Here is a 68921-nt window from a genome sequence, read left to right as displayed (position 1 = left end):
CTGAACACATGAATCAAACGATTCAAGAACGCATAGTATCCATGGTCCAATACTCCGGACTGTCGGATGGCTTCTGGGCGGAGGCTCTACTTACGGCAGTACACATCATAAATATGCCGCCAAGTAGACCTCTAGGACTTAAAATACCTCAGGAAACATGGACCGGCAGTAAGCCGAATTATGACAAGCTGAGGATCTTCGGCTATGAGGAGTATGCCTTCATACCGAAAGATGACCGCCGGAAACTCGAACCAAGATCAAGGAAATGTGTTTTCCTTGGATATGGACCCGACGACGAGATTGGATACCGACTCTGGGACCCCGAGCACGGACAAATCGTCTGAAGTTTGAACGTCGTGTTCAACGAGTCGGCTATGCATAATGTAAACGATTACTTGTGGAAGCATTAGAAAACAGAGAAAGCAGAGAATACACAAAGTACATGGGAGAGACAGAGAGAGAAGAACTTCAAGGCTATATGAAAAAAGGATAAAAACGCTATGCTTAGTAGCATTATTTATACAAGTCCTCGTGGGACTGACAAAAGTACCGCGTACTTCAATGCTCACAGGAGCATCTGACACTTACTACAAGACTATAATTGCCTAGTAGTCTACACTAATACTAGGCTTCCGGTTACTGATTGGATCCGGCTAACCAGGTCCCCAGCTCACCGGCTCTGTTGCTTGCCGGCTCGGTTGCTCACAGCTTACCGATCCGTCTCACTTGCCGGCTCAGGCTTATTCAGTCAATCCGGCTCTAGTTGAGCTTGCCGCTCAACACTCCCCCTCAAACTCAACTTGAGGTTGGATCTTAGTGTCAGTCTCTATGGCAGTCGGTTCTTCCAACCAACCTCTCCTAGCGTCGCTTCTCCTTGCTTGCGCTCCTCATCCGGTCCGGGTCTGTTTGCGGCGACCCCTCTTGTTTTGTGTGCCTCGACCTTCTCGGTCGGTATGTCTGCTCAATAGGCCCCTCTGAGCTCCTTCGTTGTTATGACTCCGGCGCTTATCGATCCGTCGGTTTCTCCGCAATGGCATCGACTTCCGTTGCATCCGTGTATGCTTGGCCTTGAATTGATCCGGTTCTTCCAAATCTGTCTTTTGAACCGAATCGACTGTCTCCGATTTGTTCCAGCTCTTGTCCGAATTCGTTGCTCCCGATTTGTTCCAGCCCTTCACCACATCGAACCATGTCCGGGTCTTGGCCATCTTCCTTCGGTCGGTTTTGTCCTTCTTGACTCTACTGCCTTCTATTCTTCCCTCACCGGCGCAATCGGCAGTCTCTTTGCCTTTGCCCGTTCCGGTGTCTCTACCCGTTCTCCCCCTCAAGTGTGGCACGTCAAGATGCTGAACACCAAGCATGTCGGTAAAGTGCTGCAACTTGTCCGATCCGAGCGGCTTGGTGAAGATGTCGACAACTTGCCGATCTGTGTGAACATACCGTAGTTCAACTTCACCACTCAAGACCCGCTCACGCACAAAGTGATAATGCACTTCTATGTGCTTCGTGCGAGCATGGAACACATGGTTCTTGGCGAGTTATATGCTGCTTATGTTGTCGCAGTAGACCAGAATCGGGGTCGGTACATTGATCCATAAGTCTTGTAGCAGTCGCCAAAGCCAAATGGCTTCACAGGTGGCAATGGTAGCTCCCAGATACTTAGCTTCAATGCTCGACAGAGCAACTGTTGGCTGCTTTTTGCTGCTCCACGCAACAGCCGCGCTACCTAGGGAAAACATGTAACTAGAGGTTGATCGGCAATCTGATGCATCATCGGCCCAATCGGCATCTGTGTAACCGACGAGCTCTTGGGTTATACCTCGTCGGTATAACAGTCCCCGGTCCTTCGTGTCGCTTACATATCGCAGGATCCGTTGCGCACACTAGAGGTGCCCCACGGTCGGCTTCTACATGAACTGACTTATCATCCCGACCGGATAGCTGATGTCAGGGCGTGTGATAGTCAGGTAAATAAGGCTTCCGACAATTTGTCGGAAGTGTTTCTCGTTGCAGGCTGGACCGGAGTTAGGACGAAGCTTCTGGTTCTGGTCCAAGGGTGTGGAGACAGGTCGGCATTCTGTCATGCCGAACTTCTACACCATATTGAAGACGTAATGTCATCGTGAGAGTAATATGCCGTCGGGGGTTCGGATCACCTCGATCCCAAGAAAATAATGAAGGTCCCCCAGGTCCTTCATCTCAAATGCATCCGACAACAGGGACTTGATGCGGTTGATTTCTGGAACACCCGGTCCGGTGATGACTAGATCATCAACATACAGCAGTATACATACCGGGCCGGTTGAGCCTTGCAGGATGAACAACGAAGAGTCTGATTTGGAGGCCACAAACCCCATCTTACGCAACCAATGCGTGATCTTCGCATTCCAAGCTCAAGGGGCTTGCTTCAAGCCGTACAACGACTTCTTCAGTCGGCATACCGCCAACTTGTTCATCTCCGATGGAAAGCCGAGGGGTTGAGTCATAAAAACTTCTTCTTCAAGATCACCCTGAAGAAACGCATTCTTCACATCCATCTGGTGAAGATGCCACCCCCTTGCTGCAGCAACCGCCAGCACCACACGAACCGTCGTCATCTTCGCTACCAGAGTGAAGGTCTCATCGTAGTCGTTTCCATGGGTCTGCACGTATCCCGTCGCGACTAACCGGGCTTTATACTGGTTAACAGAACTGTCGGCGTATTACTTTACCTTGTATATCCACTTGCATCCGATCGGTTTACAATGACAAGGACGGTCAACCAGGTACTATGTCTTGTTGACATCAAGTGCCCGCATTTCTTCCTCCATAGCGGCACGCCAATTGGTGTCCTTGGCTGCTTCTTCATAGCTCTCCGGCTCACGCACTTCCGCCACCTTAGTCATGTATGCATAGTGATGCGCCATGTACTCATTGTACCCGTACTGCTTGACGGGATCCTTCTAGCGGGTGGACCGACGTAACTCATTGTTACCCGGTTTGAGGCCCTTCTTGGTCGGTTCAGTCTTTGTTGCTGAAGATCCTCCTTTCTCCTTGCCGGAGTCGGATGCACACTAATCTGACTCATCGTTGCCAGTTTCGAATTCCGCCATCTTCTTCTTCCCCTTCTCTTTGCGCGTGAACCGTCGCCTCGATTCCTTGCGCGGGGACTGCACGGCAGAGTCTCCACTACTCGCCAGTTCCTCATCGGACTGGTCAGATTGACTGAGTCTCTCATTTGGCCCGCTCAACCGGAACGATTCTGGACTCTCATCCTGAGTCCACGCTTCATCATCCTTTACCTGGGCCGATTCAGGCTCACTAGCCTCATCCACCAGCACCGGGTCGGATTCGGAAGTTGGAGCCGGTAAGGAGTACCACGATGCCGATTCATTGAACTCGACACCTTGACTAACTCGGATTGCTTTGTCCAGGGGTTATAACACTTATAACCCTTCTGCTCTTGAGCATTGTCGATTAGGATGCATTTTCCCGATTTTGAATCCAGCTTCCTCCACTTCTCTTCCGGTACAAGCACATATGCAATGCTACCGAAGATCTTAAGGTGTCTCAAATTCGGCTTGCGCCCGAAATACAGCTCGTGAGCTGACACCTTGTCACCGATCTGGTTCTGGATGTAGACAGTTGTTCGGACTGCCTCCGCCCAGTAGAATTTGAGCATGCTCTTCTCCTCCAGCATTGCCCTTGCCGCATCAATAAGCGACGGGTTCTTCCTTTCAGCAACACCGTTCTGTTGCGGTGTGTATCTGCAGCTGAACTCTCACCGAATTCCCTTTTGTTGCAGATAATCGTTGAATTGGCCGGAAAAGTACTCTTTTCCGCCATCCGACCGCAGGCATTTGATCTTCCTCTTCAATTCCCGTTCCACCATGCTTTGGAGACTTCGGAAACACTCAAAGACTTCACTCTTCAGCTCAATGAGGTAGATCCATGTGTGCCGCGTATAGTCGTCGATGAAGGAGACGAAATATCGACTCCCGCCAAGACTAACATTCTGTGCCGGTCCCCACACATTCGAATGGATAAGGTCGAGCTTGTTACGGCTCTGGTTACGTTCGGTGGGGAATGGAAGCCGGTGTTGCTTCCCGAGTTGGCAGGCTTCACATACTTGGGCCTTCCGGCCGCTAAACTCCAGCAAACCGAAAACAACTTGTTTCGTTTGTAGGTCTTGAAGCCTCCGGTAATTGACGTGGCCTATCCGCTTGTGCCACAGGTCAATGTCCGATTCGACCTTCTGTCCTTTTGCAAACAGAGCGGTGCCGATGTCATTGGTGTCGAGGATAAACATCCTCCCGTCTCTGCGCCCTTGCGCAATAATCTGGCCCTCTTCCTCGATGAAGCACCCAAGGTGTGTAAACCGCACCTGCATCCCCTGGTCGACGATCTGTCTGACCGACACCAGGTTTTTCGTGATTGTCGGAACGTGTAATACGTTCATCAGCTTCCCTTTCTGTTTGACGTGGCTCAAAGGGACTTCTCCGACGTGCACAATTAGGTGACGAGTGTCATCTCCGGTTTCGAATACTCGTGGTTGATCCGGTTTCTCCAAAAAGGAGAACCACTCTTTATGGCTCGTCATGTGGTTCGACGTACAAGAATCAACATACCACACTTCCTCCGATTTGGAAGTGGTCTTCTTCATCGAGTTCGCCTCGTGCTTCATCACCAAGGCTGGCCCGTTACCGTTCTTGGATCCTCCCGATCCCTTCGCGTAGTGCGAGCTTTGCCGGCCATCCTTGCCGGCCTTGCCGGATCCGGATTTGTCCGAATCGGCGCGTTTTCTCCAGCACTCGCTTTCTCTGTGGCTCTTTTTGCCACAGTACCAGCATTCCGTTGCAGTCTTCTCTTGCCATCTTCCTGTGCCGCCATGACTCCCCCTGCTCCCGGAGGGTCCGGAACTATTATCGGCACGTTCTCTGTGCCTTTGTTCCTGGTCTTGTCGGAAGCCTCCATTGCGTGCCGACCCGCCTCGTCCACCACGCCCATGGGACCGATCCGCTTCCGTGTACAACATCCGGCTATCAATGGGTGTGCTAGTTGACGCACCGGCGTGGTTCTCCTCTACAAGGAGCATCGACTGTAAGTCGAAAAATGACGACGTATTCTCCCTTGTACAAACCGCTGTTCGGAACGCTCTGAACTTAGACGCCAGGCCCCCAAGACAGACCTGTACCATCTCGTCTTCCTCTACAGTAACGTTGATAGAGGCAAGCGAGTCATAGATCTCTTTGATCCGGGCCATATAATCCGCCACTGACATGTCCTTCTGTCGGACATTGCTCAACTCCTGTCGGAGTTGCAGCTTTCGGGTTGTAGTGCTCGTGGCAAAAACCTTCTTCAGGTTTCCCCAAGCCTCCTTCGGCGTCTTGGCGTCTCGGATGTGGCTCAACAGCTGGTCTCCGACACTGGACGCGAAGTAGTACATCACTCTACTTGCCAATTGTTCCCACACTGGGAAATCCTTATGTGTCGCATCAGGTGCTGTTTTGTTGGCTCCTTCGACGAAACTCCAGTAGCCATGCCCAAGTAGGTACTAGTGCATCTTGTACGACCAAGATGCGTAGTTGGATCTGTCGAGTTTCTCCACAGGGAGCGAGCTAGCCATTCCTCTATCCATCACTTCTCTGTCTACTGTTATTACGACCTGTTAGGGTTTGCTTTCAAGCGTTTGTCGGCTGCAAAGGTTCTCAACCCTCATGCTCTGATACCATGTAAACGATTACTTGCAGAAGCATTAGAAAATAGAGAAAGCAGAGAATACACAGAGTACACGGGAGAGACAGAGAGAGCAAAACTTCAAGGCTATATGAAAAAACGATAAAAACACTCTATACATACAACTATGCTCAGTAGCATTATTTATACAAGTCCTCGTGGGACTGACAGAAGTACCGCGTACTTCAATGCTCACACGAGCATCTAACACTTACTACAAGACTATAATTGCTTAGTAGTCTACACTAATACTAGGCTTCCAGTTACTGATTGGATCTGGCTAACCGGCTCCCCAGCTCACCGGCTCTGTTGCTTGCCAGCTCGGTTGCTCACAGCTTACCGATCCGTCTCGCTTGCCGGCTCAGGCTTATTCAGTCGATCCGGCTCCAGTTGAGCTTGCCGCTCAACACATAAAATGGCCGAAAGGCCTATTGAAGTCCAAAGGGTAATATTCTCCGAAATGCCAACCCTTCATGAAGGCCCAGCCCAGAACACAAGATCGGTTTCACGGGTAATGGACACCTCCCGCACTGAATCCACCGATTCAACACAGCCAAGTGACTCGGCTTCCGACCATCCGACACCTATACCCGGTGCGACCAGTATAGTCATACCTCGAAGATCCGAGAGACTGTCGCAATCTCCGGAAAGGTATTCTCCCGGAATTTTCTTTACCGACGTCTTATGAAGAAGCATCGGCATCTGCCGACTCAGCCACCTGGCATATGGCGATGGAGTCGGAAATGCACTCCATTCACGCAAACAAGACTTGGGACTTGGTCGAATTATTGGAGAATCGGCGTGCTCTTCCGTGCAAGTGGGTCTATCGACTAAAAGAGACGTCCGACTCGACCAACCCAAAGTACAAGGCCAGACTAGTTGCGAAGGGATATCATCAAGAACACGGCGTCAACTTCGACGAAATCTTTTCACCAGTGGTGAAAATGACAACCCTTTGTTTCATGCTCAGCGTCGTGGCCGCCGACAACTTGGAGATGATCCAGCTAGATGTAAAAACGACATTCCTCCACGGTGACCTACAAGAGGAAATCTATATGGAGCAGCCGAAAGGCTGTGGCATCCGACCAGGAACATCTAGTCTGCCGACTCAGGAAGAGTTTATACGGCCTAAAACAGGCACCTCGACAATGGTACAAAAAGTTCGACAACTTCATCCAATCGGTCAGCTTCTCCAAGAGCGATGAGGACCATTGTCTCTTCACCAAAACAGCTCAAGTCAGGTCTCCCGTCTTCCTCATCATTTACGTGGACGACATGCTACTCTCCGGCTGACATGCCGGAGAGCTCACCGAACTTGTTCGGAAACTGCAGTTGAAGTTTGCCATGAAGGACCTTGGTCCGGCAAGACACATACTTGGTATGAAGATTAGTCGGCATCGCGATAAACGACAACATCGAACGTGTCTTGGAACACTTCAACATGCACTCGGCCAAGTCTGCTTCGACCCCGCTCCCCATTAACCTTGGATTGTCTCAGCGAGATTGCCCGACATCTAGTCTGGAGGGGGAAGATATGAAGTCGGTACCGTATGCACCGGCAGTCGGCTCCCTTATGTACGCGATGGTCGCAACACGGCCTGATATTTCTCACGTTGTAGGAGTCATCAACAGATTCATGCACAACCCAAGCCAATCGCACTGGAACGTAGTCAAGCATGTGTTCAGATATCTAGCTGGCACAAAAGACCATGACATTCTTTTTGGCCCGAACTCAACCTCAAGCGTAGTCGGTTACACCGACTCGGACTTCGTCGGCTGCGTGGATAGTCAAAAATCAACAATTCGGCAATGGAGCAATCTTGTGGAAGTCGAAACTTTAGGAGTGCACAGCCACCTCAACGACTGAAGCGGAATATGTAGCTACGTCCGATGCGGCAAAAGAAGCTTTATGGCTCGGTCGGCTGGTGTACACGTTTCGAGAAGTCGACCTCGACTCGGCTCCAATTGTCTACAGCGACAGTCAGGGTGTTGTTGCTTTGTCAAAGAATCCGGTTCACCACAACGCCTCCAAGCATATCGACGTTCGATATCACTTCGTTCGGGACTACATCATTTCAGGGAAAATCGGTCTCGAGAAAATATTCACAACCGATAATGTCGTAGATGGAATGACCAAGTGTCTTTCGGCGGATCGTTTTCGGTCCCTTCGGCACCAGATGGGCGTAACGAAAAATCGGTCAGGTTAAAGTCGGACACACAACACATGATGGTTTCGAACAACAGACATCGGTTCTTTAAGGATCAGCTTCAGCTATTCCGACCCGGCCGGTTCGGGCTTCAGTCTTCGGATCCTACCGACTCGAACAAAACCGATCTGTCCGAACACCTTGTACATACCTATAACTTTAGTATAACCCATGTATACGCCCATTACGGGGGAGTGTCGAATACGAGTGTATAGCACACTGTCCTCTTTTGCCCAAGTTTGGGCTATTTCTGTAAATAGCACAAAGGGCAGTTGCCCTAGGATAGTCACTATATATAGTGACTTTGTAACCTTTAGTAAAAGTCGGTTGGTTGTCATTTTGTAACTGTTGCTATTGAGAAATAAAACGTTTCTTTGTGCCTATCTCTCTCTCTCGTTTTGCTCTCTGAATCTGAACACGACCTACAAAGGCACCTTAATGCCTTAGATGACTTTTGTGTACAACGAGGATTGGTAGTGAATCTAGGGAAAACGAAAGTCCTTATCTTCCACACATTGGCCCAAGTTAGAGCTAAGTGTCACCTAACTATCTCCCATAGCCCAGTCGAGGTGGTTGGATCATACGTCTATCTCGGAGTCACTTTTAGTGCCCGCTTAGGTAAATTTTCGATGACACAGGCAGCGAAGGATAGACTCACGAGAGGACATGCATCCCTCTCACTCCTAGAGAGACAATGCCACCAAGCACACTTTCAAGAGCCACGGACTAAAGGGTGGCTCTTTGACTCATTAGTGACCCCCTCCCTCATGTATGCATCAGCGGTTTGGGCTCCAGGATTACCATCTTTCATGTGGACGCAATTAGAGAGACCATTGGTGATGATGCTATCACGCCAACTCCGAAGCAAATCGACTATACCACATGACATTATTAGGGCTGAGTTCACGTTACCCCCAATGTTAGTAGAGGCACTTTTTCGACTTGTAGTCTTCATTCACAGGATACATAGCCAACCACATGATAGAATATCTCATCAAGCCTTTAAGGCCTCTCGATCATTGTATGAGTCCGACTATACTAGCTCATGGTATGGCATGATGGTGAGTTGGCTTCTTGCGAATGGTCTAGACATTAATAACCTACCTCCCCTTAGGTACAACCACACGAGTGATAACACTTTAATCTCTCATGAGGACCGCAATAAAGTAATACGCCAAGAAATATGGGAAATTTACACTCGGTGTAAATGGATCACCCCACTAGAGCCACTCCCATCTAAAATGTTGTACTATAAGAAACACTTCGTGCACTTCTCTGAGTTAGGTTTTATCACGCGGCCAAAATATCTAGATGTATTCTTACCACATGCACTAAGGGTTGCCATTGGACAACTTAGAATATCATCTCACCAACTTGAGATTGAGAATGGTCGTACTAGTGGAGTCCCTAGGGAGGAAAGGATATGTAGGTTATGTCACATAGAGATAGAGGACGAGTACCACTTTACATGCAAGTGTCCAACCTATGCCGAGATAAGGGCAAAATACCAAGACATACTTGGTTCGTCTCCCACCCTCCCCAAACTATTAGATACTCTAGATATAAAGAAATTAGGCAAATACATTCTAGAGCTAAAACAACACAGAGAGAATAAGTTACAAAATGTTGACAATAATGTTGCTAATGATCACGAACATGTAACAAATGAAGTTTTTCAGGAACATGAGGAGACAACAAATGCTGACACACTTGCACCACTCGGCCTTTCCATTGATGAGGCAGAAAACCAGAGAAGAACCAGACGTCCTCGGGTGCCGGGTTTCAAAGCAACTCGACGTGATGTGGAAGCAATATTGAAAATAAGGGAACGTGAGCTACACCGCCTAAAAGCCATGGCTAGGGCACTCTCTACATTGGAACCCACATCAAGACCCTTTGACCCCCCACTTCTTTTCGAGAGGCTTGGGTGGAAATAAAATTAGGCTTAGTGTATAGTCACTTTCGAGTATACTACATATTGTACACTACTAGAACTCTTTTAGTTTAAGTTCTAATTTTTACTTAATTTTATTTTAGTTATGATGACTGGATAAATACTCTTTTGTTGTAAACCAATTGTCTCATGGGCCAAATTTGGCCTTAGAAGACATTAATATATCTTTCTTTCTTTGTTTCTCTCTCTCTCTCTCTCTCTCTCTCTCTCTCTCTCTCTCTCTCTCTCTGTATCTTGTTTCATTCTCATACACAGGTCCTTCAACATCACAAATGTTGTTTGTTCTTCCGCACTGACGACCTTGTCCCCAACACTACCCCCACCCCAATCCCTAAAAAGATTATAAATTTTTCCGATTATTTTAAAAACTTTTTTATAATTACTTAGTACTAATAGTACTCGTGTTTTTTTGGCTAAAAATAGACGTTAAGAACGCCTTTCTTCAAGGCGAATTAGAAGGGAGGTGTACATAGTACACCCACCCACCTTTGAATCTAGGATTCATCCGAAAGCTATATGCCTACTCAAGAAGCCTCTCTACGGCCTCAAGCAAACACTGCGTGCTTGGCAGTTGAAGATTACGCAATATCTTCATCAAATCGGCTTTCGAATGTTGAAATCTGACAACTCCCTCTACATACGAAACGACTCTAGAAGCTCGATTGTCATCATCCTATACGTGGATGATTTGGTCATTGGAGGAGAAAGTTTAGTCGACATCAACAAGGTCCCTCCTCTCCAACAAATTCAAGATGACAGACATGAAGGAACTTCATTACTTCCTAGGCATCGAAGTAATTCGGATTCCGACCGGCATTATGATCTCTCAACGGCACTACATTCTCAACTTATTATACAAGATCGGGATGACAGAGTGCAAATTTGTGGCAACCCCTCTCGATCGAAACCTCAAACTAGATGTCAACTCCGGCACAAACGAGTGTGAGCCGACTCAATATCGCCAACTAAGCGGGAGCCTCATCTACCTCACGATCACTCGACCCGACCTCAACTATCCGGTCGGCCTCCTTAGCCAATTCATGCAAACTCTGTGAGATATCCATTTCGATTGCGTTAAGCGAGTATTACGATACGTGAGCGGCACAATGGATTACGACATCCTCTATGCATCGGCCACACCAATTCGACTCAAAGGGTACACGGATGCCTACTGGACCAACTATAGAGCTGATCGACGATCGACCTCCGGATTTGTCTTCTCGCTCGGTAGCGGAGCAATATCTTGGAGTAGTAAGAAGCAGTCTACCGTCGCACTTTTGATTACGAAGGTCGAATACAAGGCCGCAACCATAGCTGCATGTGAAGCCGTACGGCTCAAGAGGATTTTGAAGGATCTAGGCGTTCCCATCAAGGATCTGAATCCCATTTACTGCAACAACATGAGCAGTACATATCTAGCTCGGAACCCGGTGTTCCACGCACACACAAATCATATCGAAGTGCACTACCATTTCATTCGAGAGCATGTTCAGGCCGGAGATGTCGATCTTCTACACATCAACATGAAATCTTCAAACAACCGACATCTTCACCAAGGCCCTAGGAGCCGATAAGCTTCGGCAATTCATGTCGGACCTTGGATTGACGATTCCTGACTTGCCAAGCTTGAGGGGGAGTACAAGCGAGAACCGGAGATCGTCCGAACCGGATACCAGTCGAAGTGGACATCAAGTTGAGCTTGAGGGGGCGTGTTGAGAATCAAGCTCAACATAGTGCAACGTGTGAACACACATTTTGAGAATCTATGATTACTCAAAGGTCAAGAGTCACACCACTACTCTCTACACATTAACTATGTGTCATAGAATCATATTCTATGACACATAAGTAATGAGTCACATATCAAGAGAGAGTTGTTGTTGTAGTTAGTTAATGAAGAGAGAGGGTGACTATATATAAAGCCACTCCTCATACTTCATACTAAGTCGGTTGTGACTCCATGTAATGCTACATTATTGTATCTCTTAATTTACTTGTGAATATACATCGTCTTCTTCTTGAGCATTCTATTTTCCATTCTATCTATCCATCTTGTGTCTTCTCTTCTCTTCTCGATTTTCTCTCACACATACACATAACACATATCTTTCCCGCTACACAAGAATCATACTTGATTCTTTACACTTATGAAAAATCTATAAACAATTCAGCATGTGCAATACAAGATTATCAGGGCATTTTAGATGCAAAGATTTGGCATGCACGCTTTGGTCATCCGAATTTTGCAAGTTTGCTTCGCCTGCAGAAATCTGAAATGGTGTCCTCCTTGCCCAAACTTGAGGCACCTCGGAAGCATGTTTGTGAAGGTTGTATTTTGGGCAAAATGCAACGTTCATCCTTTCCAAAAAATGGTTCCATTAGAGCTACGTAGAAATTGCAGCTTGTTCATAGTGATGCTTGTGGTCCTATGCAGACACATTCTCTTGGGAACTATCTTTACTTCGTGACTTTCATTGATGACTTATCTAGGCATGTAGGCAAAGTCCGAAGTGTTTCTGTGCTTCAAACAGTTTCTAGCTTTGGCTGAAAATCTGTCAACATGTAAAATGGGCACCCTCCATTCTGATCAAGGGGGGGAGTATATGTCTTCTGAGTTTAATGCATTTCTGGTTGAACGTGGGATAAAACATCAGTGTACAGTGTCGTATACACCTCAACAAAGTGGAGTTGTTGAAAGAAAGAACAAGTCACTCATGGAAATGGCGAGGTGTATGGTCAAAAGTTACACTTTACCACATAGTTTTTGGCTTGAGGTTGTCATGTGTGCAGCATATGTACTTAACAGGTGTCCCACTAAGAGCACTGCACTCTATCACATATGAAGCTTGGCATGGCCAAAAGCCATCTGTTGCTCATCTGCGTGTTTTTGGTTGTTTGGCATATGCATTAGTGCCTAAACAACAACGCAAAAAATTGGACGATAAAGCAGTGAAATGTATTTTTGTAGGATACAGTTTTGAAAGTAATGGCTATTGTATGTATCATCCACAATCTAAACACATTTTGGTCAGTTGTGATGTCATTTTTGTGGAGGATGCAATTAAAGGAATGGCGCGCGCCCTCAACGTTCATTACGTTAAAGGAATGGCGCATAGCGCTTACCAGCCAGGGGCGTGGCGGGGCTTCAGCCACTCAATTGAAGGGAAGGCCGGCAGAAGGGCCACTTCTTTCATGTATCAAGGAGACACCAGTTAACTCCTGAGATGTGTATGACACTTTGTTGCCTCTTTTTACAAGTGGACAGTTAAGTGTTGGCCCAATTGAGGCACCTTCTCAGCCTTTGGAAGCCACCCATAATGATGCAAATCAGATGCAGATCATTCTATTTCTGATGTAGACTTACATGATGCACTTATTAATGAGAGGGCTAATATAGAAGAGGCAAAGGCTGTGCCTAAATGGTTGTTGCAGACTTTGCAAGACATCAACTTGGATTTTCCTTTGTCATACCGTACTTGCTCAGGTTATCATAGTGCTTCTTTTGCATCAGATTGTTATGTTATAGTTGCCTCTAGTCTTTGTGATGAGAATGAGCATGTTTCTTTTGATGAAGCACAAAATTCAGAAAATTGGATGGTTGTTATGCAATTAGAATATGACGTTATTATGAAGACTGGTACATGGTCTTTATGTGACTTGCCTCCTAGCAAGAAGGCTATTGGCACTAAGTGGGTATATAAGTTGAAGCATAAACCTGATGGAACAATTGACAGGTATAAGGCTAGGCTTGTTGTGAAAGGTTATGCCCAAGAAGAAGGCATTGATTTTGGTGAGACCTTTGCTCCTACCTGTCGTATGACTAATGTTCATCGTAGCTCATCGTGGTTGGAATGTACATCAATTAGACATTAAAACAACATTTATAAATGGTGATCTTCATCAGGAAGTGTATATATCTCAGCCTCGTGGTTTTGTGCAGAAAGGGCATGAACATAAAGTGTGCAGGTTGAGAAAGGCATTATATGGCTTGAAGCAAGCACCACGTTCTTGGTATGAAAAGATACATGCCTATTTGATTGCATTTGGTTTGAGAATAGTCCAAATTAAAGCACCTTATATGTTAAGCGTGTTGATGTATTTCTGATCATGGTTGTGTATGTCGATGATATGTTGCTCACTGGTCCTAATGAGAAGCATATTGTTGACTTTCAAGCTGATTTGCATGCCTCTTTTGAGATGTTAAATTTGGGGCATTTGCATCATTATTTGGGCATTCAATTTATGCAAGTTGATGGTGGAATAGCTTTGTGTCAATTGAAATACATTGACACATTATTGCAAGGTGTTGGCCTTGAAGACTGTAAACCTATTGCCATTCCCATGGAGACAGGTTTACGTTTGAGCCTTCATGATGTTGGAGATGCATTTTTTGATGTTGTTCTCTATCAGCAGGCAATTGGATGCTTAATTTACTTATGCATAACCCAACCTAATATTCAGTTTGTTGTCTCTCAGATGAGTAAGTTTATGCATTGCCCATGAGTTAAGCATTGGCAAGCAGTTACGCGCATCTTTCGCTCTTGAGTGGTGCCCGGTCACTTGGGCTATTTTATCCCAAGGGGGGAACAGTACTGCCAGACCTGCATGCTTTTTATGACTCTGATTGGCCGCCAATCCACAAGTGGTTTTTGCTTCATGCTTGGTAGCTCATGCATATCTTGGTTGAGCAAGAAGCAACCTACTTTGGCCACTTCTAGTTGTGAGGCTGAGTATAGGGCAGCTTTCACAGCTACAGTAGAGTGTGTGTGGCTCAGACGCCTTTTAACTTATTTGGGTGTTGGTTAGTCTTCGGCCACCATCCTCTTCACTAACAGTCAAAGCGCAATGGCAATTGCGAGGAACCCTCTGTTCCATGCTCGCACTAAGCACATTGAGGTGCATTATCACTATGTTAAGGAAAGGTTCTCCGCTGGAGTGATCAGTTTGGCTTATGTGCCTACACAAGAGAACATTGCAGACCTCTTCACAAAGGCTTTGCCTAAGGAGAAGTTTGAAGCTTTCCGCAAAGCTTTAGGCCTACTTCCATTTGTGGATTGATCTCTATCCACATAGCTTGGCACTTGCTTAGCCATAAGTGCTAGCTCCTTGTTCACCGCATCACTCCCAAGGGGGATTTGTTGACATATTCCGGTAGTGATGTGTGAACACACTTGGGACAACAGGGGCATTTTTTCCCTCTTTAGGAGGTTTTTTCCCCTTGTCTATATATACTCTCATAACCCTAAAGTGGGCAAGTTTTTTTGGGATTCAAAGCAAGAACCCAACAAGACGTTTCATATATTTCACTCTTAATGAAATATGGAAATGTCTTGGGAAACAAAAAGCATTACACCATTTCATTGGATTTTTTTGTACTTGAAAATGTAAAGTAATCCTAACGAATCCCATTTTGTATAATGGTATAAGTGTTCACTTTCATGACCAGCATGAGATATACATAGATCAAGGTGAAGGATGGTTGATGGTTGCTTTCACCCATAATAAATAAATAAAATGTCATGAACATTGGTCCACCTATACAAATGTTTTCGATTATACATTAATCAATGCTTCAATTTCACACGCTTGCACATGTATACATACCAGAAATAGCATAAATATTTCCCATGCAAATATAAGCTGCTCTAGACTTGCCATCCAATTGTAATGACCGTTGAAATGCCCATTTCCCAAGTTCAGCGTTCACTCCTTTATGGCAAGCACCCAAAAATGCCAACAATAATGGCAGATGATCAGAGGCTGGCACCTTTTCAAGCATAGCTAAAGCTTTACTAAACTGCCCTGCACGGCTAAACATATCAACCATGCATGCATAATGCTCTAGGGTTGGAACAAGATTGTAGATACCATCCATATCATCAAAAACTTTTTCACCTTCCTCTACAATACCCGCATGACTACATGCGGTCAAGAGAACCAGGAAGCTAACTGGATCAGGAACTATACCCTCACTAATCATGTCATTGAATAAGATTAGACATCTTTTAGCTTGACCTAATTGGGCGTAACATGCCATCAATGAGCTCCATGATACAACATCTTGAACCTGAAGCTCATTAAATGCTTCATGTGCTTTTCCTAGCTCACCACATTTGGCATACATACCCACCAATGTTTTACCAAGCACTATGTCTTTTTGTAATAACCCTAATCTCCTAATCTGGTAATTGATATCTTCTCCAATATTTAGGAACCCTGTGGTGCCACAAGCTTTCAGAGCGCTATTAAAAGTAATTACATCTGGAGTGAAACCATCATCTTGCATCTTCTTTAAGCGGCATAAAGCTTCATCGACAAGCCCTTGTTGAGCATACCCACTAATTAATGCGTCCCAAATGACCACATCTCGTAGTGGAATCACATCAAATACATTTTGTGCTTTTTCTAACTCACCACATTTGGCATACATATCTACCAATGCAATACCGACCATAATGTCATTTTCTAGTAGCATTTGCTTTCTCACCTCTTCATGTATCATTTGCCCTATATCAAGAGATCTTATGGTGCTGCAAACTTTCAAGATGCACGTAAAGGTGACAACATTAGGGGAAATACCTTCATCTCTCATTTGTCTGAAACAGCTCAAAGCTTCATCGTTCAACCCATGTTGAGTATACCCACTTATCAGTGCATTCCAAGATACAACATTTCGAACCTTAAGCTTATCAAACACTTCTTGTGCTTTTCCTAATAGACCACATTTTGAATACATGTCCACTAATGAGTTACCAAGCACAATGTCTTTCTCCAACAACCCATTCTTGCAAACCTCAGCATATATGTCCTCTCCCATTTCAAGAGATCTGATGCTGGCACAAGCTTTTAAAACACAAATGAAAGTGACGGCATCTGGTGCAATACCCTCATCTCGCATCTTTCTAAACAAAATTAGAGATTCACTAGCCAGTCCATGTTCCATATACCCTCCAATCAATGCACTCCATAATACCACATCTCGTGTTGCCAACTCGTCAAAAACCTCTTGAGCTTTTTGAAGCCTACCACATTTAGCATACATATCCACCAAGGCTGTACCTAGAATAAGGTTCTTTGCCAATAGCCCCTGTTGATTGACCTTGAGATGTATCTCCTCTCCCATCTCTAGTGATTTTGTGTTACTGCAACCTTTCAAAATGCAAACAAAGGTTACAACATCAGGTGAGATACCTTCATCTTGCATTCTATAGAATGAATTTAAGGCTTCATCATGCATCCCATAGTGAGTATAGCCTGTAATCAATGCATTCCACGAGACAATATTTCGGATTGGAAGCTTATGAAATACTTGCTGTGCTTCTTCGAGAGCACCACATTTAGCATACATATCAACCAAAGCTGTCCCGAGAACAATATCATTCTCCAGGAGACCTTGTTTAGTGATGCTGGAATGTATCTCTTCTCCCATCTTAAGATTCCTCATGGTTCCACAAGCTTTCAAAACACAAACAAATGTCACTCCATCCGGGGCAATGCCATATTCTCCCATTTGAAAAACAAGCTTCAAAACTTCATCTCCATGCCCATTTTGGGCATAGCCCGAAATCAAAGCATTCCATGATATAACATCTCGGATTTGAATCTGATCAAAAACTTCTTTAGCTTCTTCAAAAGCACCACATTTGGCATACATACTAAGCAAGGCAGTACTGATATGCCCATCTCCTGGAAATAGCTTTTTTTCAATGATCTCGGCATGCAATTTTCGGCCCTTTCGCAAGTTCTTCTTTGTTCCGCATAACTTTATTGAGCCCAAAAATGTCATTCGATCAGACGACTCAACGTTTTCTGAGGAAGCTCTATCATTTAACACTTCTTTCATTGGGAATCTCGATAACTTTTGGGTAACCCAAGATGGGTTTTGGAAACCATGAATCCATAAGGATGCCCGTGTCTGTTTGTGACGAAAATCAGGAGAATTTGGGGTAATCTAGGGTCAAAATATAAAATAAAAAGCATGAAATCCTCCAACATAAACCATAAAAATAAAAACTCCATCCAATTAAACCCTTCCAATGAAGCTTATAAATTCCATGAAATCATCCAGAAAAAAATTTCAAAAAATACCGGCGACTCAGAAAAAGTATAAGTGCATGCAATCATCTAAATTTAAGCATAGTTTTAAGAAGTCAGTATATCTTCATGAAGCATTCTACGGAAAAAAAACAGAAAAGATATGCAGAGATAAAAAAAACTTTCTTTAATTTCTCATGAAACCATCTAAGAGAGGATTTTTACCTTACTGTTTCTGTTGTCCCAGAATTGAGAAGGGTCGTTGAAGAGCTCTTCCCATAACAAATTGTTATCTTTGGTGGACATTCCTTTAAGTTTTGTAAAGGATGTTCTGCTCTCCATTGATATACAAACCGATTCATGACTCAGAAATGCTCCGCGAAGAAGATTGTTTGCATGAATTTACATATATAATCTTCTGCACAAGCAGAAGATATGTTTGCATAAATTGCATACCAACCCCCTAAAACATGTTTTCATGAACTGCATAGCCCTGCCCTGCTCTCCGTGCATAATTTCTACGGCAATAAGTTTCCATGCATTCCATGAGAATCTTAGCCTTTATACAGGCTTTTCCTAGCCACAGATATATATAAGTTTGGTCCTATATCAAGTGTTGTCGAAACACGCACGATCGCATAGCCTCACAATTCGTTCTTTGAAAGGAAAACTCTGTCCTCGAGATATTGAGAACGGGAAAAGGTGTTTTTGTTCGTGCAGCATGGTGAAATTTGTTGGGATTACGGTCCCTCCGGATGGGATGGTCAGATGTCCGGGAATCGGGAATGAAGACCCGAATGAGGAGTACCCGGTATCAGAACCGGATGATGAAGACCCGGTTTCGGATCCGGATGATGAAGACCCCGGCTACGGAGCCGGATGATGAAGACCCCGGCTACGGAGCCGGATGACGAATGTACCCGGAGAGAGATCCGGATGCGGGGACATATTTGTGAATATGTTTGCCAAGGGCCCTCTAGGCTATATTTGTAAATAGCCCGAAAGTCATATGTGTATAAATATGACTTAGGGCAAACAGTTTTGTTGTTGTTGCTCATTTTTCTGTTTTCCACTTAGAGGGAGCGAAGTGAGAGCAGCCGAGAGAGAGAGTGAGAGAGAGAGAGAGAAAGGAAGAGGTCGACGCCTCTGTGTAATACCGCCGCTTGTGGCGAGGACAGCGAGCTCAAGGTCGTCGCCTTGCAGCTCGCCATTGTACATTCCCTGCGTATAGTGATAGTTGGAGTCTTGCACTCCCGTGGTTTTTCCCGTCTAGGGTTTTCCACGCTAAACCCTGTGCATTCGAGTCTCTCTCTGTGTTTTTCGATTTACTGCTGCATTGACTCGTGTTTCGTCGGTTGTGGCCGAGAGCTGAAGGTTTTTTTGAAAGCGTCAATTTCTATCAATTTGGTATCAGAGCGACTGCAAGTGCAGAAAATGGAAGGCGGCAACAGCAGGCAGCCGGGGATGATGGTGCTGAATGCGCAGAACTACGCCGACTGGAAGATAAAGATGGAGGATCTGCTCATTGTTCGGGACCTGTATGAACCGATCGACAGGTCGGAAATACCCAAGGGGGTACTTGAGACGGAATGGAGGCTTCTGAACCGGAAAGCCGTTGCAACCATTCGGCAATACGTCGACGTGAGCGTTCTACAACATGTGGCGAACGACACCAACGCATATGAGATGTGGCAGAAGCTGTCGGGCCTCTACGAGAGGAAGAATGCGTTGAACCGGACCTCCCTGATGAGGAAGATAGTGAACCTCAAGTACCGGGACGGCGAGAGTATGGTGGAACACGTAAGCACGTTCATGGGATTCGTGAACCAGCTTGCGGCGATCAAGTTCCCGTTGGAGGATGCAATGCAAGCCATCATGTTGATGTGTACATTGCCGGAAAGCTGGGAGAACTTGGTGGTGACTCTCAGCACCTCCTGCACCGAAGATAACTTGTCCCTACAAACGGTAAAGACAAGCATTTTGAACGAAGAAGCGCGTCGGAGAGATAAAGAACCGGCCTCCGATCCGAAGATGCTGCTTACCGAATCGGATCGGGGAAGACAACGGAAGCGGAGTCCGCAAAGACGGGAGAAGTCGGGGACCCGGTCGCAGTCAAGAGGAAGGCCCACATGCTTCCACTGTGGGAAGTCGGGGCACTTCCGAAAGAATTGTCGGCATTACCGAAAAGACAACGGAGCCGACGACACCGATTCGAAGAAGTCTTCGGAACGGAACGGTGCTTACCGGGGAGCCACGGACCGGAATGGTTCGGATCGGCGAGGGCAGGACCGGAAAGGAACGACGGCACTCGCGGCAAGTGAAGAGGAGATCATGCTCATCACCGAAGAAGGTGAACTAAACATTGCCGGCGATGAGACTACCTGGGTGGTCGATTCCGGAGCGTCGTTCCACCTGACCCCGGAAAGAAGATACTTCTCATCCTACACAGCCGGTGAGCATGGCTGTGTTCGGATGGGAAATGAAGGTACGTGCCGGATTGCCGGCATAGGAGACGTATGGTTGACAACCTCGACCGGATGCAAAATGTTGCTGAAGGATGTCCGACACGTTCCGGAGGTTCGATTGAACCTGATTTCGGCCGGGAGGCTAGACGATGAAGGCTACACAGGTAGCATCCGGAACTGCGTAATGAAGTTCAGCAAGGGGAGCCTGATAGTGGCTCGGGCCCGGAAAGTCAACACACTGTACCTTATGAATGCCTGGTTGTGTCCGGAGGAGTTGAACGTGGCAGCCGACACTGCCGGTGAGCTGTGGCACAAGAGATTGTGCCACATGAGTGAGAAGGGGATGAAGAGGCTTGCAGAAGACAACCTTATTCCAATGAAGCACGTGCACCTGGAGAAGTGCACCGATTGCCTGGCCGGTAAGCAGAACCGAACCTCCTTCCACTCAAGGCCACCGACGAGACGTAGCGCACCATTGGAGTTGGTGCACACTGACGTGTGTCAAGTAGAAACGAAGTCACATGGCGGAGCCCAGTACTTCGTGACATTCATTGATGACCACAGCCGGAAGCTGTGGACGGCACCGTTGAAGACAAAGGACCAAGTGTTGTGCGTCTTCAAAGAACTCCACGCGAGAGTGGAAAGGGAATCCGGCAAGAAGCTGAAAGCGATATGAGCGGATAACGGAGGGGAATACCGGGGGCAGTTCAAGGAGTACTGTCGCTCGAAGGGAATCCGGCTCGAGTTTACTGTGCCGAAGACGCCGGAACTGAACGGGCTAGCCGAGAGGATGAACCGGACCATAATGGAGAGGGTCCGGAGTATGCTGGCGCATGCGAAATTACCCAAGGGGTTTTGGGCTGAGGCAATGTCGACGGCGACATACGTGATAAACAGATCACCCTCAGTACCTTTGGACGGAGACACGCCGCAGAGAGTGTGGACCGGTAGGGAAGTATCCTACCGGCATCTGAAGGTGTTCGGGTGTCTCGCATATGTGCATGTGGCAAAGGACCGGAGAGGAAAGCTAGATCCAAAGACCCGGCCATGCATATTCCTCGGTTACGGCGATGACGAGTTCGGCTACCGAGTATGGGACCCGGTCGACAAAAAGATATTCCGGAGTCGTGATATCATCTTCATGGAGGACAAGACACTCGCCGACTGGGAGTCGGAGAAGAAGATGAAGAGCTCCAAGTCGACCGGTGAGGATCAACTCTACGAGGAGCAGTCCCGACCGGCAAGGGACCGGTTAGCACTCGAGGATCCGGCCGAAGACGGTGAAGAAACAGAACCGGCCGAGGAAGATGAAACTGATACCGAAACCGGCCCCGATCCCGAAATGGATTCGGATGAAGAGGAAACGGAGGAGCCGGTTACCGAAGCTCCGGAACGGAGATATCCTCTAAGAGAGAGAAGGGCCCCCCGGAGATTTCCGGAACCAGAGCACGTGCTGCTAACCGACGAGGGGGAGCCGGAGAGTTTTGAAGAAGCAAAGCTTGACACCCATAACCGCAGGTGGTTAAGTGCCATGCAGGAGGAGATGGATTCCCTGCATGAGAACCACACATATGAACTTGTGGAGTTGCCGAAAGGAAAGCGGGCACTTCGAAACAAGTGGGTGTTCAAGCTGAAATCGGGAGATGCCGGAAACCCTCCGAGATACAAAGCCAGGATCGTGGTGAAGGGGTTCCAGCAGAAGAAGGGCGTCGACTTCGACGAGATATTTGCCCCGGTAGTGAAGATGACCTCCATCCGGACGGTGCTGAGCATAGCGGCAAGCATGGACCTCGAGGTAGAACAGATGGACGTGAAGACGGCATTCCTTCACGGTGACCTCGAAGAAGAGATCTACATGCAGCAACCAGAAGGATTCGAGAAGAAAGGGAAGGAGCACCTGGTATGCCGGTTGAAGAAGAGCCTTTACGGACTGAAGCAGGCTCCCCGGCAATGGTACCGGAAGTTCGACTCTTTCATGACCGACGAAGGGTACCACAAAACGCAGTCCGATCACTGCGTGTTTGTGAAGAAGTTCGAAGGAGGAGACTTTCTAATACTCCTCCTGTACGTGGACGACATGTTGATCGTCGGACGGGACCAGGGCAAGATACGGATGCTGAAGAAAGCGCTTCACCGAACCTTCTCAATGAAGGACCTGGGTCCGGCGAGGCAAATACTAGGGATGCACATCATCCGGGACCGGAAGAAGAAGCAGTTGTGGCTGTCACAGGAGAAGTACGTGACAAAGGTGCTTCACCGGTTCAACATGTCGGAAGCAAGACCGGTCGGGTCAACCCTCCCGGCAAACTGCAAGCTGTCCAGCAAGCAAAGCCCCAAGACAAAGGCTGAGAAGGAGGACATGATGAAAGTACCATATGCCTCTGCCGTCAGAAGCTTGATGTACGCAATGGTGTGTACAAGACCGGACATAGGATATGCAGTCGGAGTGGTGAGCCGGTACATGAGCAATCCCGGCAAAGAGCACTGGAACGCGGCCAAGTGGATACTCCGGTACCTGAAGGGCACGGCAAACGTGTGCCTCCGATTCGGCTCCGGTAAGCCCGAACTCGACGGCTTTACCGATTCGGATATGTCGGCTGATGCAGATACCAGCCGGTCCACATCAGGGTATGTGATGACGTATGCAGGGGGAGCTGTTTCGTGGCAATCGAGGCTGCAGAAGACGGTTGCGTTGTCAACCACGGAGGCGGAGTACATGGCGGCTGTTGAAGCCGGCAAGGAAATAATATGGATGAAGGACTTCATTAGAGAGCTCGGTATCCGGCAGGAGGAGTACCGACTCTACTGCGACAGTCAGAGTGCCATCCACCTTGCGAAGAATGCGGCCTATCACTCCCGGACGAAGCACATCCAGCGAAGATATCACTGGATCCGGGAAAGGATAGAAGACCAGGAGTTCGTGCTGACGAAGATCCACACGGACGAGAACGGGTCAGATATGCTTACCAAAGTGCTCACACCCGACAGGCTGGAAGCGTGCCGGAAGAGGGTCGGACTGGAAAGACATCCCATGCCAAAGTGAAGGGGGAGTTTGTTGGGATTACGGTCCCTCCGGATGGGATGGTCAGATGTCCGGGAATCGGGAATGAAGACCCGAATGAGGAGTACCCGGTATCGGAACCGGATGATGAAGACCCGGTTTCGGATCCGGATGATGAAGACCCCGGCTACGGAGCCGGATGACGAATGTACCCGGAGAGAGATCCGGATGCGGGGACATATTTGTGAATATGTTTGCCAAGGGCCCTCTAGGCTATATTTGTAAATAGCCCGAAAGTCATATGTGTATAAATATGACTTAGGGCAAACAGTTTTGTTGTTGTTGCTCATTTTTCTGTTTTCCACTTAGCGGGAGCGAAGTGAGAGCAACCGAGAGAGAGAGTGAGAGAGAGAGAGAGAAAGGAAGAGGTCGACGCCTCTGTGTAATACCGCCGCCTGTGGCGAGGACAGCGAGCTCAAGGTCGTCGCCTTGCAGCTCGCCATTGTACATTCCCTGCGTATAGTGATAGTTGGAGTCTTGCACTCCCGTGGTTTTTCCCGTCTAGGGTTTTCCACGCTAAACCCTGTGCATTCGAGTCTCTCTCTGTGTTTTTCGATTTACTGCTGCATTGACTCGTGTTTCCTCGGTTGTGGCCGAGAGCTGAAGGTTTTTTTGAAAGCGTCAATTTCTATCAAAATTCAAGTTACATAGACAAAAAAATTGGTGTTCCTCATAATGTGTGCTTCTAAACCAGTAGCAACAGGGTTGCGTGTTCCTTGCAATCCGTGATTATGAAGAGATAACAAACAAAAGAAAAGGCATTCCTTTGCAATGCATGCTTTTGACAAGGTTAACAAGAACTAAAAGGTGTTTCTTAGTTAAGCACAATTTAAATGGACATCAATGTGTGTTGAAAGATAAGGCGTGCATACATATATTTGTAACTAGACATCAAATGACATTCACACTTCACAAAAAATGAAGGGTAATTGCATATATTTTGAGCATTGACGAGGATGGAATGTTTTGATAATCATCCAATTTAACGAACTACATTGGAGGCATTAGCTTGGTTTTCAATAAGATTAGAGCTTGGTCTTGTTTATTAGTAGTGGAATGCATGGGTTGATCTTGTTAACATCTACCATTCATAAACCTCAACTAACACACGGATTATGCCTATTGCTACACAAAAATGCTATTGGAAGGAATGTTTTACATGAAAATGATGGTAAGAAACTCAATGAGGGATTTTGCACAATAGAAAATGGAAGGTGTATGTTGGAATGGGGAGAGAAGATGTAAACACATGTATACAGCAAAGCCAACACTTTTATTAACAAATAATAGAAGCTTAAAATTATAAAAAAATGATAATCAACATATAGGACTCTTAAGAAAAATGCCATTAAGGAGATGAGTAGAATATCCTCTCCATTTTGAATGTAATGTTTATTTCAATAAACAACGAAATGGAAAGTCGTATTCACCAACGATAAGAACTAGGGATACAATTAATAATGTCTCAAATCAACACAACCACTCTTTCTTCTTCTTTTTTCCTTCCATCATAACTGATGTCCTTCCTTTGGGGAACATATCGTAATCACCCATGAACAAGTAAAAACATTTGTGAAACTTGTAGACATTTCCCTTTCCCATCATTTTAGGAACTCATAACGAATCCATCATGGGAGTATTGGACACATCTAAATTCTAAGTTCATCTCACAAGACGGTTTATACGGTGAATTTTCAATCATATGATACCTTGGGTATAAAACAATGTTGCAATGAAGCCAAAATACGCTAAGATCGATGCAAGGTAACGTATTCATGAAGAAAAATGTGACTTCCACATCCAAAAGAATAGATAAATATTAGAAGCATATGTGACACCGTTGTATAAAAAGCTTTTGCAATATAAGGAAACATCGGAGAACATGACGCCATCAAATAGGTATAATGAATCTGCAGTCATATTGAACAAAAATATACGATATAAATTTCTACAAGATTCCGTTTACAAGCTTTTAAGCAGCCGAATCTGAGCTAAGAGATTTGGAGAGTCCATGCAAACTTCCTCCAAAAACTTGTATCGCAAATCTTTCTTTTCCGCATGCACTGGGATGACATGATGTTCATCATAATTAAATAGACCTTGTAGGGAATCCTGCAACCACAAGTAGAATCACTATCTTTTAGTGAACAGTAATCATGCTGATCAACATTCACTCATACAAAAACATTGATACAAATCTGACCTTAGCATTGTCCTACTCCTTAAAAGAGTTGAGTTGAGGCAAAAATTACTATGTTTACAAGACCTACCGAATATCAAGATGTGTTCACATCTGACTACAGAGAAGCCTTCAATAACCAGAGATTCCCCGTAACATTGGGTGAGAATGTGCATTCTTAAGTGTGATATACCACAGGTCAATGATATCAAACCCATTGAAGACCACCCAAGTGAGCAAAGTTCTATCGGGTGGGGTGGGGAGCAACGCAAACACTGTGGGTATCAAACAGGGAGTAGAGATGTTGAAATAGAAAATATGCACTTCAACATGATAAAATATATTGAAAAGTTCCTCCTAAAAGTATTTCCATCAAGCATTTTATATCCATAGCATTCCATTTTGGTGTCTAAGGATAAATTAAAATCACCTCACAAGTACATGTAACATGGTTGAAGTTAAACCACACTTCTTAAGCAACAAAAATCAATGGCCGCACCCCATCAAAAAAATTGGATTGGAAAATGCTACAAATAAAGATGGTTCTCCTTCATTGAAAAAGAGGAAATTCGAGTGTAGGAAACAACAAACCTGAAAATGTGGCCTCCTTGCCAATGCAACCAAAAGATCTTTCGCTAATGTTTTCCTCAAAAGTTGGTTCTGGTCGTCCTCTGCTTTGAAGATAAAAGACGCAACATGAAACTGAGCAAGAGAGAAAGAAACAGAATTCCGGATCTTGGCTCTATCAAGGGCGCCTTTGGACCACGCAGATGCATAACACTTTATTATTTCTTGATTTTCCTGTATTCAAAATCAAATAAGGAACAAATGCCCAGGACAATGCAACATTTACTATAAGAACATTGATATTGTGAGGATTGATTATTCACTTACCTCAAAAGGATATAGGTAAACTGTAGCTTTCCCAGCGCACTGTTCTATTGGGGGTAAAAACTCTAGCATATGCTCAGTTTCTAAAGATTTCCACACCCTCAATCTAAGAGAATCAGGTACGTTCCTTATCAGATAGATTGCAATTTGCCGACCAAAAACTAAATCTCCATATGAAACAGCTGCAAACTGGTTTGTCAGCCGACCTATAAAACTGGTATACCTCTGGTCAACAAGTGTCTCGAAGTCTAGACTAAATGTAGAATGCTTTGCAAGTGTTCTTTCTGCAACATTTAAATAATCAATCGCCTCCATTTCTAAATTCTGATCAGAGATAAAGGGAAGGAAATCCATATATAATTCTTGCAAAGCCCCAATCATGCTTCTCACTGGTTTCTCTAGGAAAATATCATCTGACAAAATAAACACATTTGATAAGGCGTGTATCTTTCTTGCAATGGACACATCCAAACCCACACACAGAGACCCATCACTCAAGGTCTCGAGTCCAAATAGAAGTACTAGGCCATGGCTTATAACTGTCACTACATTCAAATTTTCATCTTTAAATTTACTGTTCTTTATGCCATCTCCACTCTCTTTCGGCATGCAGACATTGCTCAGAAGTGGGCTTAAAAACCAAAAAGAAGGTAAAGGCAGTTTTTGCGTTGCCCATTCTACTGCAAGACTATCCTTGCGCCCAGATGTTGACACGTTACCTTCATGCACAGTGGGTAACACACTTGTTTTCTTCGATACTTTAGCTTCTGCTGTTATATCCTTATCAGAGACTTTCTTTTTCTTTTGAAACCATACATTTCGCACATGTTGACATAGAATATCTCTCATCTCTTCTATATGCAAATTTAAGTCGCTCAAGTAACTATCTATCTGTATCATAGTGTCCACTTCAAGTTTCCTAAGCCATTTTCCAATCAATGCTTTAGTGTTACTGCGAAATAAATCTAATGCAGAGTTATGGAAAATCAGACAATGGCAGATATTTTCAATAAGATCTCTTTGATGAGGTCCTGCCAGTAGAATTGCGCTTAGGCCCACCTTTATTCTCCAAATACTGTCAATTGCAAACATATCAATATCTTCATTCAAAGGAGGCAATTCTTTAGATATCATACTGGGAATCTCTTGGACTGGGAATAATTCAATCAGTTCAAGTAGCAGAACAGAGTCCAGCTGAACTGTAAGCACATAAATTGACCAATAACCTCCACCTTGGCATCCCCAGCCAATTCCAATTCCAGGTGCAGGACCACCTCGTCTGGAAGTATCGAGCATGTTTAGCATGCCCGTTTGTTTTATCAAGCAATCACCCACACATTTTAATAGCTGCATTAGCTCTCTTTTAGCTGACACAGCAAGACCACCTCTCAAAGTTCCTTCTATTTCCAGTGATTCCGCTTCAGATGTATAATCTGGCTCAGGATTTGTCATGTCCATCTTCACTGATATAAAAAGATGATCTACTACTTTCAACAAGCGCACTAGACCATGCAAACAGTCTGTAAAATGTAAAAGCTCCTCACCCAAAAGTTGTTCCTTCCTAGAAAGAAAGCATTTTACAAGTGTATTGCGGCTCAATTCTGAAGATACATTTGTACTAAAGTCCAGCAGATTGCTTTTAACTAATTGCAATGCCAACTTGGGAACAAAAGTTGGCAACCATGCAGGTTTGCATTTTCTATCTTCCAATATTCTTCCACACACAGTCGATAGAAAATGCAGAATGGAAGATAGCATTCTGAAAAGCATAGGAGTTCCTCTATTCTGCTGCTGTAGACTCTGTATGCAAGCCTGAATGAGCTCACTGGAAAGCCAATCTAAGGAATTTTCCACTATTGGAATCGCAAATTTCCATGACCAAACATCCAGCTCAGCTGAAGACGTGTCCCAACTATCCACATTAGCTTCTTCTGTAAGTTCTGATTCACTGGCAACATGAAGAACTGGAAGTGTGTTGGCAAGTGCCTCTAATAATTGAAATGAAGATACAGTGAGAGCACCATGTGCAATGTCTACAGTTCCCTCCACAGAGAGCACCACATTAGGAGTAGAAATCCAATACAACAGAGCTGGATATAGGTCAGAGAAGCACAAGATACCAAGAGAGTATTTTACGCATACTCTCCAAAAGTTTAGCGCTTCAACAAGGTCAATCCATGGACCTTGATGAACATTGTAAATACTCTTTGCAGGACCCAAATTTAATCCTTCACGGGAAAGTCCAAGTTGAGCAGCTTGAAATAAACCTGAATTGAATATCTGAATGCAATTTGACTCGTTGGCTATGCATAATACCTGTAAGGTTAAACAATCAGATACTAATAGAATTTATATATTTCTATTTGCATATTAACCATAAGTCAAAGACCTTCAATAGTTTAATTGCTTTGGCTCGACTTGGCCATGTAAAAGTACCATCCTGGACAAATAGTTGCATAATAGTATCCATCAGCCTTGGGCATTTCATTACCGCATCTGCAGCAGTAGGTGAATGTCTAGCCAAGGCTATTAAGATACTAAACAAGGAATCTTCTGCAGCAAGCAGTCTATCGACCTGCATGATTTCTCAATATACAATAAAAACAACACTAAAGGACATTAGTGTCCTGGCAACAAAAGTCTCATCTATACTACCAAAGAAACAATACCTCCAAGATGTAACGAATTCTCGGAAGGATTCCCATGCGAATAAGCCCAGCTGCGACATCTTGGTTTGCAATTGAAGCATCTTTGTTCACTGATGAATCATCTTCTTCTTTCTCAGACTGACCATTGCTGGAAAAGTTGAACATGTTAGAAGGCTTTACGTTATATTTCCAATAACAGTCTCCAATTAACCCACTCTCTTGGAATGAAGGCTTCTGAAATATAGGAGCAGTAAAAAGATAATCACTGCCTGGCCATAAGCACTACACAAAAACCAGTAGTAGGTGCAGATATTAGAATCAACAATAAATGAAATTCTGTTGAATATTGATAAACACAAGAGATAGTGTATGAAAGAAAATACTTCACACAGATAAAAATATTGCTCATTCACAGGACTGGATAGAAGATATTCAAGTGCTCTAGCGCATGTAACAATAGCAGTAGCATGTGAATCATCCAAAGCTAATCTGTTATCATACAATTTAATTCAGTTGCATCTTCAAATTTCAAAAACTTAACATGCCATAAAGAGAATATTAAATCAGAAACCTTCAGGATATTGACAAACCAAAAGCCCTCATGTTTAGGAATAGTGACCTTAATGTCAAAACCAATTCTGGCTCTGGACCTAGAGCATATGCCCAAACAGCTTGCCAATCAACACTTGATGCCAGTACTTCAATACCTCTTTCACAAGAATTTGACTGAAATGCAATTAATGCTTTCTCCAAAATGTGACTCACAATCCGTAATCCAGCAGATCTTTGAGCTGGAACCTATATATTAGATAGTTCTCTAATCACACAATTGAGGAAGAAAAAGAAACAAAAAGACTGAAACTACACTGAAATATCAATCCACCAAGATTTATAAACAAACAATTCAAATGATACAAAGAACTTGTTCCCCATGAGAACAATCAATGGGGTGTAACAGTTCTGGTACCTCAAAAGTAGAACAAAGACCCTGCTCTGAAAAATAGGTTTACTAGATAATTTACTTTCAAAACTGTATAATTAATCAGAAAACTTAACATGAAACTTATATATACCCATTGGCACCTGCATCTGCAAAGTAGAGTTTTGATCTATAATATAAACTGTGAAATGTATCATTATAATTTCAATTAAATACCACAGTTCATTATAACCTCCCACACCCAGATACTTTATGTAACCCCCAACAATCAAGAAAATGTCATTGAAGAGCATTTTACAGGAAGAAAATCTATATTTTAAAAAGAGAGAATGATTGCTGAGAGCAACATATCCTTTACTTGAAAGGAACTTTAAGTCTACTTAGATCCATGATTAGGCAGACAGATTCTGTGACCATAGACTATGGCTGAAATAAATTCTATTGGATCCCCGAGCTACGAGACTGCATAGGAATGCGAAACAGACAAAAACTCCCAACCACCACGCGCATCTGGGACTTCTCAATTCATTGCAGCTGCAAGAGCATGCCCTATATCACCCATCCGCACCCCTTCAGGGTAACCTTTGCTACCCTTACCCGCTGGCTAGTGGTGTCCATTATACCATAAATGAGGCTTATATGCCCTTCTTTAAATGACCAGCCATACTGTTTATGTCCAGATCATACACTCGTTCACCCTGACATTAAAAAAATCACCCATTATGACTATGATCCTAGGTTACATCCCTTCTTCTACAACATTGACATGAAAATAGTGGCTGTTGTATAGACAATTCAATCATCAGTGGATTAAGTACACGACATTTTGGTGAGCAGCTCTGTGAATATCAACATTTTTTCAATATAGCTTTCACATCATCAACACTATGGACAGATCCAATAAGCATCCTTCAATACTCGTGGGAGAAATCACACAGGTGCATTAAGTTATTGTCTAGTCCCAGCCTAATTCATGTGTAGGAATGAGTAACCTGGGGCTGGATGGTAAAAGTGGATCCGAAGTGTCTGTTAGAGCCCCATCTACTGTTCCTCTATTGCCACCTCTACTGCCATGACTAAACAATAATCACCTTCCACTTTAACTACTCCCCTCCACTTCTCAAGACTCAATAGTGAAGCAGAGACACTTGGCAGGCAGAATACTTTCAGCAGAATGTTTATGATGCTTCTGCCAACCAACTCGAATCCCATTTATGCTTCAAAACGAAAATGCCCATTGAATCCAACAATTTGATGATGCATTCTTTGCAGATTTTGTTACATTGAAAGTGATGTTTTGAACATTTTTTCCAGGATCATAATACAACAGAAACATCATGGAAGTTGTATAATCTTCGCCAAGGCATTTTCTTTTTTGCTATGTGTTTGTGTTTGTGTTTGTGTGCTTGAAACAATTACAACTCAAGCTATTTGTTTGCATAGAGATGGATATTATACCAAGAATAAGAGCACAAATGGAATTAAACAAACAAGTCAGAATGAGTACAGAATGACCCAAAATGATAAATCATGAAAGATTTAAGATTCCAAACCATGCTTCGAACAAGTGCTATTGCTTCCTTAACCGTATATCCATCAGATGTAGGATCCCCCTCGGTGCGCAGAAAGTCACGTTCTGTAGCATTGAGAAGTACTGATTTATCACCGCCTTCGTTTGTCCAATATCCATACAATAGTCAAGTTTTTGAGTTGGTTAGATTTGTCATAGACCATAGCTATGAGTATATAATGAAATTTAGAGAATTAAATAAAGAAAGTCATAAATAATTATTCCATCTTTTCCTATTATAGAACTAAATTGACTTTCCTATGACACTTAGCATAAATGTTAAGCTTTTGATCTGTTAGCCATTAACATAATTATACAATAATTGGGCAAGAACGGTGATACAGAATTTCCCATCGAGAGGAATGTAGACCCACGGTATATGACTTTGGCAAAAATGTTGGTGTTCTTTGTGTACAGTCTGGGATATGTACACTGAACCATACATATATGACTCTAGAAAAAATGGCAGTGTTCCAGAAAAACATTGATGTTAAACTACATTAATTGATGGGGAATAGGAAGAATTAAGCGTCCTCGAGGAATTGTTTTACTAGGATAATGTAAGTAGTCTTAAAAGTCTTTTGTGCAGTTTCCTCTAGGTATCTAACCAAAGTACCTTTTGACTCAAGATTCTATAATAATCAGAAAGAATCTACCTCACAATACATCAGTATCATACACTTTATGTGGAACATCTACTCATTGACTACTAGATTGCACATACGTTCCGATACAAAATAATATCAAATTCTCAACAATTATTAGCGCAATAATTGGTCTGTGATTCGAGCTTAAGACATCAGTATTCAATAGAGACAATGCAATCACACGAGCACAAAGACAATACACAGGGATAGAAAATTAGTGCAGGTACGTAAAAGAGAGGTGATATACCCAAGAAAGTTAGGATCTAAGTTCAATGTATAGAGCTTCAGCTGCAAAAATTATTCTAACACTAAAACTGTTGATCAGACTAGAAACAACATGACGTTCTAACTTCTGATGAAAAGCAGAATGATGAACCTCAACACTTCTCAAACAAATTAAATGGCTGTTCGGTTGTAACAAAGTCACATAAGCCTATTGCAAGTGGATATTGTAACTCTTCACTAGAAAGGGCATTTTCATGACTATATTTTTTTCAGAGTCTAAACATAACCAAAGTGGGAAAAAATAGAGTGATCTGAACTGATATTATTAACTTGTAAAACAAGATAACATGGATCAGCCCCAAAATATCACTTGGTAGGAAGATGGCCCACTATAAGAGGATGGATTCATCATCGGGCTATCTAATATGGACATATATCTATCCTATCCGCAGCACAGTGTGATAGCGCAGCTGTGAACTTCATCACATCAGTTAGAGATTGAGGTAGTCAGATATGCACAAATACCTTTGGAAGAAAGAATTTGCCAATTGTGTCATCAAGGAGTAGAATCTGAAGAACACTATGTTTGCCACTATAGTGTTTTTTATGAAATAAGAGGGAGATACCATCGCCTCTTTAAGCAAGGGTTTGGACCACTACACAAGGTAATGGAATATGAGGACCAACGGTGCTTGGGGATTTTCTTGCTAGAGCTCAAGAAACACAGGGAAAAGTTGTTGAAGGACAACAATACCACCACACAAGCTCATCAACAAAGAATAAACACAACTGTTTTTAGCCCCATCACTCTTACTCATCCTACAAGGCATAACAACGGGGTTACAATAGAATAGATTTGGCAATAGCAATGTGTCATGCATGTAGGCACCAGCCCCATGGACCGCAATCTCACCACCCTTGTCATGGACAGATAAAGGACATTATCTCCCGCCATCAGAGGTCCACCACTCAATTAGAGACCTCTCCATTCTCAATCAACCTATGCTAGAGCTCTATTGAAAATAATTATGATATACTGACTTGTGAATCTTACATGTACCTATAACAAGATTCTTTAGTCTCTTTTTATCCTATTTACTTTTTTTACTTTCCGACTCTCCTGGGGAATTGCAAAGATACCTAAATATTTTAAAGTCATTATATACACACAATGATTTGTCAGTAAACTAAAGTGATGGTGTCTAACACCACTCAAGTATGTATATTAGGATGGAAACCAGAATTGTTATCAGGAGCAGAAAAGGTGGCATATACATGATCCTACATATATGTAGGAGTAACATTAGTTGGGCCCCAATTCTCTTTGAGGAGGCTGTATGTGCTTGACTTTCTCATGGATATACATTCTTGACTGTTGAAAGACAATGAGCACATATAGAGTTCCAAGAACCACAGAAACTTGAGGTTGTTTGATACACTTGTCAGACCGACTCTTCTCGACGTGGTAAAACTTCAAGACACAGAACCTTCACTAATCACATAACTTGAGATATTTGGAGAAACGTAGTCTTGATGATTGCTTGCATGATAAGAAGCAAAGCATTGGTGCCCCAAGAAATAATCCAGGTGGACCCACAGTGAGCGCGCATTATTCTGATCAGTGACCATATCCGATAAATTTTAGAGCCCCTAGAAATAATCCAGATTGACCCACAGTGACCAAGGAGAAGATACTCAAGATTGGCACTTCATAATCTGAACAAATGGTAGAAAATGGAAATTGTCATTATTGGCATTAAGAACTGTTGCAATCATTTGCCATAAACATAAATGCACCAACCCCATTCCAATATAGAAGTCCAATCAAGAACTATTGGTTGAAATGTAAGAACTGTTCCAATCATTTGGTATAAAATAAATGCATCATCCCCGTCCCAATATACCTTGGATTGCTCATACTTGAATTTGACCAAAGTGGAATCAAACTTGGATTCTCAAAATTTGAAAGGTGTGACAATAGATAGGGATATAGCAATTTGTCAGGTGACTCTAACTCTCTACCTATGCAAGTAGAAATCTTAAATTAACTAAAATACTCTGATCCAAGTGATCGTTGTGACACGCCATCAACTTCAATCTCTACACTATTAACATCATCTATCCTAGGACTAGCAAGTTTTTATAAATGGGTTCACTGAATAAAAAATTATTAAATACTGTAATATTCAAAGCGATAGACCATCAGAAATACTCAAATCTGGCGCAGATTATAGAAGATAAAGAGAATGACCTAGTGAAGTGGATACTGTTGTGGAACCATGTCCAATGAAGCTCCCATCAAGGCCGAATTTAAATGACCTTATAGCTTCAACCCTATCTGTCCAAGACATGTTTTTCCAATCAACATAACTTAAATCTGAATGTGTTTGAACAGTTGCTGTATTCCTCTCTGGGGCCACACATTCCGCTATGTTTGCCAGTCCCGACAATATGGAAGTATCTCTACCTGAGTCATCTTGTACTTTTGCAATCCTTGTCTTTCCTATCACCTCACCATGTATATCTTCTTTCTGATTTAACTTTATTATATCAGGCATGGGCAATGACCCTTTTTTAATGGGCATTTCTGAATTGTTTTCCTGACCTTCAGCCTTCGCCTTCCCACGCCTTCTTAACATATCTAATATATCAGGTCGAAACCTCTCTGTTAGTTCCTGTTGTGCTTCAATAATCTGCTTAGCTGTCATGTTTCCCAAGCTCATTTCACTGATCCCATCAATGTCCTCTGTAGATTGAGCAGAATGAATTTTCAGCTTATCTCTGTCAATCGAATACGGTTCCCCATCTGCAGATTGGATAGAATGCATTTGTGCATAGTCTCCCAATTGTAATTCCTTCAAGCTTTCGATCTTTATTTCCAGAATATTTTCCTTTACTTGGGTACCAGAGGTAACTTCCTTTTCAGGGGGCATCGAAATATTGTCACCTATATTCTTATTTCTGCCAGCTTTCCATTTGCTGAAATCAATAGTTTCCTTTTTCTTCCTCACTAATGGTTGTGCTACAAAAGCTGCATTTTCTCCAATTGCATCATCAGTATTCTCTGGACTTTGAGAAACATTGTGTGCTGAAGACGGTGGCAATGGTGCCCAATGCTGTTACACAGGCATCACTGCTTAGCCTTTTTGCCAAATATAGATCAATTCAATATTTTTACACATTGAAACATCAACATGCATGAAGAATTCCAGTTAAAGATAGGGAAAATAAAGCATGAGCTCTGAGTTGACAAGGAAAAAGTGCATCTATGGACGTCTGGCAAGTAAATTGGGTCCAGTAGCACAGAGCCATCCACGTTTAAATGGGCGTATTTATCGCTATCCTTAATAGCGAGACTTCCCTCCTGATCAAGGCGATGTATGTGCACAAGGCATTGCCCTTTAGTGAAAGCTGACTACTTCAACATGCAAATGGTTCTATCTCAAGTCCTAATATTGACCCTTGAGATTTTGTGGCACTCGTCAGAGTGTCTATAACTATGCAGAATAACATATGATTATATATATATATATATATATATATATATATCACACGGTTATGAATCATCTTTGTGAAGAGTTAAAGCAAGAAAAGGTAAGGGGAAACTTACAGGACCTTCAGAGCGATGGCGAGCAATGGGAAATGCAGTAACGCTGGGCTGAGGTGCAGAAACAACGCTCCGACGGGCTTCTGATACAGATGAGAAACCTTTCTCTCGTATTTGACCTAAGAGGGGGAGAGGAGCATAGCCAGATTGGCCTCCTGCTCTTCTTGAGTCATCGTCCTCGCGTTTCTTCTTGCTCTTGTCGGACGACATGAGGACTCGAGGAGCAGAAGCAATGGCGGAAGGAAGGAAGGAGCGAGAAATGGGGGTTTCTGAGAGATCAAATACATAAATAAAGAGATTTCGGAGGTTTTAGCAGCAGAGAAAGCAAAGGAGAAGTAATGTATGTATGTATGTATGTACATATATATATATATATATATATATATTATGTAATGTATGAATGTATGTATGTATATATCATGTAATGTATGAATGTAGCTCGTTTCTATTTGCAACCAAATCATAATTAGGCTTGGTGAGGAAATCCCGGACACGGACGGTGCAGGACACGTTTTGAATGGCGCGTGTGATCTGCACCGTTCGATCTCTATCCACAAAAAGCGCGCGCTGAAAACCTAACCCGGGTCTGACAAGCCTTTGTTACATCTAACCTGGGTCTGACAAGCCTCTGTCACATCTAACCTAGGTCTAACAATCGGATCTGTCACATCTAACCCGGGTTTGACAATTGCCTCTGTCACATCTAACCCGGATCTAACAAGCCTCTATCACACCTAAACCAGGTCTAACCTAACCCGGGTACACAAACCTAACCCGGGTGCATGCACCTAACCCAGGTACCCTATTAAAATTTTTAAAGAGATCATAGTTAAAAAAAGATGCTACGATTACTCAAAAATATCAAGCCTAATTTTTATAATACAAAATTGCACGGTTTTACATATAATAATCACATGATGTAATGTAATAAAAACTATGAGATCAAGGCTCTTGTTCAAAGCATGGCAAGATACACCCACAAATTTTGTAGCAATTTGCATTGGAGTCTCTTGAAGTCAATGTCAAACCATCACAATGCAAACATCGAACCTTCTCAATGTCACATATTGGCAACCGCTTCTTAGCACGACGAGCACCTCTTTGTAGTCTACTAGTGTGTGTTTTGGTCATGTTTGGGGAGCTACCAATAAGTTCTTGTGAAATGTTGGGCATGGCTCCTCTTTTCACACCAATTTGTTGCTTCCAACTTATTGAACCTCCCGATGCCATATTGGTTGTTGTCGATGCACCCATAGATAAGAACAATTCCTTTCGAAAATCTACCATGAGTTGCCGACAACGCTCAAGAGGCGCACTATTCATTGCTCCCCATCCTTGCTCGAGAAGTTGAAGTGCTTCCATAGTTTGATGTGCTTCTAACTTTATTTCTTCCCTTTCGTCAATTTCTAAATTCATCTCGACTTTTGCTTCTTGTGTCGACTCTAGTTCTCTATGTTAAACACCGTCCTCGGCCACAACCGAGGAATAGGATCAACTCTCCGAAAACAGGAAATACAAAGTGCACGAAGACAATAGAGAGAAGAGTACACAGTATGTTTTACGTGGAAAACCCTAAATGGGAAAAACCACGGGAGTGCAAGACTCCAACTATCACTATACGCAGGGATGTACAATGGTGAAGCTACAAGGCAACAACCTTGAGCTCATTGTCTTCGCCACAGGCGGCGGTAATACACAAAGGCAACAACCTCTTCGTCTCTCTCTCTCTCTCTCTCGGTTGCTCTCACTTCGCTCCCTCTAAATGGAAAACAGAAAAATGAGCAACAACAACAAAACTGTTTGCCCTAAGTCATATTTATACACATATGACTTTCGGGCTATTTACAAATATAGCCTCAAGGGCCCTTGGCAAACATATTCACAAATATGTCCCCGCATCCGGATCTCTCTCTCCGGGTACATTCGTCATCCGGCTCCGTAGCCGGGGTCTTCATCATCCGGCTCCGTAGCCGGGGTCTTCATCATCCGGATCCGTAACCGGGTCTTCATCATCCGGATCCGGAACCGGGTCTTCATCATCCGGGTCCGATACCGGGTACTCCTCATTCCCGGACATCCGACCATCCCATCCGGAGGGACCGTAATCCCAACACTCTATCCATTGTGGCATCATCCATTTGCATTTGGGTTGCATGATCTATAAATGGTAATGATCCACATAGTGATGGCATATGTCTCTCAACGATCATCCAAATCGCAAGCAAATGCTTACATTTACTTGCAAAGTCTTGACAATCACAATATGAACATTGGAGTGAGACATTGTACCATACAGTGGGAGTGGTCATGCTCAATATTTGAAACCAATATCAGGTCTCGTCCACAATATGTACCGAGTTGCTATTGGTCACATATCTTTCTAGTATCCTCTCAGCCTCTTTAAGTCTTGACCTTTGATCATTACAATTTGCACGGGGTTGGAATCTACCACTCTCACATATCTCTTGTCGTTGCATGTACCATTCTACCACGGTCCCGCCGATGCAAGTGCCAGAGACACTGTCCCCAATTAAAACATGCACAAGATTGGTAATAGAACGGTTTATTCTTCCCCAATTAATAGAACGTCTGATTCATTGTTTATAGCGTAATATGCACAAACAAAAGTTACTACAATATGCGCAAGAATTTATCAAAAAGTGTGGCTTTGTATTGACACGTAAAATACAATATATTATGGGCAAAATTACATGCCGAAATTTACAATACCTACAAGGCATTCATATTGTCCAAAATTGCAAGACAATTGACTTTAATACCGAGAGTACCTACAAGTTTGTTTACACATGCCATATGGCTTTAACAAATGGACCAATATTACGTCTCTGAGATACAAGTGTGGCTATTACAATAAACCCAATTACAATACTGAGGGGTATAATAAACATGTACAAGCCATGTTCCTTCAATAAATGTGCCTCCAAATCCACTTTCTTGTGAAACCATCGTGGGTTTTCCTGGCACGACTTTGCGACTATGCATACTTGACATTTGATCCCCATTGGATCTCGAACACACTTGAACATTTGGAGGGTGTCAACTCCACCTGATTTCACAATGACAACAATGTATAAGATGCATTACAAAAATACATTTTGTATTGATTAGCCTTATCTAAACCCTTACCTGATGAAGTCCCATCGGCATTTATCACATTTGTCAACTCACAGTGGGTCTGTTGGCTTACGATGTCTACACTTTCTAAAGCCCTTGCCTCATCCATATTGTCTTGTGTCTCCATCCATCTTGAATTGTGGTTTTTTTTCCTCCTTCGTACATAAACCTTGTTGCCATTGCTGAAAATAGAACATCTTCATTAAAACATTCAATGACTATAACATATTTTTTGAATGAATTTGAATAGTACCTGTCCTGATTGGTTCTTCTTTCACCCCAAAATCCATCCATGTCAAGGAATTGTTAGGATTGAGCAGCCATCAATCTAACAATATTATATATTTGAAAGCTGAAAAGCAATTGAAGAATCGTTATGCACCAAGGGAGTTGTGTGTTTTCATAATACTCACTTTCCATCCATCTACAATGCTATCATGCGAAGGATGAAATGCTAGAAATGCCCATTTTCTTACTTAAAAAAACAAAAAAAGGATTTGCTTATGCTCGAAAACTTAAAATGGGGACATCCAACCAACATTTATTAATGTTTCTCCTCTATCTCGTCTTTTGGTTAATGAATATATACTATAGTTTTTACACAATGACATAATCTTGTATTTCCTCTTATGAGTTCTAGAAACACTTCTTGAGACAAAGTACATATTATAAGTCAGCAATAATTGGCTAGATATGAACCGACTCATCCTTGATCCTTGATGTATTGACCAAAATATTACTTGACGGTCTTGATTTGTCGTACACCGTATGAAATTTGGGGCCCTTAATTACGTAGCCTAAAGAGGGTAGAATTAAGAGAATAACTCTTTAAAAGTAGTGTTAGGAGAATATCATAGGAGGTTAAGAAGAATGCGAATGAAAATACATATATGGGTGTGTAAGGATCAATGCACATGGAGGAGCTACAATATTAGCCGAGAGCTATGATATTATTAGCCATGAGAGGTCACATGTATTAAGCACTTGTTAACTCATATAGAATAGAGCCTTTTGTGTGTTTAGAGAATTTGATGGCAATTACCAACATGAGAATTTGATGGCAATCCATCTATCTAAGGCCTTTGAAAATGTCACATGACAAAAAAATTTGGATTTGAAAACATCATAGGGCTATGACAAAAAAATCTATTCCTCATCCATAGCCAAGCAACTCTATAAAATGACCATCCAAAAGCAAAATATACCATCTGTTCTAATTTTTTAGAATAATAATTTATAACTAGTTATATAATCAGCCACACATATTTGCTAGTAGATATACGATTTAGAAATAAATAGCATACCAAATTCATAAGAGATGGGGCATAGTTCTTAATGGTAGGAAAGACATATGATGATCAATGTTTTTCAATTTTTCAACTAAGATGAAAGATCATATGAACAGAGTCTTGGATGCCTAATAACTATAGAGAGGCAAAGAGAGAAAAGAGGGAAAGAATGTACCTTACCGTGTATCCAGTAGCTATTCTAATGTAGGTGTGGGGGTAGCTTTTGGTTCTGATGCACTTGCAGATGTAGGTGTAGGTTCCAAATTTTGAAAATTTGGGGAAAAAGAATTTATGCAAGGTTTTAATCTTGTTGGAGTTGTGCCTGGGTTAGGTTCGAAGGACCGGGTTAGGACAATTGGATTATAAGGCCCGTGTTAGGTGAAGACTCCGGATTAGGCTTAGATAATTACATTCCCCAGGTTAGGTGATGAGTGGTTGGGTTAGGTAATCAAATGGCATCGTCACTACCCGGGTTAGATGTGACAAGGGCCCGTCAGACCCGGGTTAGGTTTTAAGCACGTGCTTTTTATAGATAGAGATCGAACGGTGTAGATTGCACTCGCCATTCAAAACGTGTTCTGCACCGTCCGTGTCTGAGATTTCCTCACCAAGCCTAATTATTATTTGGTAGCAAATAGAAATGTCGATGAATGTATTGTATATATTATGTAATGCTCGTGACTAACTAGTACCAAAAATTAAAGAGGGCAAGTGAGGGAACTGCGGGCGCGGACGGTGCAGGTCGCACCATTGATGGCGCTTGCGATCTCCACTGTCCAATGTGGATAAAAAGTTGACAGTGACTATCACTAGGAGCCTGACTCTGTCACAAGGAGCCCCGCTTGTCTGACAACCTCTGTAACTAGGAGCCTGACTCTGTCACAAGGAGCCCTGCTGTTTGACAACCTCTATAACTAGGAGCCCGACTCTGTCAAAAGGAGCCCCCGTTGTTTGACAACCTCTATAACTAGGAGCCTGACTCTGTCAAAAAGAGCCCCGTTGTCTGACAACCTCTATCACCAAGAGCTCGACCGACTCAGGGCAGGAGCCCGACTTAGAAACAAGCATCAAAAACTCCAAAAAATTGTAAGTGTACAACAAATATTTGCCATGAAAATGATGCATAAAATTACTCAAAAAAAACTAAACTTCCAATTGCTCAAAACCTAAAACTTAATACGCAAAAATCACATAAACTTATATCACCTAGCTTCAAATAACAAATCACCTTAAAGATTCAAATAATAAGTCTTACATAAAATATTAGAACGTCAAATGTTGACAATGGAAATAATCCAAGCCTTGGAACCCTAAAATGAAATATGAATACACACGTTACATATAACAATTATAGCTCATGTCAGGATGATGGCAAAATGCAACCACAATTTTTACATGTAAGAATCGAGTCCCTTGAAGTCAAGGTCAAGCCATCGCAATGCAAACACTGAACCTTCTCATGGTCCCATATTGGCAATCGCCTCCTAGCCCGACTTGCACCTCTTTGTAGTTTTCCGATGTGGGATTTGGAAGTGTTTGGGGAGCTGCTAATAAGTTCTTGCGAGATTTCTATTGTTGTGCTTCGTTTGGCACCGATTTGTTGGTTACGACTTATTGATCTGACATCTTCTTCATTGGTTGATTTTGGTGCACCAATGTGATACACCTTCTCAGTCATATATTCCAATGTTGCACGGTCAAAGGTTCCTAACCCTTGCTTGAGACATTTTATTTTATTTTCCATAAAAAATATCCTCCATTGGTATTAACATAAAGTGGCCAAAGGCAATATACAAAAAAGTTCAGTATTTACAAAGAAAAATTCAACATAATTAAGTAGAAAACTATTGAACTATTGAACCCCATCTAAAACAAATAGCTTCAACTACAGAAAACAACACCTCCTCCACCATAGTGCTGCTCAATGTAAATATCGCATTCAGTGCTGCTTCCAAAAGTATCTTTTCAGGGCCACCATGGCAGATATGCCCAGAGAATACTGTTTCTACACCTATATACTGTTCATCACCATCAGAAAAAGAGGTAAACAACCCCGTAGACCAATATGACCAACTGCTTGAGACATTGAACTGCTTCCTCGGCCATTTGTATTTTGGACTTCAATGATTCAATCTATGATGTTGTGGGGTTTGTCTCCCTGACTCGTTCTACCTTTGTCTCCACTTCTATTTCTGTATGATGGTCCATTCGCATTTGGGTCGCGTGATCTATAAAAGGCAACGAGCCACATAAATGTGGCATATGCCTCTCAATAATCATTCGGATACCGAGTAAATGCTTACATTTACTCGCAAGGTCTTGGCAATCACAATACGAGCATTGGAGTGAGACATTATACCATAGAGTGGGAGTCGTCATGCTCAAGATTCTAAACCAATATTGGGCCTCATCCACAATATGCATTGTGGAAGTATCATCAACATACCTTTCCAATATTCTCTCGGCCTCTTTAAGTCGGGATCTTTGATCCCTACAATTTGCATGGGGTGCAAATTGACCAGTCTCACATATTTCTTGTTGTTGCTTGTACCATTTTACGATTGTTCCTTCGATGCAAGTGCCAGTTTCATTGTCCTAGATTAAGACATCCACAAGGTCGGTAATTGTTCGGTTTATTCTTCCTCTCAAGGCAGTATACTTGATAAACTACCAATGTCTTTCCACAATATTGGTAGTGTCAACATGTTCGTAGTTGAACATTCTACCAAACTTGGGCCAAAGTTTCCTCCACACACATGTCAAACCACACCATCCTCCTTCTATATATTGCCAAACACTGGGCTTGTCTGCATATTCTACTGTTAACTACTCACACATCGCATTGAATGCGGATTTAGTAATGCATTGCATCAGTTGGCACATTCGTTGATAAAGATGGCTTCCCTCAGTTGCACTTACTTTTGGCAACAAGTTGTCCACCCATGAATTTTTGGCGTGAAATTGACAGAACAAAAGTTGACAATGTGTTTGCGACCGTTGCCCATTTACAACAATCCAAGATTGATGGTTTGATGCAAAGACATTAGTTATGGCATTATATGATGTCCAACATTTATCAATCACTATCGCATTTGGCCTCACGGTAGGCATCCTTGTGAATATGACTCTCAAGCAAGTTTCTAGCGCGACTTGCTCATGGTTTGACCCCTTATCAGAACTACAAAGCATGTACCATAACAGGATCCCAATTCTCATGGTGTTGGGGCCAACAAATGCATATAATGGCAGCCCAAATTGGTTTGTTTTAAATGTCGAGTCGATTGCCCAAGAGTTGTTTAGGGTCAACCGCTCACACATTTCCAACATCCATTGATCTTGAAGTATCAAGATAAATGGTTGTCTAGCGGGAGATCCTGGTTCACTAGGCAGGTAGGGTTGTGTAAAAGTTAGCGTGTGGAAGCTTGACAAAATCAGTTTAGTTGGCCGACAAGGGAAGTCCAGAATGGGAAACAAGGGGATAATTAATAACTGGGAGCTAATTATATATTTATATAGAATTATTATGATTTGAGAAGCGAACGGACAGACACGGAATCAGTATGCCGATCTGGATCCGGACCAGTTTGTAGCCGGTTGACGGTTGGCATTGGTTTGTACCTAAAGCCGGAGACCTATAAAAAGGGCCGGCTAGATTGTAATCATTAGCGGATAATTAATAGAGTGTTTTTATTCTGTATCTGAATCATTGTTAATTACCGTTCTGAGCTAAGTGTAATTTATCCTACACATGTATTGTGACTAATGATATTGCCGCTAGTAACTCATTAAGGATCCGTTAATAGTCGGTCTAACTCTATCTCACCGCAACACCCTTTAGTGAAGTGTCTCAAGGAGACACCCTGTGTTAGGCCATCGTCTAGCCCTAGCGATAACACAGTTTTTGGCGACCATGATTACTGCACAAACGCAACGAACAATGACGGGCATGGATGACTAGACCAACAAACGACCCGGTTACGGAGCGAGCAAGAAGACTTGCCGAACGATTGCGGAAGCGAGAGGCTTTCCAATAGGCGGAAGAAGAGATCCGTGCAGATCGCTCATTTTCCAAAGTAATCCGGCGAGTGGCCGTAGAGCCACTCCGCAGGCAGCAGAATTCCCAACTGGACGAAGGAAGCAACTTGAGCAGTCTTCGGGATGCGGAATCCATTCTGCAGGCACTAGTGACAGGGGGAGGCGATTCAGAACCATTCTCGGCCTTCGAATCGGATTCAGACGGCGAATGCAGCGCCCATTCAAATTACCGTAGCAGCCACAACACCCCAGACGGACCGGAGGACGAGCAATCGGATACCTTGCCGACACCAAAACCAGAGCTAACGGAACTGGAAGCCCCAGATTGGCAGGTGGCGGATCAACTCCTGACACCGCTATGTGGGACACCAAAAGAAGAGGAGGCAAAACCTCTGACACCGAAAGAAGAGGAGGAAAGACCTCCAACATCGAACGACGACATGCCGTTCCAATATCCCAAGTACCAGGATGATCCGGACATAGAAGCTCATGGCTATGCATTTCTCCAGACATGGGAAGCAAACCATGTGTCGCAACGCTTGACCGTTGCCGAAGTAGAACGAAGTTCTACAGTTGTTGCGGGCAGATGCGGAAAACCGGCGGAAAGAAGGTGGCGAAGTTTACATCCTGGATAGAGAAAGCATTGAAACAATAAAGGATGAACTATCGGATGATTTCCTATCCTTGGCTGATGAGTAGAGGGTGGCGGTACGCCAATTGGTGGCACAACTGGATGATGACCAGTTGGACAACCAATTCCGCTTCGAGAAGTACGAACGGGAAAGGCAACGGCAAGAAGTGGCCAAGAAAACTGCGGCGATTAGCATAAGTGACGAGGAGCCATCTTTAGAACAAATGCCGATTACAGCCGAGGAAAACCAACCAGATAGTACGCAAGAGGCGCCGCTAGAGAAAGGTCATCGGTAGACACCGGGGCACGCCGGACAGCAAAACCAGGAGATGCCAAGGCCGGTTGAGCCGAAAAAAGGGGAAGAGCCGGTAAGATCAGTTGAGCCGGACATGGAGATAGAGCTGGTGAGACCGACGGAGACACCAAGGCCGGGTGAGCCGGAAAAAGAGGAAGAGCTGGTCAGACTGACAGAGCCGCAGACAACGAATGCCCACCAACAACAGACACAGCCGGAGCCGGAGTGGCAAGAGGAGCCGCCACAATCGCAGGAATAACAGTAGCCGACGACAGAACAACTTCCCAAGGAACCATTGGAACCCTTAGATCAAAGTATTCTGGACATTTTGGAGGATGAATGAAGGCCGGATAGTGGGATTTGATGTACAAGGTACTGTCCCACGGGCGTGCCATGTGTTAGCCAGCCGACAAGGGAAGTCCAAAATGGGAAACGAGGGGATAATTAATAACCGGGAGCTAATTATATATTTATATAGAATTATTATGATTTGAGAAGCGAACGGACGGACACGGAATCGGTATGCCGATCCGAATCCGGACCAGTTCGTAGCCGGTTGCCGGTTGGCATTGGTTTGTACCTAAAGCCGAAGACCTATAAAAAGGGTTGGCTAGATTGTAATCATTAGCAGATAATTAATAGAGTGTTGTTGTTTTGTATCTGAATCATTGTTAATTACCATTCTACGCTAAGTGTAATTTATCCTACTGTTGAGAGACAAGCTCAACATTCGTGCGTGATACGATGCGTAACCCAGTGCGTAGACTGGGTGCGTAAATCGGTATGCACAACTTGGCCGTATCGGTGCGTAAACCAAAAGGCCGTTAGAGAGATATTCCTCGTAAGGAATAATTTTGGGAGTGAGTGTTGAGGCTCATTTATGAGTAGTCAAGTACTGTCAGTACTTGTGTCAGCTCTATTGTCAGGGCTTGTATAAAAGGTGCTCGATGAGCACGGTGTATGTACAGATTGAGTATTATTTTGAATTTAGTTTTCTGTGTATTCTCTCTCTCAGTCTCTCCCGCGTACTGTGTATACTCAAGCTCTCCATTAAACCTGTGTATTTTCTGTGTTGGTTTTCTATTGCTTCCGCATGTTATTCTTTTCATGGTATTAGAGCGCGAGGGTTGAGAACCTCTGCAGCCGACCTTAGCTCAAGAAGAAAACCTAATCTTTGCAAAGAAGAGGAAAAACAAAATGGATAGAGGTATGGCTAGCTCACTTCCAACAGAGAAGCTCGATAGAAACAACTACGCGTCTTGGTCTTACAAGATGCTCCAGTACCTACTCGGGCATGGTTACTGGAGCTATGTCGACGGAGCAAATGACATAGCACCTGATTCGACACACAAAGACTTCCCGGCTTGGGAACAGTCGGCGAGCAGAGTATTGTACTGCTTCGCGTCTTGTGTGGGCGAATAGCTCTTGAGCTATATTCGGGATGCAAAAACGCCGAAAGATGCTTCGGGAAATCTGAAGAAGATTTTCGCCGCAAGCACTATAGCCAGGAAGCTTCAACTCCGACAGGAGCTGAGCAACCTACGACAACGCGACTTGTCAGTGGCTGATTACACCTCGAAGATCAAAGATATAGGCGACTCCTTAGCCTCCATTGATGTGAACGTCGAGGAAGGCGAGATGGTGCAAATCTGTCTCGGGGGACTAGCGACGAAGTTTGGAGCCTTCCGAACTGCTGTGTGTACACGGGAGAATACATCGTCGTTTTTCGACCTACAGTTAATGCTCCTTATAGAGGAGAACAACGCGGGTGCGTTGACGAGCACACATGCCGACAACAAGATGTTGTACACAGAGGGAGATAGGCCCCATGGCCGTGGCGGACGAGGCGAGTTGGTGCGCAGTGGAGGCGGCCGATAGGATCAAGGAAGAAGGCACCGAAGTGATGCCGACAGCAATTCCGAACCCTCTAGAAATAGGGGGAATCGAGGTGACAAGAACCGGCAAGGGAAATTCGCCGCGGAATGCTGGTATTGTGGCAAGAAAGGCCACAGGGAGAGCGAGTGACGGAAAAAGCGCGCCAATTCAGAGAGGACCGGATTCGGATCAGGCTTCGGACAAACCGACAAAGGAAATCGGCAACGATCGCACTACACTGAAGGGTCCGGAAAAGCCGGAAAAGGGTCAACCTTCGTGATGAGACACGAAGCGAACTCGATAAAGATGTCCGCCCTGAAATTGGACGAGGTGTGGTACGTCGACTCCGGCGCGTCAAACCACATGACGTGCCACAAGGAGTGGTTCTCATACCTTGAGAAGCCGATGCAACTAGGAGTAGTCGCAACCGGAGACGACACTCCGCATCCGATCGCGAATGTCGGTGAAGTTCCCCTGAGCCATGTCGGGCAGAAAGGGAAACTCATGAACATGTTACACGTCCCGACAATCACAAAGAATCTGGTGTCAGTCGGGCAGATCGTCGACTAGGGGATGCAAGTTCGGTTCACGCATCTCGGGTGCTTCATCGAGGAAGAAGGCCGAGTTATTGCACAAGGGCGCAGAGACGGGAGGATGTTTATCCTCGACTCTAGTGACGGTGGCACTGCAATGTTCGCGAAAGGACAAAAAGTCGAGTTGGATATTGACTTATGACACAAGCGGATAGGCCACGTCAACTATCAATGGCTTCAGGACCTGCAATCGAAACAGGTGGTGTTGGGATTGCCCAAATTCAGTGGCCGGAAGGCACGAATTTGTGAAGCCGGCCAACTAGGGAAGCAACACCGACTTCCTTTCCCCAACGAGTGTAACCGGAGCCGGAACAAGCTTGACTTGATACATTCTGATGTATGGGGGCCGACACAAAACGTTAGTCTTGGCAGGAGTCGATATTTCGTCTCTTTCATCGATGACTATACGCGGCACATGTGGATCTACCTCATTGAGAAGAAGAGTGAAGTCTTCGACTGTTTCCGAGACCTCAAAAGTTTTGTCGAAAGGGAAACAGGAAGAAAGATCAAGTGTTTGCGGTTGGATGGCGGAAAAGAGTACTTTTCCGGTAAATTCAACGGCTATCTGCAACAGATGGGAATTCGACACGAATTCAATTGTAGATACACGCCAGAGCAAAACGGTGTGGCCAAGAGGAAGAACCGGTCAATTGTATAAGCGGTGCGGGCAATGCTGGAAGAAAAGAGCTTGCCCAAGTTCTATTGGGCCAAGGCGGTGCGAATTGCGGTATACATCCAGAATCGGATCGGAGAAAAAGTGTCGGCACATGAGCTATACTTTGGAACGAAGCCGAATCTGTGACACTCGAGACTTTTCGGTAGCATTGTGTATGTGCATGTACCAAAGGAGAAACAGAGGAAGTTGGACGCGAAAGCCGAGAAGTGCATCTTGGTCGGCTATTCAGACGAGCAGAAGGGTTATAAGTGTTATAACCCTCGCACCAAACAAGCGCGCGTGAGCCGCGACATTGTGTTTGATGAGTCTGCGTCCTGGTACTTGCCTCCGACTCCGGACCTCACCTCTAATCCGAGTTCTGACGATGAGGTCAGCGAGGCCGAGATGCCTCCGGATGAGCATGAAATCGGGACCCGTGAAGAGAGTCCGATTTCGTTTCGGGTAAGCGGATCGGATGGACGACTGAGTCAGTTCGACCAATCCGATGAAGAGCTGACGAGTAGTGGAGACTCGGCCGTGCATTCCCCGCGTAGGAAGCCGAGGAGACGGCTTACGCGCAAGGAAAAAGGGAAGAAGGTGTCGGATTACGGCACGGATAGGAACGAGTCAGATCGACGTGAGTTCGACTCTGAGGGAAGTGATGACGGGTCTTCGATAGCGAAGTCCGCGTCGGCCAAGAAAGCCTCAACTTCGGCTAATGAGCAATTACACCGATCTACCCGCCAGAAGAACTCTGTTGTGCGGTTCGGGCGGTTCGGATACAACGAGTACATGGCGCATCACTATGCATACATGACCCGTGTAGCGGAAGTGCGTGAGCCAGAGAGCTACACAGAAGCGGCGAAGGACGTGAATTGGCGTGCGCCGCAATGGAGGAAGGGATGCGTGCATTGGCGGAGAATGAAACTTGGTACCTGGTTGATGCATCGAAAGGTGTGAAGCCAATCAGGTGTAGGTCGGTGTACAAGGTCAAGTACAACACCGACAGCCCGGTTAACCAATACAAGGCCCGGTTAGTAGCGAAAGGTTACGCGCAGAAACACGACATCGACTACAATGAGACATTTGCATCGGTAGCGAAGATGACGATTGTCCGTGTTTTGCTCGCGGTAGTTGCGGCAAAGGGGTGGCACTTACATCAGATGGATGTAAAGAATGTGTTCCTGCAAGGTGAGTTTGAGGAATAGGTGTACATGGCACAACCCCCTGGATTTCACTCCGGAACGAACACCTCGGCGGTGTGCCAATTGAAGAAGTCCCTTTATGGACTAAAGCAAGACTCGCGTGCCTGGAATGCAAAGATCATGCAACGATTGCGTCGGATGGGCTTTGCGACGTCAAAATCGGACTCCTCCCTGTTCATCCGGAAAGGTTGACTCGGGCTGGTTAGTATTTTACTTTATGTTGATGACTTGGTCATGATCAGCGCCGACCTTGGGGAAATTGACCGCGTAAAGCTCCAGCTCGCGGCATCATTTGACATGAAGGACCTGGGGGACCTTCGTTACTTCCTAGGGATCGAAGTGATCCGCACCCCTGAAGGCATACTGATCAGCCAACGACATTACGTGCTGAGTATGCTCTTCATATTCGGGATGGCCGACTGTAAGTCCATCTCGACTCCTCCGGATAGAACCGTCAAGCTTCGCCCCGATTCCGGCAAGGTATGCGATCCAACGAGGTTCTGATAGATAGTCGAAAGCCTTATATACTTGACCATCACCCGACCAGATCTCAGCTACCCGGTCGGGGTGATTAGTCAGTTCATGGCACGACCGACCGAGGAGCACCTTCAGTGTGCACAACGCATACTCTGGTACGTTAGTGGCACTAAGGACTCGGGGCTACTATATCGGACCGATACTACCGCACAGTTGGTCGGTTACACCGATGCTGATTGGGCCAGAAATGCCGGTGATCGTCGATCCACATCCGGTTTCGCGTTCCCTCTTGGGAGTGCTGCGATCGCGTGGAGTAGCAAGAAGCAGCCGACAGTTGCGCTGTCGAGCACTAAAGCCGAGTATAGAGGAGTGGTTGTCGCGACGTGTGAAGCCATATGGTTAAAGCGGCTACTTAAGGATCTGCAGGTGGAGGTATCCGATCCAACGACAATCTATTGCAACAACCTCAGCAACATCCAACTAGCTAAGAACCTCGTCTTCCACGCTCGGACTAAGCACATTGAGGTGCACTACCATTTCGTCCGTGAGCGTGTCCTCTCCGGTGAAGTTGAACTTCAGTATGTTCCGACAGATCGGCAGAACGCCGACATCTTCACCAAGCCCCTTGGTCTGGACAAGTTGCGGCAATTCTCGGGTGCACTTGGGTTGTGTCACCTCGACATGCCGAACTTGAGGGGGAGAGACGTCCATGATGACCAGGGAAGGGAGTAGGAAAGGAGCGGAAAAGACCGTGACGCCAAGTCGGATAACGAATTTGATTTCGGATCGGCTGAAGAAGCCGAGGGTGGATCCGCGGAAGAGTCCGAAAGTGGACATAAGGGGAGCAGTCGAAAGAAAGAGCTGAAGCCAACTAAGTGTGGGGGAGACGAAGACATCAAGGGCGAGAAGACTGAAGACGAGTTGGAGACAACCAACTTGGACGAGAGTGAAAACCGATCGAAGGAAGTCGAGTCGGTTTGGATGTTTGATTTGGATACGCTGAATCAACCAAGGGCCAAGCGGAAGAGAAGGCAGCAGAAGAGGCGCCAACACCGCAACAACAAGGAAGCTGAGAAGGGCTGTGTAAGCAGACAAGCCGACCGGAAGGGTCGAGGCGCGCAGAATCAAATGGGTTGAGGAGCGCGAGCGAGGCGTGAAGCCAGAAGGAGCAGGTGGAACCTCAAGTTGAGCTTGAGGGGGAGTGTTGAGAGACAAGCTCAACATTCGTGCCTAATACGATGCGTAACCCAGTGCGTAGACTGGGTGCTTAAATTAGTACGCACAACCTGGTCGTATCGGTGCGTAAACCGAAAGATCATTAGTGAGATATTCCTCGTAAGGAATAATTTTGGGAGTGAGTATTGAGGCTCATTTATGAGCAGTCAAGTACTGTCAGTACTTGTGTTAGCCCTATTGTTAGGGCTTGTATAAAAGGTGCTCGCTGAGCACAATGTATGTACAGATTGAGTATTATTTGTGTGTTCTCTCTCTCTGTCTCTCCCGCGTACTGTGTATACTCAAGCTCTCCATTAAACCTGCGTATTTTCTGTGTTGGTTTTCTATTGCTTCCGCATGGTATTCTTTTCACCTACGTGTGTATTGTGACTAATGATATTGCCACTAGTAACTCATTAAGGATCCGTTAATAGTCAGTCTAACTCTATCTCACCGCAACACACTTTGGTGAAGTGTCTCAAGGAGACACCTTGTGTTAGGCCATCGTCCGACCCTAGCGATAACAAGAAACAGAGAATAGAAAACACAGGTTCAATGGAAGCTTGAGAACATTTAGCACGGGAGAGACAGAGAGAGTGCAGAACATAAAACTCTATTCCAAAATAATAATCCTTTGTGTACATAGAATGTGCTTAGAGAGCGCTTTTATACAAGTCCATAAAGGACTGACAGAAGTACTGACAGGTACTTCAATGCTCATATGAGCAACTGTCACTGACTCCCAAAAATATGCCTATGTACCAGGCCGGATCCGTAGGCCTCTAACGGTATACTAGTTTCAATCCGATCCTGCTCCGGGTTCCATATATCATCCGGACACCGATGCGGTTCTCCATTCCGGATACTGATCCGGCTCTGGCTTATTTAGCCGATTCAGATCCGGTTGAGCTTGCTCACTCAACACTCCCCCTCAAGCTCAACTTGAGGTCGGATCGTGGTGTCAGTGTCTGCAGTAGTCGGTCCTTTCCTCAGGCTCCTTCTGACGTCCTCCCGCCTTGCTTGCGCTCCTCATCCGGGCCGGTTCTGCTTCCCACGACCCGTCCAATTCTGTGCACCTCGTCCTCCTTGGTCGGCTTGTCTGCTCAGTGGGCCCATCTCAACTCCTTTGCTCCTATGACTTCGACGCTTGTCGAACCACACGGTTCGTCCGTGTCAGTGCTGACTTCCGCTGCCTTCTTGTCCGCTTGGCCTTTAGTTGATTCGGCTCTTCCGAATCCAACTGTTGAATCGAATCGGCTTCCTCCGATTCGTTCCATCACTTCACCACATCGAACCACGCCCGGGTCTTGGCCTTCTTCTGGTCGTCTCTGTCCTTCTTGACACTGCTGCCGCTGCCGCTTGCTCCGACTTGTTCGGATGTGCCGACTCCTTCGGTCGGCTTGGCTTCCTTTATCTGCTCATCTCCCCCCTTGGTTCTTTCTTCCTTTCTAGCTCCTTGTCCGGTGCCATCCGTTGCCGTTCCTGTTCTCCCCCTCAAGTGCGGCACATCAAGATGCATAATGCTGAGCATCTCTGAAAAATGCTGCCACTTGTCCAATCCGAGTGGCTTGGTGAAGATCTCAGCAACCTGCCGATCCGTGTGAACATATAGAAATTCAACTTCACCGTTCAGAACCCGCTCACGAACAAAGTGATAATGCACTTCTATGTGCTTTGTCCGAGCATGGAATATAGGGTTCTTGGCGAGCTGTATGCTGCTTACGTTGTCGAGGAAATCCTCGCGTGTTCGCGAAATGAAGCAGGACCCCGAGAAAGTATTGAAGATAGATAGATGGATGAAGAGAGAGAGAAAGATTGAGATAGAGATTGAACCCTTGACTTTAGTTTTACGAGACAAGATACATCACCATTAGGATAACTCCGATCTTTGATTAAAAGTTTCTTTTTTTTACTTACATCACTTACCTCCTTACACAAGCCCAACTATAGGCTTTTATAGGTCTCTCCATGCAAAAACCATGGGCTAAACCCACAAGCTGAAACCATGGGTTAAAACCACAGCCTAAAACCATGGTTTTGTGCCCACGGTTTCTATATGTTTGCTTCCTACAAAATACTGAATATGAAAAAGAAAATATACAAATTCTAAAGCACTCAGTAGTGGCTTTAGTGCTAAGTTAATTTGTTTCCTATCTTGGAGGTGAAAGGTTCAAGCCTTGCTTCCACCCCTATGTATGCACGTAGATGTTACTAGGCTTTAGTTTTATTTTTATATTTACAATTGAGCGCACGTCACACGTGCACATGTTTAACTTTACATCTAGCTTTTCTTTTACGATTCTCATTTCAATCCTATTTACAACATGCTAGCATATGCGTGTGGCCTTCACCCCTTTTACATGTGCACATTGCACCTTCTCGATTTCGTTCGTTGCACACAATTTTCATACCATTGCCGAAAATCTTCACGGCATCCACCCCCACCAAACCGCACGTCCTCCGGTACGTGCCAAGAAGAGAGAGTGTGAGATTTCGGCTACGGTGATTAGTACGTTTTTTGTTTTTTGTTTTTTTTCTGAGCATCTCCATTTCCTTCACTCGAACCATTGTTGCCACCCAATCCACCATATCATTCGCTCATTCTTTGCTTTAGCATGATCAGTTGTCATGGCCCCTTGTTCTCCTTCCGAGCATAACCATTTAGGCTTTATGCATGTTCCACCTTCGTTCTGACCATCTCCTTGGTCAAGGCACTTTAACCCATCATATAGTTTTGTTTTCGGTCTTCCTCCACAAGTCATTATTCGAATAATGACATTGAATACCCCATGTAGTGTCTTCAAGTGTATGCCCACGCCGAGATCCTTATGCGACCATTTTTCATGCTTCCCACTTCGTCCATCTTTGTGGTTTCTTCTTATGTCAGAGTTCTCCATCGATTCCTCGATCTTAATGATAGTGTCCGCCTTCAAGTTGAATGTTACATCAATATCTTGAGGAATACCCTTCAAATCTTCTTGGCCCACTTGGCCCTCGTCTTTTTTTGTTGTGCTTTGCTTGGCCTCTTTCCCCCACACATCAACTTCGACCCTTGCTTCCTCGTCGTCACTGTCCTTCTCTTGGGTCATACATCGGTTAATGCCCAAGTCTCTAGAACGAGTGTGGAGAGATCCATATGTATTTGTCGGCCACACCCCGACATCGTTATTTGCATCGGCTTGAACCTTTACTTCCCGCCATCACCTTCTGTCTCTTGGGTCTCATGTTGGCTTTGAACCACAACTACCTAAGTCTCTAGAACATGTGCAAAGGAATCCATTTGTCTTTGGTCAATCGCCTTCGACACCTTTGTCTTGATGTCATCTTTCACATTAGATTGGAACTCCCCCTTGTTGCCACCTTCCGTCTCTTGGGTCTTCTGTTGGTTCTCGGATGCAACTGCCCAAGTCTCTAGAACTAGTGAGGGGAAAGTCTTGCCACTGCCATCATTCACCATCGACTCGTCGAAATCTATCTTCGCCTCGATGTTGTGCACACCATCTTGGTCCTTCTCCTTACTACCACCTTCTATCTCTTGGGTCTCACGTTGGCTCTCTGCAATTGCCCAAGTCTCTAGAACTTGTGTGAAGGAATCCTCGATGTGGCCATCTGCCATTAATTCTTTCATAGCCACCTCTGACTTGATGTCATTTCTTATGGCTATCTCTTCAATCTCATGGGCCTCATACCCATTGACCCTCTTGATCGAGCAAGCTTCGATTATGCTTCTCTCTTCGTTGTGTATTCTTTTCGACCTTCGGCCCCTCGCCGACACCTTCTGTCTCTTGGGTCTCATATTGGTTCTTTGATGCAACTGCCCATATCTCCGGAACATGTGTGGAGAAAATCCGATCGTGATTGTTGTCAACGCTTGTTGTCTTGTTCATAGTCACCTCCTCGATGTCGTCTTTAGCGGCTAGATCCTCAATTACACTAGATTCGCACTCTTTATCTCCATTGATGCAAGCTTCGATTAGGCGTTCTCCTTCATCATCTGATGTTTCGAACATGACGCGTGTTCCGAAACATTCATCCTCCCTCAAAGTGGACTTCTCCATCCTCGAGTCATCATCAATCTTCTTTTCATGTAGGTTGCTTTGTTTAGGCGGCTCGACTTCTTTAGGTGGTCTTGATGTTTCTACCCTTGGCCTTACCAAGTCAATGTCATCAAGCCATTGATGACGCCTGTCGATCTTGTTGCATGCTCGCTTCACCGCAACCCAATCCACCACAAGCCCGTTCACTTGGGTATCATCTTCGAGAAGAGTCCCCAATTCTCATCTATCCTTCATGTCCACAGCTTTCAAGAAGTACAAAGTCTTGTCCTCCTCAAGTAGCACTTGGTCCGTGTTGGGGAGATGATTAAACATCTGGTCAAACTCGTCGTACACCCTTGATGAACTCATCTTCTTATTTTTCTTCTCTATCCACTTCATCAAGACATGTCAAGTCATCCTCGACAAATCCTCGGTCGCGAACTCCGCTAATATTCCTTTCTAGAAATCCGACCACGTTGACTTCCTTCTTGAAGCTTGATGACCCGCCTTTGGATGTTGTTGGCGACAAGTTACAACTCTCTTGAAACTTGTGATTTGATGCACTTTAGACACGTCCCTCTGATTCATCTCCCTTCTGTATGCATCAAGGAACTTCATAATGTTCCTTCCGTCAAATTGACCCTCGAGCTCCACGACATGGTCGACAACTTTCTCCATGCTCGCATCATTGTCTCGAGATCTCATCATTTGTTCGAAGATTATCATCATCCTTTCGAACTCTCCCACGATTGAGGATGCCATCTCCAAGTATCGGTCGATCCTCGACTTGATCCTTCCTACCGCCTCTTTCACGTCGGGTTCACCAAGTAAAGATGTAGAGGAAATCCTCGCGTGTTCGCGAAATGAAGCGGAACCACCGGGGTCCTGGACTGGAAGGATTCGATGTTTTTAGCAGTGTAAGCGAGAAAGTATTGAAGATAGATAGAGAGAGAGAGAGAGAGAGAGAGAGAGATTGAGATAGAGATTAAACCCTTGACTTTAGTTTTACGAGACAAGATACATCACCATTAGGATAACTCCGATCTTTGATTAAAAGTTTCTTTTTTTTTACTTACCTCACTTGCCTCCTTACACTAGCCCAACTATAGGCTTTTATAGGTCTCTCCATGCAAAAACCATGGGCTAAACCCACAAGCTGAAACCATGGGTTAAAACCACGGGCTAAAACCATGGTTTTGTGCCCACGGTTTCTATATGTTTGCTTCCTACAAAATACTGAATATGAAAAAGAAAATATACAAATTCTAAAGCACTCAATAGTGGCTTTAGTGCTAAGTTAATTTGTTTCCTATCTTGGAGGTGCAAGGTTCAAGCCGTGCTTCCACCCCTATGAATGCAGTTAGATGTTACATGTTACAAGGCTTTAGGCTTATTTTTATATTTACAATTGAGGGCACATCACACGTGCACATGTTTAACTTTACATCTAGCTTTTCTTTTACGATTCTCATTTCAATCCTATTTACAACATGCTAGCATATGCGTGTGGCCTTCACCCCTTTTACACGTGCTCATTGCACCTTCTCGATTTCATTCGTTGCACACAATTTTCATACCATTGCCGAAAATCTTCACGACAACATTGCCACAATAAATTAGGATTGGGGTTGGCACCTCGATCCGGAGGCCGTCAAGCACATCTTCAGGTACCTAAGAGGAACTCAAGATGTACAACTGACTTTCGCATCGGCAAATCCGACCAAAGTCTAAGGCTATACCGACTCTGACTATGTTGGAAACAGAGATAATCGAAAGTCGACATCAGATTATCTTTTTACCTATGGCGGATGGGCCATATCATGGAGGTCCAAGCTTCCAGAGTGCATGACCCTGTCTACCACAGAGGCTGAGTACATAACAACATCAGAGGCAGCCATCTGGTTGCACCAACTATCAGCCGACTTCTAAGCGACAAGTCAAATCGACTACCCAGCGTCGACCATCTATTGTGACTCTCAGAGTGCAATACACCTCAAACACGTTCGTGTTCACAAGTGGAAGGATCACGCATTCTATTTATAGATTCCTTTTATAATCTTGCGATTTTAGACAATTTTCAAAAACTTGATACACTAGTATCACATGTTTTAAATAACATGTCAAATTTACTAATTTTTTGAGATTTAAAAAGTTTCAAAATGATAATTTCTAAAATTGAATAGTTTTTCAATAATGTTTAAATGTTGATGGTTTGCATATATGAAATGTAGTTAACTTAAAGAAAATCACAATGGTTAACTCAAGGCACAAGTTAAGATTAATGGTTTCACCATCTTGATGAGATTAAGATTACATCTTTTGTTAGACTTGAAAATGTTTTCAGTATAAGAGGTAACATTGCAATCCTTAATGTCATCATCTATAAATTTAGTGCTCATTAACATCCATAATTAACAACTAAGGAAATGTAGACAATATTCATAAACAATTTTGATAAATCCACAACTCCTAAAATGTAGATGATATTCAGAAACTATCAAAACTGTCAAACTTTAGATGTGAACATTAATATATCAATTTCGACATATCACATAGTTATCAGGGTATCTACAATGTTATCCTCTTCTTCCTTTTGAGAATTCCCCTACAAAATTTGTGAAGTAAATGGCATTTGCGAAGTTCAATTACCATCAATACAATTATTAATGTTTTTTTGCTAATCAATGAAGCACATGTTCACCATAAGTATCTTGTTGTGTAACATACATCTTTGCAGTATCGATATGTATCTTTTTCTCTTGTAAAAACATAGATTTCAGTATAATTTGAGTTCATGTTTAAAAAACCTCTTTTATTTGAAAAACAAGAAGTTTTTTAAATATGAACTCGATATGTTGTATCGAGTTGATGTAAAAAATAGAGTTTTGAACATAATTCCATACAATGTATTGAATTCATGTTCAATGTTTGTTTTACCGGATTTGAGCTTGAGTTAAGCTTGAGTTGATATAAAAACCAGATTTTTCATCACAATTTGATACAATGTATCGAGTTCATGTTTAAAGTATATTTTTCTAATTTGTTTTTAAAACTTTTTTGATTTTTTTCAATTTTATTTATGGAAAAAAATTAATTTGAAACATGAATTTGATACATTATATCGACTTGTGATGAAAACTCTGTTTTTCTCATCATTTATTAAAAAGCTCAGAAAAAAAAAACCAAAATAAATAGAAAAAAAGAAATTAAAAAAAAAACCCGAAATAAAACTTTAAACATGAACTCGATACATTGTATCGAGTTCATGTCAAAAAGTTAGCTTTTCAACACGAACTCGAGTTCGTGTTCCAAAGCTAACCTGTTTAAAGCTTTTTTGGGGGGTTTTTAAAAAAAAAAACTTTTTTTTTTTTTCTTATTTATTTTGGTTTTTGTTGTTTTTTTTGAAATTTTGTTTTGAGCTTTAATAAATGATGAAAAAACCATAGTTTTCATTACAAATCGATACAATGTACCGTATTCATGTTTAAAATGATTATTTTTTCCATAAGAAAAATTGAAAAAAATAAAAAAAACAAAAAATTTTGAATTTTTTTTGAAAAATATACTTTAAACACGAACTCGATACATTCTATCAAATTGTGATGAAAAATTTGGTTTTTATATGAACTCAAGCTGAACTTATTATTATTAATTTCTTTAAAATCCGGTATTAAAACTTTAAACATGAATTCAATACATTGTATAGATTTATGACCAAAACTCTGTTTTTTTACATCAACTCGATACAACATATCGAGTTCATGTTTAAAAATATTCTTGTTTTTCAAATAAAAGAGGTTTTTTAAACATTAACTCAAATTATATTGAAATCTATGTTTTTACAAGAGAAAATGATGCATATCGGTACTACAAAGATGTATGTTGCATAACAAGATACCTTATGGTGAACATGTGCATCATTGATTAACAAAATACCATTAATAATTGTGTTGATGGTAATTGAACCTTGCAAATGTCATTTACATGGTCTATAAAGTATTCTCGTGGTTCTCAATGACCACTTTAAGCACTTAATGTTGATCTTCATAGTTTGGTTCATCTACTACAGAGACACATTTATGTGGAACAAAGGATGAAAACTTAGGTGACAAGGAAACTTGCAAGAACTCAAGGTGGGGATATTAATAACTAAACATGTAGATGGCCATGAGCTAGGGTGCCAATTCTGTATTGGTAAAGTTTTGGACGTGATGATGCATTAAACCTTTGTAATACATCTATCATTGACATTAGTTAGGTGGATATCATTGTGTATGACTTTACACTGACAAAAGTTGGATGTTTAAGGACAACAACGATATACATAATAAAAGAGATATTACCAACTCTAGAAGATATCTCAGATTAAAGGTGAAGAAGATTTACTGCACACAATTTGGAGACACCATTTGGTGAAGACAATGATTTGATTGGTACATTTGAAAATGAGGAGGAAGAGTCACAATTGTATATTATCTATAGTAGTGATTCTCATGAAAAGAATGATGATATTTATGCAAATAACTCCCAAATGTATTTGTTGTGCAACTATGTGTAACAAATTTAGACAACATTTTATCGAATGAAATAAAAACGTTCATTGTTTTGAAATCTTCTGCTTTTGATTTCTTTAAGATCTAAAAACTTATTAGTTATCATTTTTCTTTAAAAATACACAAAGTTACTTTTCGTATTTGACTAAAATTTGGCATTTTTCAATTTTACCAAATGGTGAAATTTTTAACTTTTTCATCAAGTTTTAGAGAACATGTGATACCAGTATCAAGTTGTTTTGTGAAATGGCAAAAAAAAACCCAAAATCAAACGGAATATTCCTTATCCTTCCACTTGTGATCGCTGTCGTAGTGTAATTCGCACACTACATGAAAAATTGCATTTTTGGTCTCTCTGGATAGGACATGGAGTACCCGGTGAGAACCGGAAGGAGGAACCGATAAGGACCGGACCTGGTAAGGAGATCCGGTGAGAACCGGATAAAGAAGGCCGGTGAGAGTTTCTAATCGGATGAAGAGACATATTTGTAAATAGAAGAAAGTATAAATATATATATTACATGCATAGGGCAAGATTTGAACATTGCACCTCCATGTTAATAATGTAAAGCCTTACCATCACACTAACATATCATTAATATTAAAAAAGTAGACGTCCCACATAGAACGCTAAGTGCACACTAGGATAAACTTTAGAAAACGCATGATAAAAGAAAAAGCTACACATGCACATCTAGCGTGCATGAACACTATAGTTGATAAAAATGCATCAAGTTAGAAAAAGCAAGATCACTTTAGAAAAAGCATATAGTCTATTGTTAGAGAAAAAGCATGGATTATTAAGACTCTCTCAACACTATATAAGGATGGGGAGCACAATGTAATAGGGCGTGGAGTATTTCGAAATTGGATATATTTCCTGAAACACCAATTAATATATTCGTGAGATTCACGAAATAAACTATACTCGTGGGATTTACGAGATTTCTATATTCTTCTCTTTCTATCTAAATTCATATTATTATCTTAATATTGATTAATCTAATACAATACACTCTTGGGATTCACGAGGTTTCTATATCTCTTTCCTACAACCTATCTATATTCTAATTAGTCTCAAATTCTTCCTCCTCCTAGTCCAAAACCCCAGTGGTTCCCACCCGACTCAAGCAACGATTTGGCGCCGAAAGGCACGACAATGCGAACGTGTTCTCACTCGAAATGTAGTCTTTCATGTGAAGACGAAACACATTGAAGTATGGTTTCATCATATACGGGAGCTCGTAACAGAGAAGAAACTCGAAGTCTAGAAAATCGACACCGAGGTGAATATCGTTGATTGCCTAACGAAGCAACTCCCAGAACAACACTTTGGAGCACTAAGGACAATGATGGGACTACGACAACCAACTGCGCAAAAGCTGAATGAGGAGTAGATGGTAAGTCAAAGATTTGCCCTATTGGACAAGCCAAAAAGGCAAAGTCAAAAGAATCGGAATGCCAAGAGGCTGAAGATGAAGCATTGAGCAAGGATATCGATTGGGGAGGAAACGATCGAGAGGCAAATGAACTAGCAGACAGGTCGAGGATCCAGTGAGGAGCACAAGAGTAATTGCGAGGGGGAGGTAGGAGAACAAGCCGATTTGGAGATATTCTGACTCGAACTAATCGATCCAACTTACTCAGACAAGCTGATCTAGATGACATACAATCCGAATAACTACCCGAATAAGGCTAAAGCCCGACTTTACCTCTGCAAATTCAACTGAATGCCGACATTCTTGTATGTATACTGGTAACTAAAGATTAGATTTGTAATCTAGGTTCAGGGGGGAGATAACCCCAAATCATTTGTATACATAGGAAAGAGTAGCCCTTTTACGGGGGAGTTTGTTGGCATGGAAGGCTGACTCTTTCCAGTTTGTATCCATAGTGTGAACACGTGCCCTAGTTAGGTCTTGAGTATATAAGCTCAAACCTAACATTGTAATGAGAGCTCTCGTGGTGTAAGAGTTGCAGCGAGATAGAGAAAATAAGAACTTCCATTGAAGCTCTGAAGTTGTGTTCGTCTTCTGTCTCTTATCTTCTTTCATATATGTGTTGTTTGTTGTACATCTCTTGAAGGTCCTCACACACACACACTCTTCCACATATCTATACATCTACTTCCATCAACCATCACCCGTTCTTGGATCATCTGGTTCATTCATTCGGCCACAGTATTCGATATCGAGGTGTAGGGAACGATCCCTTGATATTTGATCCCTCTTTTAGACATGTACTTCTCGAAGGCTCTGGAGGTGTATTCTGACAGGAATGCACACTCCCTTTCCACAACACTCGGCCACAACCGAGTCTAAAATCAAAACACAAAAAAACGGATAATGAATGCACATCACAATGGAGAAAAGAGAACACAAGATGTTAACGTGGAAAACCCAAACTAGGGAAAAAACCACGGCAGCCCACAGACTGCAAACTATCACTATGTCAGAATGTACAAAATGGTAAAGCACCGAAGCAACAACCTCGAGCTTTCTATCTTCGCCACAGGCGGCGGTTACAACAGAGGCAACAACCTCTTCCTCTCTCTCACTCTCTCTATACACAGTTGCGCGCTCTGATCTTGCGCCAACAAGAATGACAACTACTCAACAAGTGTTTGCCCTAAGTCATATTTATACTAATATGACTTTTCGGCTATTTACAAATATAGCCCCGATGGACTCTCAGAAACATATTTACAAATATGTCCCTTCATCCGGTGAGCACTTCTCACCGGGCCTTCACCATCCGGCTCTTGCCGGGTACTCCTCATCCGGTTCTCACCAGGTCCTCCATAGCCGGGTACTCCTCATCCGGTTCTCACCGGGTCCTCCGTAGCCGGGTACTCCTCATCCGGCGCTTGCCAGGTACACCACATCCGGTTCTCACTAGGTCTTCACCATCCGGCTCTTGCCGGGTACTCGTCATCCGGTTCTCACCGGGTCTTCCGTTTCCGGGTACTTGTCATCCGGTTCTCACTGGGTCTTTCGTAGCCGGGTCTTCCACATCCGGTTTCGGCCTCGGCCGAGTTTGCTCATCAGTACTGTTCTTCTCACTTCCCATCCGGAGGGACATGTTTCCTAACATATTCACCACTATTGGGTCTTCCGTAGCTGGGTCTTCCACATCCGGTTTCGGCCTCGGCCGAGTTTGCTCATCAGTACTGCTCTTCTCACTTCCATCCGGAGGGACATGTTTCCTAACATATTCACCACTATTGTCCGACCATACCATTTTCACTTTGTAGCCAGATAACACCGGGTCATTTAGAACAGGTAATATGTCGCATTCCTTTATTGATAAATACATGAGATGTCAAGAATTACAATTTTTTAACAAACTTTCAAGAATGTATCACGCATGCACACATGACTTTTAATAACATCAATAAAAAACACAGTTAATATTATCAAGATTTAAAATTTAACCTGTATTTTCTCAATTCATACACATATTTTGCCAGACATTCGCATGGATTACGAGAATGCTTTCAAATATAATTGTAATATGCTTCATTTTACATAATGTTGAATTTGAATCCAATTGAACAATTTTAGAAACCCAAATTTAATTCTATATTGTGAATATCACATTATATACCTCACATGCCCAAAAACTTCTACGAACATTATATCCCAATCATATATGAACAACCTAAATGTAAGATCAAGTGAGCAACAAAGTTGACTTAATATTATTTTGTACACTCGAAACTAAATAACCAAGATTAAAGAGTTCAGAAATCCTAGAATAAAGCTAAATTCAATTACATTAATAAAGAAACAATTATAACCAACATTTGTCATACAATTAATAAGTTCATCATCATCTATTCAATAAAAATTATACTTAACAACCACATACTTTGCGAGTCAACCAATACAAATATATGATAGACAATTAAAGTTTAGAAACCAATCAGATAGTGTAAAGAAATGGTACTCAAACAAAATAACCTTATATTCCAAAACAAGTTTAGTGTTACAAATTTATAGTTACAAATACAAACTAATATACAATCACTCCATTAGGAGGTCTGGAACAGGCTACTCTCCAAGATTAGCTGACAGTGGTGCTACATCAACATGTTATGTCTCCTCAGCTGAATCTTGTATATGATCAGAACCCGGTGCATTGTCAAGGTCAACAAGGTCGCCTCCTTCCTCGTCTATAGGTTCCATCGGCTCTCTGGAGGCCAACTAAAACATCTATGTTTCATTGATATGCTTTGCCCCAACCTCTTGGTCCTGGTCTGGACAATCCCAGATGCCTTGGATCCTCATCTTAATAAAATTGACTTGGTCGGGGTCCTTTTCTAATGTGACACAGTTCCTGAACAGTTTAAGAGCACATGCAGTCGTCGTTCCTAAATAAACAATCACACATACAAAAGTAAGAAAACATGACAAGAAATAATATTTCATTTTTAAAAAAATTGATGAAACTTATGAGATTACATGTTCCAGAAAAAAAGTCGAGAACCCAATCATCAGGGTTCGAGAACAACTCGATCAATCGATTAATCAATCGTTGGGGCTTTTGATAAGGGTTTACTAAACTCTTATCGCTAGACACATGGCACAATTTCTTCGTTATAGCTGGGCACATGATATAGTTGACAATGTTCCACTCATTAACATGTGCCCGAGCCTTCTTCTTAGAAATTGCATTGTAGTAGGCCATGCACATGTGCTCCACAATGCTCACCATTCGATCACCTGGGGTACAAGTTATGTTTGTTTTAACCCTATTGTATAATTGAATCGAAACAAGTTAATAAATATGTAGTAAGCAACATAGAATCCATACATTAAATATATAGTAACACAATGCCCTCATTTTTCGACTTACAATCGATGCTCCTTGTAGAGGAGAACCACGCGGGTGCATCAACGAGCACACACACCGACAACAGGATGTTGTACACGGAGGCCGATCGTCCCTGTGGTCGTGCCGGATGAGGTAGATTGGCACGCGGTGGAAGCGGCCTACAAGAGCAGAATAAGAAGCACAACGATGGTGCCGACGACAGTTCCAGACCCTCCACAAGCAGGGGGAGTCAAGGCAGTGCCGGGAACCGGCAAGAGAAGACCGCAACGGAATGTTGGTACTCTGGCCGGAAGGGCCACACAAAGAGCAAGTGCTGGAAGAAGCGCGCCGATTTGGACAAATCCGGATCCGGTAAGGCCGGACGGGGAAACTGGCAAAGCTCGCACTACGCCTTTGTGATGAAACACAAGGCCAATTCGATGAAGACAAGCACCTCGAAACCGAATGAGGTATGGTATGTTGATTCTGGAGCGTCAAACCATATGACAAGCCACACGGAGTGTTTGCTTATCTAGAAAAACCGGAACAATCGGGGGTGATCGAAACCAAAGACGACATCCCGCATACCATCGAGCACATTGGAGAGGTTCCCCTCAAACATGTCGATCAAGGCATGCAGGTTCAGTTCACACACCTCGGGTGGTTCATCAACGAAGAGGGCAAAGTCATCGCACAAGGGCGCTGAGACGGGAGGATGTTTTATCCTAAAAAAGAATGATGTTGGCACCACTATGTTTGTGAAAGGGCAGAAGGTCGAATCGGACATCAACCTGTGGCACAAGTGGATCAGCCACATCAATTTTCGGAAGCTTTAGGAGTTGTAGTCGAAACACGTAGTTTCCGGACTGCCGAAGTTCAGTGGCCGGAAAGGCCAAATATGTGATGCTTGCTAGCTCGAGAAGCAGCATAGGATTCCGTTCCCCAATGGGAAGAATCGGGGTCGGAATCGGCTTGATCTCATCCATTCGGATGTCTGGGGACCGGCACAAAACATGAGCATTAGTGGTAGTTAGTATTTTGTCTCCTTCATCGACGATTTCACCCGACACACTTCAATCTATCTAATCAAGAAGAAAAGCGAAGTCTTCTCATTTTTCCGGGATTTGAAGAACCTTGTCGAACGAGATACCGGAAGAAAGATCAAGAGTTTGAGATCAAATGGCGAAAAAGAGTGCTTTTTCAGCTAGTTCACGAGCTATCTACAGATGAAGGGAATCCAACTAGAATTCTCTTGCAGATACACGCCGGAGCAGAACGACATGGCCGAGCGTCGAAATAGGACGCTAGTAGAAGTGGCAAGGGAGATGCTTAAGGAGAAAAGCATGCCCAAGTTTTATTGGGCCAAACCAAGTCGGACAACCGTCTACATCTAGAATTGGATATCTGCCTCATGGACAAAGGTGTCGCTGCACGAACTGTATTTCGAGCGGAAGCCGAATTTGGCACACCTTCCGGTGTTCGGTAGCATTACATATGTCCATGTACCGAAGAAAAATGAGGAAGTTAGACGCGAAAGCCGAAAAGTGAATTCTCATCGGCTACTCGGATGAACAGAAGGGTTATAAGTGTTATAACCCCCAATCGAAAGCGGTCATAGTCAGTCAAGATGTGGTTTTTGATGAATTGGCATCTTGGTACTTCTCTCCACACAAACCCGAGCCGAGAAGTGTCACGAAATCCGAACAATCGGATAGTCCGACTTCTCTCCGGATGAGTGGACCGAATCCGGACCAGTTGAGCCGGAGTGGTCAACCGAATGATGAGCCGGCGCCGGCGAGTAGTGACGACTCGGCCATGCTCTGCTCGCACAAGAAGCTGAGGAGACGGTTCATGCGCAGAGATAAAGGGAAGAAGAAGATGTCAGAGTAAAACACCGGCAGAGATGAGTCAGATCAGAGTGGATCCAACTTCGACAAAATAGCAACGGATCTTTGGAAGAGAAGTCCGTGTACACCAAGACAGCCACGAAATGGCGAATCAGGAATTGCATTGATCCACCCGCTAGAAAAACCCCGTGAAAAGGTACGGGTACAATGAGTATATGGTGCATCATTATGCGTACATGGTGAAGGAGGTAGCCGTGTGGGAGCCCGAGAGCTACGCAGAAGCGACTAAGGATCCGAACTGGCGGAAGGCCATGGAGGAAGAGATGCACGCACTCATGGAAAATGTGACATGGAATTTAGTCGATGTACCGAAAGGGGTGAAGCCGGTGGGTTGCCCATGGGTATACAAGGTCAAATACAAAACTGACGGCTCCGTCAACCGGAACAATGCCCGGTTAGTGGCCAAGGGCTACGCACAACAACACAACATCGACTACAATGAGACGTTCACGCCAGTCGCAAAGATGATGATTGTCTGTGTCTTGCTTGCAGTGGCAGCAACAAAGGGGTGGCATCTACATCAGATGGATGTAAAGAACGTGTTCCTACAAAGTGATCTTGCGGAACAGGTGTATATGGTTCAGCTCCCCAGATTTCAGTCCAGAATGAACACATCAGCCGTTTGCGGATTGAAGAAGTCCCTCTACGGACTTAAGCAAGCCCCGCGAGCCTGGAACACGAAGATCACGGCATCATTCGAAATGAAGGATCTAGGAGACCTTCATTACTTCCTCGGGATCGAAGTGATCCGAATCCTTGAAGGCATACTAATCGGTCAATGCCACTATGTGCTATGTATGTTAATCAAATTCGGTATGACGGAATGCAAATCCGTCTTGACTCCTCTAGACCGGAATGTGAAGCTTCGCCCCGACTCCGGAACGGCATGCAACCCAAAAAGGTTCCGACAAATAGTCGGAAGCCTTATATATATGACCATCACACAACCATACCTTAGTTATCCGGCCGGATTGATAAGTGAATTTATGACGCATCTGACCATGGAGCACCTTCAATGCACGCACCGAATATTGATGTACGTTAGTGGCACTAATGACAAGGGGTTGTTGTATCGAACTGGTGTAGCCGAACAATTTGTTGGCTACACGGATGCCGATTGGGCCAGAAATGCCGGTGACCGTAGGTCTACATCTGGATATGCATTTTCACTTGGGAGCATTGCGGTCGCTTGGAGTAGTAAGAAGTAGCCGACAGTTGCACTGTCGAGCACTGAGGCCCAGTAGTGAGGAGCAATTTTCGCGACATGCGAAGCCATATGGCTCAAGAGGCTCCTAAAGGATCTATGGGTGGAGGTATCCGATGCGACGGTGATCTATTGCGATAACCTCAGCAACATCTAGTTGGCTAAGAACCCCGTCTTTCACGCCCGAACTAAGCACATCGAGGTGCACTATCATTTTGTTCATGAGCGTGTTCTCTCGGGTGAAGTGGAACTAGTGTATGTTTCGACAAACCGGCAGGTGGCTGATATCCTCACCAAACCCCTCAGCTTAGACAAGTTGTGGCAATTTTCCAGTGCATTGGGTGTGCAGTACTTCGATAAGTCGAACTTGAGGGGGAGGACTGAAAGGAGGAATGAGGAAGACGACCGAAAAGACGAGTTTGAAACTGATTTTGATTACGCCTCGACTAAAGAATTCGGAGTGCACGGGATGACTAAAGATGCCGAGACCGAACACAAGGGGAGCCACCGGAACGGAGAGCCCAAGCCGAAGCCAACTGAAAAAGGGGGAGGCAAATTCGGGAAGACCAAGACATGGACATGGTCCGATGTCATGAAGGTCTGAAGATTGAGGACGAATTGGAGACATCCAATTCGGACAACAACTAGAATGAATCGGATGCACCCAATTCGGAGGAGCCGAATCAACTAAAGGCCAAACGGACAAGGAGGTAGCGGAAGTCAACACTGACACGGAGGAACCGACGGGTCGAGACGCACCGGAGTCGGAACAATGAAGGAGCTGACAAGTCAACTGAGAAGGTCGAGGAGCGTGGAACCAGACGTGTCGCGAGAAGACGAACCAGACCGGACGAGGA

The 68921-nt window shown here is 43.7% G+C and overlaps 4 protein-coding genes across 6 annotated transcripts; 1 reads left to right on the top strand and 3 right to left on the bottom strand.

Moving 5' to 3' along the window:
• The first annotated feature begins 13983 nt into the window (after positions 1 to 13983).
• On the top strand, positions 13984 to 14934 carry LOC147853047 (uncharacterized). The gene is made up of 2 exons (XM_087333350.1): positions 13984 to 14289; positions 14683 to 14934. Exons 1-2 carry the CDS (start codon positions 13984 to 13986, stop codon positions 14932 to 14934), a joined length of 558 nt encoding a protein of 185 aa, XP_087189476.1.
• A 335-nt stretch (positions 14935 to 15269) lies between these two features.
• LOC147853046 (pentatricopeptide repeat-containing protein At3g09040, mitochondrial-like) lies at positions 15270 to 18435 on the bottom strand. Of its 2 annotated transcripts, none has more exons than XM_087333307.1 (2): positions 18136 to 18435; positions 15270 to 17827 (listed from the first exon to the last, which is right to left on the bottom strand). In XM_087333307.1, exons 1-2 carry the CDS (start codon positions 18250 to 18252, stop codon positions 15455 to 15457), a joined length of 2490 nt encoding a protein of 829 aa, XP_087189433.1. In that variant the 5' UTR covers positions 18253 to 18435; the 3' UTR covers positions 15270 to 15454. The 2 variants fall into 2 exon arrangements, with proteins under 2 accessions (XP_087189433.1, XP_087189434.1); XM_087333308.1 differs by having other exon boundaries at positions 15270 to 17791; positions 18136 to 18434.
• Positions 18436 to 25192: 6757 nt separating this feature from the next.
• IYO (RPAP1-like, carboxy-terminal protein) lies at positions 25193 to 36396 on the bottom strand. Of its 2 annotated transcripts, none has more exons than XM_087333583.1 (10): positions 36147 to 36396; positions 34788 to 35652; positions 31648 to 31763; positions 29774 to 29952; positions 29538 to 29643; positions 29176 to 29436; positions 28896 to 29081; positions 26510 to 28822; positions 26207 to 26416; positions 25193 to 25548 (listed from the first exon to the last, which is right to left on the bottom strand). In XM_087333583.1, exons 1-10 carry the CDS (start codon positions 36351 to 36353, stop codon positions 25399 to 25401), a joined length of 4593 nt encoding a protein of 1530 aa, XP_087189709.1. In that variant the 5' UTR covers positions 36354 to 36396; the 3' UTR covers positions 25193 to 25398. The 2 variants fall into 2 exon arrangements, with proteins under 2 accessions (XP_087189709.1, XP_087189711.1); XM_087333585.1 differs by having other exon boundaries at positions 31648 to 31730.
• A 2548-nt stretch (positions 36397 to 38944) lies between these two features.
• On the bottom strand, positions 38945 to 39647 carry LOC147853044 (uncharacterized). Its single transcript, XM_087333348.1, has 3 exons — positions 39532 to 39647; positions 39291 to 39460; positions 38945 to 39210 (listed from the first exon to the last, which is right to left on the bottom strand). The coding sequence occupies exons 1-3, from the start codon at positions 39570 to 39572 to the stop codon at positions 38945 to 38947; spliced, it is 477 nt and encodes a 158-aa protein (XP_087189474.1). The 5' UTR covers positions 39573 to 39647.
• Between the last annotated feature and the right edge of the window lie 29274 nt (positions 39648 to 68921).

Source organism: Azolla caroliniana, unplaced genomic scaffold (genome assembly GCF_043228905.1).
Source record: "Azolla caroliniana isolate FFs.n. ecotype wild unplaced genomic scaffold, voAzoCaro1.0.p SCAF_17, whole genome shotgun sequence".
Classification (NCBI taxonomy): Eukaryota; Viridiplantae; Streptophyta; class Polypodiopsida; order Salviniales; family Salviniaceae; genus Azolla; species Azolla caroliniana.
This window is presented reverse-complemented; position numbering and strand designations above follow the sequence as displayed.

Excerpts from the sequence above, each read along its gene's own strand:
- LOC147853047 (XM_087333350.1), top strand. The coding sequence starts at position 13,984 with ATGGTTGTGTATGTCGATGATATGTTGCTCACTGGTCCTAATGAGAAG. Across the intron at positions 14,290-14,682 it reads ATGTTGTTCTCTATCAGCAG|TCTTCGGCCACCATCCTCTT; the intron begins GCAATTGGATGC and ends GGTGTTGGTTAG.
- LOC147853046 (XM_087333307.1), bottom strand. The coding sequence starts at position 18,252 with ATGGAGAGCAGAACATCCTTTACAAAACTTAAAGGAATGTCCACCAAA. Across the intron at positions 17,828-18,135 it reads GGGACAACAGAAACAGTAAG|ATTACCCCAAATTCTCCTGA; the intron begins GTAAAAATCCTC and ends TTTTGACCCTAG.
- IYO (XM_087333583.1), bottom strand. The coding sequence starts at position 36,353 with ATGTCGTCCGACAAGAGCAAGAAGAAACGCGAGGACGATGACTCAAGA. Across the intron at positions 31,764-34,787 it reads AACAGTATCCACTTCACTAG|GCGGTGATAAATCAGTACTT; the intron begins GTCATTCTCTTT and ends GGACAAACGAAG. Across the intron at positions 26,417-26,509 it reads TTTACCTATATCCTTTTGAG|GAAAATCAAGAAATAATAAA; the intron begins GTAAGTGAATAA and ends TTTTGAATACAG.
- LOC147853044 (XM_087333348.1), bottom strand. The coding sequence starts at position 39,572 with ATGGATGGATTTTGGGGTGAAAGAAGAACCAATCAGGACAG. Across the intron at positions 39,461-39,531 it reads AGAAGAACCAATCAGGACAG|CAATGGCAACAAGGTTTATG; the intron begins GTACTATTCAAA and ends TTCTATTTTCAG. Across the intron at positions 39,211-39,290 it reads TGCCGATGGGACTTCATCAG|GTGGAGTTGACACCCTCCAA; the intron begins GTAAGGGTTTAG and ends TTGTGAAATCAG.